At 43.6% G+C, this 71,018-nt stretch overlaps 1 protein-coding gene across 4 annotated transcripts; it reads right to left on the reverse strand.

The window, feature by feature from the left end:
* Positions 1 to 12,256: 12,256 nt before the first annotated feature.
* On the reverse strand, positions 12,257 to 51,838 carry casp2 (caspase 2, apoptosis-related cysteine peptidase). Of its 4 annotated transcripts, none has more exons than XM_060922002.1 (12): positions 51,211 to 51,838; positions 42,950 to 43,106; positions 29,834 to 29,983; positions 29,658 to 29,735; positions 25,044 to 25,116; positions 24,721 to 24,812; positions 22,547 to 22,726; positions 22,228 to 22,356; positions 21,935 to 22,025; positions 21,626 to 21,814; positions 19,699 to 19,808; positions 12,257 to 14,706 (listed from the first exon to the last, which is right to left on the reverse strand). In XM_060922002.1, the coding sequence occupies exons 2-12, from the start codon at positions 43,100 to 43,102 to the stop codon at positions 14,572 to 14,574; spliced, it is 1,380 nt and encodes a 459-aa protein (XP_060777985.1). In that variant the 5' UTR covers positions 43,103 to 43,106; positions 51,211 to 51,838; the 3' UTR covers positions 12,257 to 14,571. The 4 variants fall into 4 exon arrangements, with proteins under 4 accessions (XP_060777985.1, XP_060777984.1, XP_060777987.1 ...); XM_060922001.1 differs by having other exon boundaries at positions 21,620 to 21,814; XM_060922004.1 differs by lacking the exon at positions 29,658 to 29,735.
* Between the last annotated feature and the right edge of the window lie 19,180 nt (positions 51,839 to 71,018).

Consider the following 71,018-nt stretch of genomic DNA (forward strand, 5'->3'; position numbering starts at 1 on the left):
GATGCTGTGTAAACTGTAAATAAAAACAGAATGCGATAATTTGCAAATCATGGAAACTCTATATTTCATTGAAAATAGTGCAAAGACAACAGATCAGATGCTGAAAGTGAGAAATGTTATTGTTTTTTGAAAAATATATTCTCATTTTGAATTTGATATCAGCAACACGTTTCAGAAAAGTTGGGACGGGGCATGTTTACGACTGTGTTGCATCACCACTACTTTTAACAACACTCTGTAAATGTTTGGGAACTGAGGAGACCAATTATACTGTAATTTTGAAAGAGAAATGTTGTCCCATTCTTGCCTGATAAACAATTTCAGATGCTCAATAGTTCGGGGTCTCCTTTGTCATATTTTGCGCTTCATAATGCAGCAAATGTTTTAAATGGGAGACAGGTCTAGACTGCAGGCAGGCCAGTTTAGCACCCGGACTCTTTTACTATATAGCCATGCAGTTTTAATATGTGCAGAAAGCAGTTTGGCATTGTCTTGCTGAAAGAAGGAAGGCCTTCCCTGAAAAAGATTTTGTCTGGATGGCAGCATATTGCTCTGAAACGTATATATGTCATTCAGCATTAATGATGCCTTCCTAGATATACAAGTTACCCATGTCATGTGCACTAATGCCCCCTCATACTGTCACAGATGCTGGCTTTTGAACTTTTGAACTGTGCACTGATAAGTTCCAAATTGGTCCCTCTCCTCTTCAGTCTAGAGGACGTGGTGTCCATGATTTCTAAAAAGAATTTCTACTTTTGATTCATCAGGCCTTGGGACAGTTTTCCACTTCGCCTCAGTCCATCGTAAAAGAGCTCGGGCCCAGAGAAGGTGGCGGCGTTTCTGGATATTGTTTATATCTGGTTTTAACTTGCATTTGTGGATGCAGTAATGAAGTGTTTTCACAGATGACGGTTTTCTGAAGTGTTCCTGAGCCCATACAGTGATTTCCACTACAGACATGTGTCTGCTTTTAATGCAGTGTCGCCTGAGGGCCTGAAGATCACAGGCATCCAATGTCAGTTTTCAGCCTTGTCTCTTGCATACAGAGATTTCTCCAGATTCTCTGAATCTTTTAATGATATTATGTACTAGAGATGATGTGATCCCCAAATTCTTTGCAGTTTTACATTGAGGAACATTATTCTTAAATTGTTGCAGTTTGCCCACGCAGTCTTTCACAGAGCGGTGAACCCCTCCCCATCTTTACTTCTGAGAGACTCCGCCTCTCTGGGATGCTCTTTTTATACCCAATCATGTTACTGACCTGTTGCCAATTAACCAAATTATTATTATTATTATTATTTTTTTTTTTACCATTACACAACTTGTTCAGTCTTTTGTTGCCCCTGTCCCAACTTTTCTGAAACTTGTTGCTGACATCAAATCCAAAATGAGCATATATTTGACAAAAAACAATAGCATTTCTCATTTTCAACATTTGATGTTGTCTTCGTACTATTTTTAATGAAATATAGGGTTTCCATGATTTGCAAATCTTCACATTCTGTTTTTATTTATGTTTTGCACAGTGTCCCAACTTTTTTGAAATTGGGGTTGTACATACATTCACTTAAATCTGTTAATAAGTGGTGCTGAAGGTTCTAGAATGTCTTATAACTTGACAAGGCCAAGGCCTATTAATTTCTTGTTACTGATCGTGATTGACTACAACTGGTAGTGTCTCTTTGCCAGCATAAAAAGGATTTGTTTGACAGCACTCATTGGACTGACCAATACTCAGAACCATGGAAAAGTCCAAGTAACTCAGTGAAGATCTAAGAAGGAGAATTGCAGATTTACACAAGTTGGGAAGGTCTCTTGGAGCCATTTCTAAACAACTAAGATTCCAAGATCATCAGTTCAATTAACTGTACGTAAGTACAAGTTATTCGGATGTGTCACCACTTTGGCAAGGTCTGAAAGAAGATCCAAACTGTCACCCTCAGATGAGAGGAAATTGGTTAGGATGTTCAGGAACAACCCAGGAACCACCAAGTCTCAAGCCTGCCATGAACTGGAAGCTGCTGGAACACCAGCATCACTGTTCACAGTGAAGCGAGTTTTACATTGCCATGGACTGAAAGGGTGCCGACCAAGAAAGAAGCCCCTGCTCCAAAATCGACATCTTCAAGCTCGACTGAAATTTGCAGCTGACCACATGGGCAAAGAAAAAGCTTTCTGTAGGAAAGATTTACTGTAAATCTTTCCTACAGAAAGCTTTTTCTTTGTCCATGTGGTCAGCTGCAAACTTAATCGAGCTTGAAAGTGCTGATTTTGGAGCAGGGGCTTCTTTCTTGGACAGCAACCTCTCAATCCATGGTGATGTAAAACTCGCTTGACTGTCGACAGCATTCCAGCATGTTCCAATTCATGGCAGGTCTGTCTTCATGGTTCCTGGATTGTTTCTGACTATCCCTATTTCCTCTTCACTGACTGAAGGTGACACTTAGGGCCTTCTTCCAGCAATGTGGCTTGGCAAAGTGGCTACAACTCCCAATAACTTGTTCTTACATAAAATTGTTTGAACTGATGATCTTGGATCCCTGCAGTTGTTTAGAAATGGCTCCAACAGACATTCCTGATTTGTGTAAATCTATGATCCTCTTTCTCAGATCTGCACTGAGCTCCTTGGACTTTCCCATTGTACTGTGTGGTTGTCAATCCAATAAGTGCTCTCAAACAAACCCTTTTTATGCTGGCACAGAGAAGCTACCAGCTACGATCAATCATGATCACTAACAGGAAGTTAAGAGGTCTTGGCAAGTTAAAAGAAATTTCAACAAAATCCATTATTTATACAGTTTATCTGTCAGGGTCACAGGGGAAGCTGGAGTTAATGTTGGGCAAGAGGCAGGGTACACCTTGGACAGATCACCAATCTACCATAGGGCTATCACAGAGACAAATAACCATTCACACTAATGGGCAATTTAGTGTAGCCAGCCACCTAATCTGTATATCACTGGACTGTGGGAGGAAACCAGACCACCCAGAGGAAACCCATGCAAGCACAGGGAGCACATTCAAACTCCACACAGAAAGTTCCTAGTTGACTGTCAGGTTTGAACCCAGAACTTTCTTGCTACGAGACAACAGAGATAACCAATGCACCACCGTACCCACTTTCAGCACCACTGAATCAATAATCTAAGTTGGCAAATATAAAATTTTGACAGAGTTAATTTCAGAAAAACAAAAATTAATTAAAACATCAAATTCTTTTTTTTCTATTAAAATATGTATGTTGTACAAATCATTCTGCCACAGAAAAAGAACAGTTCAAAAATCACTGAAAGCTCAATATTCCCATGATAGTCATGTCCGTGTATGTAAACTTCTGACCGCAACTGTAGCATGAAGGAGCAAAAATTTTACACGCCTACAACCATAATCTAGACAGTGAAGAAATAGTTTCATGTTTGTATTCTTAAACACTTGTGTACCCTGGAGTGCACTGTGCTTTTGAAAGTGGTTTGTTTTTATTGAGGGCTTTTTCTAATGCAGGAGAGAAGAGAAAAGTTGCAATTGATTGCCATGATATGGCTTCTTTATTATTTGCTGATGATTTTCCTTAGTTCAATTTACATTTCTACGTGTCTAAACATACAGCGGAACATACGAGGCACTAAAGGCCTTTCACAGGTACAACAGTGGACTTTGAACTCACTTTCGAGTCCCAAACGCAGAATCTTAACCACTGAACCAATGTGTGAAGATGAAGAATATATGAAAGTTTATTCAATAACACTGACCGCGAGTTGGACTAGTGGTTAGCATGTCCACCTCTCACAGGCTTGTAGTACTTGAGTCCAGGACTCGGACTCAAGTCCGACTTGTGCCCTAACTTTAAGGACTCCTGACTCCACTTGGACTCGTGCATTAACTGCATTAGGATTCGCCAATTGGAGACGAGGACTTGGATTTTTTTCTTTATTTTTTGTAACATGCCATAATAATTTGGCATAAGATGTTTATATCTACATTAATTTTTGTACTAATTTCATGCAAGAGTGTCACACCTGCGTGCCTTGGCGCGTGCATCAGATAGACTCTCGGGCGTTCTCCGGGCAGTGCGCGTGCCAAGTGGACTCTCGCGTGCGCCGTAAACGACTCGCACCTGCACAGGATTAAGGTGCAGTCAGCGTGCCTATAAAAAGACTGTGAAAACGCACTTACTTTGCGAAGTATTGAGCTGCGTTGCTGACACATTACCAAGCTTTATTTCCTTGTTTGTTTTCCTGACCCCTGATTTCCTGTTTCTTGTCTTTGATTCTGCCGAGTCTACGATAGCCTGTTTGTGCCTTGCTCAACCTACTGCCTGTTTCATTGTTTTACGATTTTGCCTGCCGTTCTGGATTGTTTATATCTTCACTTGTATTAATAAACACACCTTCTGCACTTACATCCGTCTCCCAACCATCTCTGACAGAATACTTCGCACTCCCTGACAAACAGAATGCACATTCACCTGTTCATACTCCATGTTCAGGAACAAACTAACGTTCATGGCGCTAAAACAGCCACCGTCAAATGGTGTGGTTGGAGTCTTGTTCTCGGACTCGACTCGGCTTAATAGTGGACTCGACTCGAATTTTTTTTAATGACTTGGACTTGGCTCGGACTTGAACGCTGGGGACTCGAGACTGGACTCAGACTGGAGGTTTAGTGACTCGACTACAACACTGGCCTCTCAAACGGAAGATCGTGAGTTCTACTCACGGTCGGGTCATACCAAAGACCATCATAAAAATGGTACCTACTACCATCTGGCAAGGCACGCTGCAATACAGATGCAAGTGGGGAGTCAAACCCTCGCGGTTACCAGAGGACTAGCCCCCCACTGTAACCCTGGCTGTATAGACGAGAGGCCGAGGGCTATCGAAACGGAGATAGGCGTTGCACCCATACACCTTAAAGAGTTGGTTAGTACTGGGACAAGAGACTGCCTGGGAGGACCAGATTCCGGCGTGAGAAGGACTTTAAGGTTTTTTTTGATACAATGAAACTAAATATTCTGAAATACATTTCATATATTCTGTGAAAGTCCTAAACAATACAGACTAGCACACAAGCCCAGTCTGAGTATACTGTAGTATCTGTGCAGTAAATAATTTAGCCAGTCCCAAATTATCTTAATTTAGGAATAAAGTCCCCTGAAAGGTTAAAGGAACAGTCCACCGTACTTCCATAATGAAATATGCTCTTATCTGAATTGAGACGAGCTGCTCCGTACCTCTCCGAGCTTTGCGCGACCTCCCAGTCAGTCAGACGCAGTCAGACGCGCTGTCACTCCTGTTAGCAATGTAGCTAGGCTCAGTATGGCCAATGGTATTTTTTGGGGCTGTAGTTAGATGCGACCAAACTCTTCCGCGTTTTTCCTGTTTACATAGGTTTATATGACCAGTGACATGAAACAAAGTTCAGTTACACAAATTGAAACGTAGCGATTTTCTACGCTATGGAAAGTCCGCACTATAATGACAGGCGTACTAACACCTTCTGCGCGCTTCGGCAGCGCACTGATATCTGAGCTCCGTATCAATGCGCTGTCGAAGCGCGCAGAAGGTGTTAGTATGCCTGTCATTATAGTGCGGACTTTCCATAGCATAGAAAATCGCTACGTTTCAATTTGTGTAACTGAACTTGTTTCATATCACTGGTCATATAAACCTATGTAAACAGGAAAAACGCGGAAGAGTTTGGTCGCATCTAACTACAGCCCCAAAAAATACCGTTGGCCATACTGAGCCTAGCTACATTGCTAACAGGAGTGACAGCGCGTCTGACTGCGTCTGACTGACTGGGAGGTCGCACAAAGCTCGGACAGGTACGGAGCAGCTCGTCTCAATTCAGATAAGAGCATATTTCATTATGGAAGTACGGTGGACTGTTCCTTTAAGTTTTCAGGGGACAAGCTTCACTTCTTTGGTCACAAACCCTGGAGGTATATGCTTTAACTATGTCCAGCAAACTACACATGAACATAATGTGCCAAATTCATTGCTCAGACACACACACACACACACACGTCCCAAATAAGCAAAATATGCATCAGTCTGGCATAATAAAGAGATCACCACAACCATGAAACCTATTTATAGAACTGCTGACAGAGCTTTATGCCGATGGGAGCCATTCCCTTTGCAGGTATATGATATGTGTGCGCATGAGGGTAAAGAAAAGTCTAATAAAGGACAGACCACTATCAGATCCTCCTTTTGCGCAGTACAGTGAGAGGGAGGACACAGGGATGAAGGAAACCTATGAGCAAAATCTACATGTGGTCAGAAAACCACAGTCTAGGAACAGAGGAGGTGAGGGCAAAGCTAGACATGACACCACGTTGACACGTGCAAAGACATGTGTCTCTCCAACACTCGATTCCTTTCCAACACAGAATTCTTTTCCATCCTTCCCCTCTCCCCTCCTTCGCTGGTACCCCAGGGGCAAAGCTAAGCCACGTGCTGTAATTAATAACCCAGGCCCATGCTTTCTACAGCTCTATGCTGAAGAGAATTGGTGGATGTATATTTAACCTGCATGCTCGAGTTTCCGCTCACACACAGCCACACAGATGTGGAGCGTATGTTATAGTCAGCATATATACTCACACACAGATAAGTTGTGAGAATGGAGCAGCTACACGGCCACTGATCACCACATAATACACTTTCTACAGTCCTGGATAGGGTTCGTTCAACTCGGGTATAAAACAATTCTCATCTGAAAATAATAACCAGGATAATGAATCTCCATAGGAGTGCTTAATAGTGTAAAAATTCCTTCTAAAAACAGCTCGAGATGCTCTGATTGTTAAAGTAAATGAAACAGATGTTATTATTAAAAGGTGGAGAACACAATATTAAAAAAAAAGATTAAGAAGTTACAATATTTACTTACTTTTGGTCAGTGTGATAACATGCTGCGGCAGGCACCATAAGAAACACATTCAAATCACAGCCATGACCAAGTTACTGGTTCAGGTTCTTTCTAGCCACTGCCCAGCTACTTTCAGCGAGCTCGGACATGTCACCACTCAGAATAGAATGGAAAACCAATTAAAGTGTGAGCTATTGGAGGCCAGCATGGTAAAGTCCGTTATTTAAAGTGAGTTCAATTTGGTAGATAAAACCGTTCATGTTATTACAGTTCATCTCAACAAAGGGTCCAAACACAGCATGTCAGCAACGTACCTGAGCACAAAGTAACACAAAGGGCAGACAGAGAGACAGAGACAGTCAGTCAGTCAGTCAGACTGAGAGAGAGAGAGAGAGAGAGAGAGAGAGAGAGAGAGAGAGAGACTGACCAGGGTCTGCTGATATCTCAGAGCTTTTCTTTGTGATGCATCGGCAGCCATCGACAAGCTTATACTGAGCCAAAAATAAACATACACACCGTCCCGTTCCTGTATTACAGTGCCTGGAACACCCGCATACGCACACAAGCAGAAATATATACACAGTCTTGAGCCGGCGATATGCCACCTGTAACACAACAACACACAAAAATAACTGTGCAAGTCACACTTACATTATGGCACCTGTATGGTGCTTAACTTAACTTACAGTGGTGCTTGAAAGTTTGTGAACCCTTTAGAATTTTCTATATTTCTGCATAAATATGACCTAAAACATCATCAGATTTTCACACAAGTCCTAAAAGCAGATAAAGAGAACCCAGTTAAACAAATGAGACAAAAATATTATACTTGATCATTTATTTATTGAGGAAAATGATCTAATATTACATATCTGTGAGTGGCAAAAGTATGTGAACCTTTGCTTTCAGTATCTGGTGTGACCCCCTTGTGCAGCAATAACTGCGACTAAACGTTTGCGGTAACTGTTGATCAGTCCTGCACACCGGCTTGAAGGAATTTTAGCCCGTTGTTCCTCCGTACAGAACAGCTTCAACTCTGGGATGGTGGTGGGTTTCCTCACATGAACTGCTCGCTTCAGGTCCTTCCACAACATTTCGATTGGATTAAGGTCAGGACTTTGACTTGGCCATTCCAAAACATTAACTTTATTCTTCTTTAACCATTCTTTGGTAGAATGACTTGTGTGCTTAGGGTCGTTGTCTTGCTGCACGACCCACCTTCTCTTGAGATTCAGTTCATGGACAGATGTCCTGACATTTTCCTTTAGAATTCGCTGGTATAATTCAGAATTCATTGTTCCATCAATGATGGCAAGCCGTCCTGGCCCAGATGCAGCAAAACGGACCCAAACCATGATACTACCACCACCATGTTTCACAGATCCTAGAGGTTCACATACTTTTGCCACTCACAGATATGTAATATTGGATCATTTTCCTCAATAAATAAATGACCAAGTATAATATTTTTGTCTCATTTGTTTAACTGGGTTCTCTTTATCTACTTTTAGGACTTGTGTGAAAATCTGATGATGTTTTAGGTCATATTTATGCAGAAATATAGACAATTCTAAAGGGTTCACAAATTTTCAAGCACCACTATGTGCAGGTTTTACAAAATAATACATTTCAAGGAATACAAACATTCAAGTCACATATCTGAAAAACCCTGGACATGCCAAGAAAAAGATTAACAATCGAACAACAGAAGTGTGAAAGGTCTTATCAGTGAAATCCATAGCACATCAAGCAGATGTGAGGTGACCGATGGAGATTAGGATGGAAAGAAAGAGAGGTGATGGTCAGACAAAAAGTGAGGGAAAGTGAAAACAGACACTACACATAGTTTGTGAATTCAGGTATGTTTCTACAAAAAAAAAAAGAACAAAGCTGTAAAAGAGAGAAGGAATAATACATACAAATATTAAATCACACATTAATAATGTGATGATGTCATTAAAGCGATAAAGATTGTGGAAATAAATCTGAAAAGTAAGAACATTCATTATCAGCTACTTTTTTATTATTCAAGTCTTGCTCCTTACGTCCCATCTCGCACCCTCAAGTCCTCTGACAGCAGGCTGCTTGCTGTACTTGAGGAAAGGCCTACTCAAATCTTTTTTTTTTTTCCTTATAATTTCTAACCTCAGCTGGAAACTTTCACGTCACACAATATTATTCTGGGGGTTTTTTTGTTACTACTTTTGGTTAAACAGCTTATACAGTGACTCTGCATGCTAGAAACATGTTATATAAATAAATCACCTGCAATATTACAGTTTTGGATTGGCTGTGTTTACATTTATAATAAAAAAAAAAAGAAGAAGTGTGTGCGTGTGTCCATGTTAAAGCAATGGATAGATAATCGTTTAGCCATGTCTGTCTTTATGGTCGCCTTGCAGCATGTCCCTTGACACCATGCCAACATATTGGCACGCCCCTCCCGCCTGGATTTCCGTTTTGCTTCCTCTCTGTTCCCTTCAGACCAACATGGGAGTGTTTTGGAGAGGACGCTGCTTCCCTTTAGGGTGCCCCTGTAACCTGATGAGGGTCTGTGTGTGTGTGTGTGTGTGTGTTTTGGCAGGGGGGGAGTCTCAGCAACTTTCACCTCGTCAGAGAGGAGGAAGCTGAGACACACTGTTCACGGGGGCAGAGCCAAAATCCCCCTCCAAACACCAACACACACAGACACACGCACAGGCTTTAAATATGACTTGACTTGCATATCAAACCACAGCTGTGATTAGTGACTGATGGACTACCTCTTTAGTTATTCAGGAATTTCAGGCTGTGATAGGCTCACACACAATATGTCTTTGAATAAGTATAATAAATTAAATAAAATGTGGGTTTTGAACAGATTTTATGCATTATCATTTAATGTAAATGGAAGAATAAAAAACCAGAATTAAAAAAACTGTAAATAAACATTTACATGTGTTTTTCTGTGTTGGAATCATGGCTTTTGGACACACTGAAAAAGATGTACTCGCAAACCCTGGTGAAAACACGGTGACAAAATAGCCTGAGGACAGACAGGACACTGTACACCTTGCGATCTACTTACTAACACACCGTTATAGACATGAAAACATGAGGGCAAGCAAGCGTAATGTGATCGGGGTGAATCACATCGGTTGTGGTCATTCCATCGGTCACAGTCGAACAGCAAGGTGCAGAAAATGCACCCTCATGGAAAGCAGACAGGGAACGATGCAGAAAATCTAGAGAGATAAAGAGTAAGTACAGAGTAAACTACAGTCTTAACCTCCTAGGGCCTAGCAGTCACATACAGTGGTGCTTGAAAGTTTGTGAACCCTTTAGAATTTTCTATATTTCTGCATAAATATGACCTAAAACATCATCAGATTTTCACACAAGTCCTAAAAGTAGATAAAGAGAACCCAGTTAAACAAATGAGACAAAAATATTATACTTGGTCATTTATTTATTGAGAAAAATGATCCAATATTACATATCTGTGAGTGGCAAAAGTATGTGAACCTCTAGGATTAGCAGTTAATTTGAAGGTGAAATTAGAGTCAGGTGTTTTCAATCAATGGGATGACAATCAGGTGTGAGTGGGCATCCTTGTTTTATTTAAAGAACAGGGATCTATCAAAGTCTGATCTTCACAACACATGTTTGGGGAAGTGTATCATGGCACGAACAAAAGAGATTTCTGAGGACCTCAGAAAAAGTGTTGTTGATGCTCATCAGGCTGGAAATGGTTACAAAACCATCTCTAAAGAGTTTGGACTCCACCAATCCACAGTCAGACAGATTGTGTACAAATGGAGGAAATTCAAGACCATTGTTACCCTCCCCAGGAGTGGTTGACCATCAAAGATCACTCCAAGAGCAAGGCGTGTAATAGTTGGCAAGGTCACAAAGGACCACACGGTAACTTCTAAGCAACTGAAGGCCTCTCTCACATTGGCTAATGTTAATGTTCATGAGTCCACCATCAGGAGAACACTGAACAACAATGGTGTGCATGGCAGGGTTGCAAGGAGAAATCCAGTGCTCTCCAAAAAGAACATTGCTGCTCATCTGGTTTGCTAAAGATCACATGGACAAGCCAGAAGGCTGTTGGAAAAATGTTTTGTGGATGGATGAGACCAAACTATAACTTTTTGGTTTAAATGAGGAGTGTTATGTTTGGAGAAAGGAAAATACTGCATTCCAGCATAAGAACCTTATCCCATCTGTGAAACATGGTGGTGGGAGTATCATGGTTTGGGCCTGTTTTGCTGCATCTGGGCCAGGGCGGCTTGCCATCATTGATGGAACAATGAATTCTGAATTATACCAGCGAATTCTAAAGGAAAATGCCAGGACATCTGTCCATGAACTGAATCTCAAGAAAAGGTGGGTCATGCAGCAAGACAATGACCCTAAGCACACAAGTCATTCTACCAAAAATGGTTAAAGAAGAATAAAGGTAATGTTTTGGAATGGCCAAGTCAAAGTCCTGACCTTAATCCAATGGAAATGTTGTGGAAGGACCTGAAGCAAGCAGTTCATGTGAGGAAACCCACCAACATCCCAGAGTTGAAGCTGTTCTGTACGGAGGAATGGGCTAAAATTCCTCCAAGCCGGTGTGCAGGACTGATCAACGGTTACCGGAAATGTGTAGTTGCAATTATTGCTGTACAAGGGGGTCACACCAGATATTGAAAGCAAAGGTTCACATACTTTTGCCACTCACAGATATGTAATATTGGATCATTTTCCTCAATAAATAAATGACCAAGTATAATATTTTTGTCTCATTTGTTTAACTGGGTTCTCTGTATCTACTTTTAGGACTTGTGTGAAAATCTGATGATGTTTTAGGTCATATTTATGCAGAAATATAGAAAATTCTAAAAGGTTCACAAACTTTCAAGCACCACTGTACGTGGACAGCACTTTTTAGAAATTCAGAATAAGAATCCACATATGTGGACATACTTTTTTTCAAAAAGTACATCTTATCAAAGATGATGCTTAGTTTTTATTCTAATCAGGTTCTAATAAGCCCAAATAGCAAAACGAAATAAAAAATGCATGTAAAAAAACAGCTTGGGTCTTAGGAGGTTAAACATTAGAAATCCTGCACTTTAAAAGGCAGAATTGATAAGGACCAGAATATGAGCACTGCACTCACATACGGGTAACACTGACCAAGTGAGCAAACCAACAAACCATACAACCTACTACAACACAAGCAAAAGGACATATGAGCTGAACATCCCTCGCAACCCATACACATAGGCACACACGCAATTAAGGACCAGGAAAACACAATGGGAGCAAAAAAACAAAAGCACACCTGGAGAGGCAGGCACACACACACACACACTCAAACAGACAAGCATAAACACAGACATTCTATCTTTACAAATGTGTTTTTCAACAATGCAGTTTTTATTCAAATAGACAGTTTTTTTTATACAAAAATATCACAAATTATTGACAGCACTGTCCACAGCACCATCCAGGACTTACAACATTAACGGCAGTGAATAACAATCAAATATTCACTTACAAATTGAACCGTTAGCTTAAAATGTACAAAGCTCAGCTAGTAATGAGATCTTTTCAGTAATGAGACTGAATAGAAAATGCACCATATAATAAATTATTTTTTTTTTTGCACTTCCAGGGTCTCAATTATTTTTAATAGCTCATAAGACCGCAGAGTGGAGCTGGTCATAATTGGACTGTCGCTCAATTGTAATTTATTCCATGTCGACTTTCGAATCATCTCCCTAAAAATATTAACAAAAAAGTATGTGGCACAGAACAAGACACTATTATATGTCGTGTTTAAAATGTATAAAATGGGGGAAGTGCTGTCTGGATGCTCTTATATTAATACTCTCAGAATGGGGTTCATTTTTTAAATGAAGTCGTTTACTGATTCACTAGTCATCCTCACACATATATAAAACTATCTGCACGTTACTATTTGGTCTAAGTTGGAGTTGAACCATGACAGCACTACGTCCACAGAAGCAGGAAATCAATAGTGCTCTGAGTCTATCAACTGGGATGCTGAAATTTATCTCTCTGTGTTTTAACACTTGAGGGTAACATTAAAGCACTTCCTGCACAAAAGGAAGGCATTATCAATAAGCATTGCATCTCTTGGAATCTACAACACAATGATTCCAAAGTAAAAGTTAATTTCTCCCTATAAACATTTCAATCCAGTGTAAAAAATTCTACTTAAGCACCAGAAAGATGCACACTTGGCAGAATATGGAAAATATTTATATCTTTGATAACGTTCGTTCGATCAGTAAAATATTATTATACCATGTACAAGATATTCTGCCACGTCAAAGTAGCTTGCAGGTGGATGATATAAAAGAGTCAGATGTGTGAAAGAGGACAAATTAGAAATGAAATGATAAACTATGTTACAGATTTGTGACTCCTGACAGGCAAACATATGTGATTTGGTTCACTAGGAGTGTCAAAGTGTGCAAAATAAAGCGTGCGTTAAAGCGCCATTACTGTATGTGAAGCTTTGCAAAGCTTCTCTCCTTCACTATCCATTGCACTAAAGTGAGCGAGGGAAATCTGCAGACCGGGGCAATTACTGTACTGACTATAAAACACTGAATCTTTGAAACACCTTTGAGAGTGAGAATGGTCCTTTAATGTCTTCAATCTTCAGCCTTGAGTCAGGAGTTGAAGTGGTAAAAGTGTCAATCTAAGCACTACTTCTAGACCTCTACTGCCCTCTGGTGACAGAGAAAAATGGAAACAACTACATTTTCAGGTGGAAAATGAGCTGGTTAATAAAACAGTAATAAGGTAACAGAATGCTACAAAGACTATGGTGATACCAACACACACTTTGCTGCCTCCAAAGCTTTTCAATGTCGACCAAGTCTAGGTTTTTATAATAAAATATTGGTCTGAGTCATACGAATTTAAAAAAAGACTATATTTGTACAAACAGAAGTAGATACAATGCAACACGCTGCACCACAAAAATAGTGGTGTGGAATACTGCAGGTGAGCAGAGCAGAACTGAAACTCAGCGTGCATTTACTGATTCAGTGTAAATGGGGGGGAAAAAAAAGAGTTCGGTGGATTGACGGTAACGAGGAAGTGCTTATCGGTGTGTGGCATTGGCTCTGCCAAAAACTGACACAAAAGCATTTGATCAAGAATAACTAATAAAAAGAAAGAAACTAGAAAAAAAAGTAAAATGAGCTAAAAAGATAAAAACTGTACAAAGTCCATATATTTCCTACAAAACTAACAAAAATAGATCTTAATGTGTTAAAAAGGGGTACACCATAGTTAATAAACTTGTGATTAATGCATATCAAAGAAAATCCCCCAAAAGAAACAGAATAAAAAAAGGTAATTTCATTGGCCAAAATATTGGCTTCAGCTTTCTAATACATGGAAATGTATATAGAAAATAATTACTGATATTTACAAATAACTGATTATGTGCTCATGTTCTTGAATTCATACAAAACCATTCCTCTTTTATATATATATATGTATACACGTAAAATATGTGTAAAAACACTCTGTTTTTAGTTTAAACTGGTTATAAAGTGAAAAACAAAATGGAATGGGTTACTGTGATGGTCCAGAAGAAACAAATACTATTTACAGAGCAGAGTCCTGTGTGTCTGTTTTATGGAATGAGCCTGCTACCGTTTATTATTGTGTCTAGTGACTTGGACAGTACTTGGGAAAGAGGTAGAGGTCTTTGCAGAGTGAACTAGTGAATTCAGACATCTCTTTGCAGCGATGGTGTGCTGAACCTGGAGCATGGCCTTCTCTCTCCTTAATCCGGTTATTCACCTACCCGGATAAAACAAAGAACAAAGACAAAATAAAAACGTTACCCAGCATAATTACATGTTACAGATTAGCCTTGGCGGCACAGTAGTGTAGTGATTAGCGCTGTCGCCTCACAGCAAGAAGGTCCGGGTTCGAGCCCCGTGGCCGGCGAGGGCCTTTCTGTGTGGAGTTTGCATGTTCTCCCCGTGTCCGCGTGGGTTTCCTCCGGGTGCTCCGGTTTCCCCCACAGTCCAAAGACATGCAGGTTAGGTTAACTGGTGACTCTAAATTGACCGTAGGTGTGAATGTGAGTGTGAATGGTTGTCTGTGTCTATGTGTCAGCCCTGTGATGACCTGGTGACTTGTCCAGGGTGTACCCCGCCTTTCGCCCGTAGTCAGCTGGGATAGGCTCCAGCTTGCCTGCGACCCTGTAGAAGGATAAAGCGGCTACAGATAATGAGATGAGATGAGATTAGCCTTTTGCAATATAACGTTTATTAGAAGATAAACTCTGCCACAGGATCAAGTATTGCTGACTCAAACTGTCTCCAAATATTAATAACTCTTTATTTATTACCAACTAAACGTGTCATGGTAGTGGTTTTTTTTTTCTTACGTGAAAATTTTCTGTTTAGTTTCCCTTTTAGCTTTATATTAATCAGTATATATTTAAAAGTACTGTATGTACGGTACTGGAACAGCAATATCTGTCAAGCAGTGGCACGACTGAACGTCTGTATTTTCTTAAACCCAAAATGCTTGTTTTTCTGTCAAAGAACCCTTTAAGTTTAGTCAATTTTAGTACATCAGGGGATCAAAAATAACTTATGGATCCAATAACGCCAAACAGCATTTTCTTTCAATTAGAATGGCACTGAAACAATATTATTTAAGTTCATACTGACACAACTATGAAGGTGCAATTGTGGATTTTCTTATTTCTTACTTGTATAAATAACCTGGAAAATATGCAGAATATGATAAAAAATTATTTTTAAGTCATGGGCTGAGCACAAGTGCATTACGTGGCTATGAAAATTCATTTGGAAAACTGCATTACTATCTCGAGTGCTTGTTCGTGTTTACATTAGTCATTTTGTATACACTCCCCACTGCCCTTTCACTCCAGCCCAATCTCAAGTCTGTATTCAGTAAGCACTCAAAACACCCAAATAATTATCAAAAAAAAAAAAAGCATCTAAAAATCACACCAGAGCAGCGGCTACAATTATCGACACCTTAAAGATCTTTTGGCCATTGCAAAAGTAGAAAAGACTTTCAATACGTAAATTGTGCATGAATAATTACTGACAAATCCACTGGAAAAAAAACCCGAGTTGATTCCTGCTTACTTAGCATATCAGATCACATGACACCGTTCCACAATTATCGACACCTTTGTCCACAGTTATCGACACTGTTCCACAATTATCGACACCCACATGATTATTTATTATTATAAATAAATAAATAAATATTCAGTATATGGTATTAAGATAACAAAACAGTTTTTATTTAAAATTTGTTTTACATACTTATATTTAGTACAAAATATCTTTTATATAAATATATGGATGTCAGTGCTTAGGTAAATGAGGAAGTAATTCTAATGTTTGTAAACAAATTAATTGATAATGTTTAACCTGTCAGAAAATCTTTTTGTTCCACTTTCTAAGTATTTTCGTAGATCACATTTTGTTAATCATTCCTTGTTGTTTGTATTAATTTCTAGTTTTGTAGTTTACCAATAAATGTCAACAGGCAATTAACGCTGTAACCACGTGAAAATCCAGGTCAAAGGTCGCATGTCATTTCTCAAACCAAAACTTTATATTTTTACATCTAAAAATATAAAATGTCTACTGGTATTGTAATATGTGGTAGATATTTACAACAAACTGCAAAAAAATAATAAATTCTGAATGGAATAGAAAAATCTGAATATTTCAAGCATGTAATTTTTTTTATATGCTAGGAATTTAATTCTGGTCTAATTCTATTTACTGCAATAGGATTCCAAATACTCTATAAACATTCCATTCTGTTATGAATCAGAAAAAAAATATTATAAATCACAACACTTTTATTTTCTTAAAGTACTTCATTTACTTCAACAATGTTACACAAAGCTCGATCCATAACGGTTGTAATTCCACAGGGTGTCGATAATGGTGGACACCGGTGAAAGTGATTACCATTATCGACACCTCACGTGATTCTCAAACGCGAGTTTAGATACAAAATGGCGACTGTCAAATGAAAGAGGAAGAAACAAGGTAGGTTTCGACAGGGAGATCATGAAATATCAGTGAATTTGATCAGTAAAAACATGTCCATGATCTTTCCACCATGTTTACCTGCGATGATAACGTCCGGGTTTTCCTCAAATTGTTGATCGTGCTAAAAAAATTCCATCTCAGGTAACGAGCTGTGTCATCAGACGATAAGATAAAAGGGCGAGGCGAGTCTTCCAGTTGATTAATTAACCAATAATAACTGTTGTAACCAAGGGCGGGTGGTGCATAAGGGCGATTGGGCGACGCACTGCCAAAACGAAAAAAAAAAGAAGTTTTTTTTCTTTTTTTAAAACAAACTTTCACCAGCGCTGCTCGAGGCCGTTTTAATCTGTCTCTGGGTATCATTGTCCAATCAGGGTGGTCTTGCTTCTAGAGTACCGCCCCTTTTGGGGCGATTTCAGTCACGCTGAAAATCGCCCAAGAGTTCACTGATAGAGTCCCATGTTAATATATTTTTTTTCTCCTGACTGACACTTCAATGCAATCTCTATGGGTTCCGGGAGGGCTTGCCCGAACGTGCTTACGTCACTGCGAAGCGCAGCAAAGTTGCGTTCGATCCGCTCAGTTTCTGAGGTGAGATGGATGAAGAAAGCAATTCAGTGCGGTCCTTAAAAGAAGTTCCATTTAGTCAGCGATCAAATCGAGCTAAATTGGCAACAAAACAAGCTGGACCCCCCTCGACCAAATCTAAACATAAAACAAATTTCGACAAGGGGGGGAATCATATACTCGAGGTTTTACTTCAGCATGGTACTAGTGCAAATCCTGGCGAGCTGGGGGCGTCGTGGCTCAGGTGGATAAGGCACCATACCATAAATCTGGGGACCCGGGTTCGATTCCGACCCGAGGTCATTTCCTGATCCCTCCCTGTCTCTCTCTCCTGCTCATTTCCTGTCTCTACACTGTCCTATCCAATAAAGGTGAAAAAAGCCCAGAAAAAAAAAAAACAATCCTGGCAAGCTGGCTGCGAGGACGCCTCAGCGGTTTTCTGCTCACCCTGCTTACTTTTCCACCCTGGAGGCTCCACGGACAACACTGCTTGGATGGTCACTGGAGTTTCGGACATGCATCATTTGTCGGAGAAAATAAAAAAACATGAGTCATCAAAGATTCACATGGGCAGCTGCCTGAAATTTTCGGCTTTTGGGAGAGTGAACATCGCTACACAACTGGATGAGGGCTACAGGCTAGCAGTTCGCCGCCACAACGATAAGGTGAGCAAGAACAGGCACATATTAAACCGGCTCACCCAATGCGTGAAATTTTGTGGAGTGTTCGAGTTAGCTCTACGAGGCAAAGAGGAAACTGAGGGCTCCAGTCACCGTGGTGTTTTTCTGGGTTTGGTTGACTTCGTGACTCACACACACACACACAGAATCCGTTCACTTTTGATGTTTTCAATGTGCATTTTTATATTTGCCACACTTTGCTCTGAGAGTTAGCACTTTGGTAATATCCTTGGTAAATACCAGTAATTGCAAGATCTAAAGATCCACTCATCTATTTATTCAACTGCTATTGTTATGTTAGCCAACTATTTACAATGTTTTGTTACAGTAAGTGCACTTTCCTGTTGTCCTTAAGTTGCACAGTCTGTAAAATTCTTGCTGGTCATGGAGTTTGAAGTACAAAATCTATTTACAGAACATTCTGTAGAACAGTTGACTTGCTACCTACGTAGGTCAATTTACTTCAGTCCTGTGGACATTTATGGTCCGTGTAGACATAACGGGGGAAAATTGCCCCCCTGAAAAAAAATTCAGGAGCCGCCACTGGTTGTAACTGAAGCTCACCTTTGTAAAATTGTTTTTTATTGGTAAATCTGAAAAGGTGTTGATAATTATGGACTGTCGATAATTGTAGCCGCTGCTTTATTTCAGGAAAAAAAAAACTTAACAAGAAATGCAGTAAAACCAGAATACACACTCAATGCAAACATTTTTGTAAATGTTACAGTCATTCCCTTTACTGCCAGCACCTCAACAACTGAGCCACCACAACTAGTTTAACTAGCTTTCACTGATTCAGTGTAATAATTTAGTACAAATAATAGTCATTTAGTACAAATAATAGTCATTTACGTAGTACAAATGGTAATCATTTAGTATACCTGCACCAGGCGGTGAAGGTGGCTGGATCACTGAAAGCTAGCTGAACTAGTTGTGGCAGGTCAGTGATCAAGGCGCTGCCAGTAAATTACTGCAAAATTTACACTTTTTTTTTTTGTACAGTGAGTGTGAATTCTGGTTTTACTACATTTTGTGTGTGTACGGTATTTTAGTAAAGGGTAATGATTTGATGATCTTTTTGAACACACAACAGAATGTAATTTTCATTCACTGCCAGATGCCACATTGCTCTAGTTGAAATCAAATGATGCTTTTTTGACAGATATCAATATGTACTTGAGATAAAGCCCAAATCTGTGTACGATTTGCACTCATTTGGATAGAAATCAGTGTGTGGCTCCTGAATGGTGCAACAGAAGAGCGTTTGCCCTGTCGTCCAGAGTTTGCAAGGCTGAAGCCTGACAATACCAAAGCCGTCAGTGGCTGGGAGTGCAAGAGAGCAAAACCCGCCGTGACCTGTGGATGGCATACTCACTCTCCCCATCAATCATAGTGACACTAGACAATCACGGGCATCTGTGAGCTCATGTATGCCAAAGTGGGTGGTTACAAGAATAATAATAAAAAAAAAGTGTGTGTTTTATTACCTGCACCAGTATATCTGATAAATGTGTGTCACTGGCTCTCTGTCTCATAGCTGTGTTGAGTTCCTGAACGAACCATGAGCCTTTCTTTGTGTTCCTCATTGCAGCAGTGCCTAAGTTCAGACAAAGAAGCAGACACATAGTAATACATTTAAAAGGTGTGGGCACACTCAGAGTCAGTACTCCCCCTCCATAATTCACAACACAACACAACACGTGTCAGGTATTATCATAGCTGCTAGGTTGCATATAGGGGAAATAAACCTGTTGAACGATTATGTAGTTACAGTGGGGCAAAAACGTATTTAGTCAGTCACCAATTGTGCAAGTTCTCCCGCTTAAAAAGATGAGAGAGGCCTGTAATTTTCATCATAGGTACACTTCAACTATGAGAGACAGAATGGGGGGAAAGAATCCAGGAAATCACATTGTAGGATTTTTAATGAATTAATTGGTAAATTCCTCGGTAAAATAAGTATTTGGTCACCTACAAACAAGCAAGATTTCTGGCTCTCACAGACCTGTAACTTCTTCTTTAAGAGGCTCCTCTGTCCTCCACTCGTTACCTGTATTAATGGCACCTGTTTGAACTCGTTATCAGTATAAAAGACACCTGTCCACAACCTCAAACAGTCACACTCCAAACTCCACTATGGCCAAGACCAAAGAGCTGTCAAAGGACACCAGAAACAAAATTGTAGACCTGCACCAGCCTGGGAAGACTGAATCTGCAATAGGTAAGCAGCTTGGTGTGAAGAAATCAACTGTGGGAGCAATTATTAGAAAATGGAAGACATACAAGACCACTGATAATCTCCCTCGATCTGGGGCTCCACGCAAGATCTCACCCCGTGGGGTCAAAATGATCACAAGAACGGTGAGCAAAAATCCCAGAACCACACGGGGGGACCTAGTGAATGACCTGCAGAGAGCTGGGACTAAATAACAAAGGCTACCGTCAGTAACACACTACGCCGCCAGGGACTCAAATCCTGCAGTGCCAGACGTGTCCCCCTGCTTAAGCCAGTACATGTCCAGGCCCGTCTGAAGTTTGCTAGAGAGCACTTGGATGATCCAGAAGAGGATTGGGAGAATGTCATATGGTCAGATGAAACCAAAATAGAACTTTTTGGTAAAAACTCAACTTGTCGTGTTTGGAGGAGAAAGAATGCTGAGTTGCATCCAAAGAACACCATACCTACTGTGAAGCATGGGGGTGGAAACATCATGCTTTGGGGCTGTTTTTCTGCAAAGGGACCAGGACGACTGATCCGTGTAAAGGAAAGAATGAATGGGGCCATGTATCGTGAGATTTTGAGTGAAAACCTCCTTCCATCAGCAAGGGCATTGAAGATGAAACATGGCTGGGTCTTTCAGCATGACAATGATCCCAAACACACCGCCCGGGCAATGAAGGAGTGGCTTCGTAAGAAGCATTTCAAGGTCCTGGAGTGGCCTAGCCAGTCTCCAGATCTCAACCCCATAGAAAATCTTTGGAGGGAGTTGAAAGTCCATGTTGCCCAGCGACAGCCCCAAAACATCACTGCTCTAGAGGAGATCTGCATGGAGGAATGGGCCAAAATACCAGCAACAGTGTGTGAAAACCTTGTGAAGACTTACAGAAAACGTTTGACCTCTGTCATTGCCAACAAAGGGTATATAACAAAGTATTGAGATGAACTTTTGTTATTGACCAAATACTTATTTTCCACCATAATTTGCAAATAAATTCTTTAAAAATCAGACAATGTGATTTTCTGGATTTTTTTTCTCATTTTGTCTCTCATAGTTGAGGTATACCTATGATGAAAATTACAGGCCTCTCTCATCTTTTTAAGTGGGAGAACTTGCACAATTGGTGACTGACTAAATACTTTTTTGCCCCACTGTATATATGCACACAAAGACATAAATGGATACACACTGAAACCTTTGAGAGTGGCAAAACCGCAGATCATGTCGGATCTCTGGGGCAGTTTCACTCGCAGTCTCTTGCCCTCTTCATTTGTTCTGTTCTGTCTGTCAAGGTTGTCCTCTCTCCCTGCATCGCTCTGCTCACAGTCTGTAGGCTGCATCGCATCATCACCATCTAACTGGTCCACACCACAGTCCATCTCCTCTGAAAGAAAAACGCTATAAGAATCAGAAAACAGCTTGCTGGGAGCTCCATGTTCGCAGCAGATTTTGTCTGGATATAACTAATCGTTTTAAATGAGCGTGACTAAGTAATTGCACCAACCTCCTCTACAGGCCTGAATGAAGAACATTTTTGGCTTGTTTTGAAGCAAGGGGCAACGTGCGTTATCAAACCTCTCAAACACCCAGTCCAACTGTAATACAGAAAGAGGCTCTCAGTGCTGTGCAAATTAAATAAGCAATTATTAATCACTCCTCACTGTGAAAATCAGCTCTTCCAGGCAGCAACTAATTGATTTCTACCTGTAGAGAAATTAAGGACACTGCAATGGCACCGTTCTGTGTTTGAATACGGATGCCACTGTTGCTATTTATTAGTTCCGAAAAAAGGCTTACCTCCAGCAGCTTCCCATCAACGCCGTAAACGGAGCCCTCCACTCCATGAGACAGCAAACACACAACACAGCAGTCAGACACAGCGTGCTCCGGCTGCCGAGCAAACTGCTCTATACAGGTCTGCATGGCCTGAAAGACAAACAGCAATGTGGATTTTAAACGCACTTTTACAAACCATTATAAACCAACAACTGCAAACTCACCGTCTACACCGACCACAATGCACTGGCACAACGCACACAAGACATATGACAGACCTTATGCACAGGCCTACTTAATTCTCGGTTTGTTTGCTAAGACGAAGCGGAGTGAGATGTACCTGGACAGTGAGATTTTTTTGCAGGCTCACTGTGAAGTCCAGCTCAGTAAAGAGTCTCCTTAGCACCTCCTCATCTACCTCTCCTCCTCTCCGTGTGTCCAGCTCTGATAACTCACACTTGAAGTGCACGTTACTCAACACCAGTGCACGACCACGTGGACTAGACCTCATTGGGTAAGCCTGAAGAAACAGAGAGAAGAGGAAATGTGTGTGCGCAGTGTGACTGGTAGCACTCAGGTCGGTGAGTATGTGCCTATACACAGTGGAACAACCAGACCTCAGGGGCGTGTGTACTGTACGTGTGCGTGTTCCTGCGCACAGTGAAACAGGCAGGATTCTGGTAGGAGTGTGTGTGTGTGTGTGTGTATATGTTTGGGCACAGCGTGATAAGTAGAACTCAGCTGTGTGTGTGTGCGCATGTATGGAATGCCATTTGAGACTCATTTATGCGCGAACAGAAAACCAACATTGAGCGCATGGCACCTGTTTTGAGCGAACAGAAGACCGATATTGAGCGCAGAAACGTGTTTTGAGCGAGCACATAAATTATACTTTGAAGGGGGGAATGAATCTCTGTGCGCAACAACATCCCTCTGCGCGCTCTCTTTCAATCTCCTCCGCTCGCTCCGTATGATCTCTGTCGCGCTCGCTCAATTTCACCAGCGCTCGCTCAAATCCTGTACAGTGCGTTCCATTTGTGCCACGACTGTCGGCCAATCACAACTATCCCAACTTCTCCCAGCTACTCTGATTGGTCAGGTTGCCCGCCAATCCAACCCTGGCGGATAGTTGTGATTGGCCGACAGTCGTGGCACAAATGGAACGCACTAGGGCTGTAACGATACACCCAACTCACGATTCGATTCGTATCGCGATTTTTGACCCACGATTCGATATGCCCACGATTTTTTAAAAATGTTTTTTTAAAGTAGTAAATTTGACTTATTAACATTTACTTACTTACATTAACTATTTAATAACAAATAATTCAGACCACTGCAGAGAATGAGTAATATGTATGCAAAAATGAACAAATCCAAAGATTGTTTTATTTCTCAAAATAATACTGTTGAGCCGGAAGCTCTGTTTTTTTCGGTTCTGAAAAAGTCATTTTTCCAAATCGTGTAAATCTGTTAAGATTTTTTTTGGGGGGGGGGGGGTGGCTCTCTCACTGTCTCACTCTCATAGGGCCAATGATTTTCTGTGATCGCGGAAAACAGATGGAAATTACGGAATTTTTATGGTGAAACATTGCTCGCGTGTCAAAATGTAACTGCCGCAGAAGGCTTCCGCCCAAGCAGACATGCCTTCAGTGTTGCCAGATATTGCTAACGTTTTCCACCCCAAAATATGTTCAAAACCAGCCAAAAAGCACCTGAACCTGCCCAATCTGGCAACACTGCATGCCTTTCCGGTCAAGTGATTGTGATTGGCTTGTGGCACACCTAGCCAGCCAATGAGCTGCTTGTTTACAGATTCGCTCCTGATTGTGATTGGCTTGTGGCACACCTAGCCAGCCAATGAGCTGCTTGTTTACAGATTCGCTCCCCGCGTCGCAACCAGAATGGCGACCACTTAAAAGAAATGAATGCTCTGCCAGTGGCGAGTGTGGACGTTGCGTGACTCGCAGAAGATTGTCGCAGGTCGGCGAAAAAACGACTTACTAATAGATATAAAAAAAAAAGTAATTTAAGTAAGTTTAAAATGTAATTTAAATAAAAAGTAAAGTATTCATAAATTGAAGTTTGGAAGCGCCTCTGTTTTTGGGCTGAGGAGAAGTTTGAAAGGGTGTACCGCGATTCTGCCTTCTTGTATCGCGATATGGATCGTGGCTCTGTGTATCGCGATTTCGATTTCGATACGCATATCGTTACAGCCCTAGAACGCACTGTACAGGATTTGAGCGAGTGCTGGTGAAATTGAGTGAGCGCGACAGAGATCATACGGAGCGAGCGGAGGAGATTGAAAGAGAGCGCGCAGAGGGCTGTTGTTGCGCACAGAGATTCATTCCCCCCTTCAAAGTATAATTTATGTGCTCGCTCAAAACACGTTTCTGCGCTCAATATCGGTCTTCTGTTCGCTCAAAACAGGTGCCATGCGCTCAATGTTGGTTTTCTGTTCGCACTTAAATGAGTCTCAAATGGCATTCCATACACGTGTGTGTGTGTGTATACCTGTGCACAGTGAGACAGATAGAACTCCTGCGTACAGGGGAGCACAGCACTGGTCACAGGACTGTCAGCATCTAAGCACATCTCCATAGACTCTAAAGGGTCAAAAGAACCATATTAACCTTCACATACTGCAGTAGTGCAGGTGAGACAGCAATCACTTTAATGTCTAAACTGCACATTTGTGTGTCTGAATAATCAACTGTTATCATAGTTTTATATACGGTATGACATCATCAATACTTTGAATATCTTAAATGGCTACTTAATTATTTTCCTGTATATCTCTATAATTTGCATGCACACGTGTGCACACACACACTCACCCTGGGTGCGAGCTCTTTTAGCAAGTACTGCACTCTCTTCAGTTGGAAGCATAAGATTCGGCTCTGCAAACTTCTACAAACGACACAACACACAATCAAGTCTGAGTTTAAACTGGTTAAGCTAGCTGTAGTTGTAAAGTAAGTCAGCTATTCCTTTACCTCTCATACAAAGCAATTTGTGATGGGTGAATACCAGGGATTATGGGTTTGAAAGCTGATGACTGATTAAAATCTTTTCTGTTGCTTCTCTGACTCATTCAAGATCGCCAGGGTCTTAGGGTGTGGCACCATGAGCAAGCTGAGCAAGTGTTTCCTATCTCGCTATTTCAAGAAACAACTCAAACTGCCTTATTACTTAGACATATTTATGCAATTAACACGGATCTCAGATCATGCTAAACTACGATCAGCTCGCACTTGTTATTTATTTCTCTTCACTGGAATATTAAAGGCAAAGAATGAACCCAGATCAGTATACTCACTCTGTGAGAACAGGAGTAAAGTGCTGGTTACTGATTAACCAAAGAATTAGTCATCATCTCATCTCATTATCTCTAGCTGCTTTATCCTTCTACAGGGTCGCAGGCGAGCTGGAGCCTATCCCAGCTGACTACGGGCGAAAGGCGGGGTACACCCTGGACAAGTCGCCAGGTCATCACAGGGCTGACACATAGACACAGACAACCATTCACACTCACATTCACACCTACGGTCAATTTAGAGTCACCAGTTAACCTAACCTGCATGTCTTTGGACTGTGGGGGAAACCGGAGCACCTGGAGGAAACCCACGCGGACACGGGGAGAACATGCAAACTCCACACAGAAAGGCCCTCGCCGGCCCCGGGGCTCGAACCCGGACCTTCTTGCTGTGAGGCGACAGCGCTAACCACTACATCACCGTGCCGCCCCATGTATAACATTAGATTTGAAATATTACATTACAGGCATTTAGCAGACGCTCTTATCCAGAGCGATGTACAACATACCCAAAATGGCCTGGGGAGCGGTTAGGTGCCTTGCTCGAGGCACTTCAGCCATTCCTGCTGGTCCAGGGAATCAAACCGGTGACCACTTGGTCCCAAAGCTGCTTCTCTAACCATTAGGCCATGGCTTCCCCATCATAAAGGCAGCCTGTACTATAAGATACTGACAAACTAAATTTAGGCATATGTCAATGTAAATTTCACTTAAGTTATAGTAAGTTGTCTTAACACAGTATTGATACAGTTGATATTGCTTAAGCTGATGCTTTTTACATTGATCTAAGAATGAAGAAACAAAACAATACCTAGCTATTAAGAAGACAAAAACTATCCCTGTGTCCGAAATCGCTCCCGACTCACTATATAGGGCACTATATAGTGAGGACGCCATTTTGTAGTGCTGTCCGAAACGATAGTGAGAATTATTACACCCTATATAGTGCACTCAAAGTATCCCACAATGCATCACGAAAAGTAGTGTACAACCGATGGTCACTAACCAAGCAATATATCCCATCATGCATGTTGGATTGATGAGACAAGATAGAAAGAAAATCTGAACGTACCGGTAGTGTAACTCTTTCCCTTTGGACGCATAATAGAACCTCCCATTGCTAGGGCTACACATGGAGTCATGCATATTTGCATAAAAGAAAACAAACTTCCACATATAAGTTATAATTTTATTGAACTGTGAAACTGTGGCCCATAACCTCTTAACGGGTACACAGATTTGCACTAAACCTTGTGTGTCAACACTTCACATTAGGTACAAGATCTGATTACATTTTGTCGGCCAACACTTTCAAGATGGCCAACCTTTTGTTTGTGGAATAATCTTTTGAACAGGTGAACAGATTTGCACAAAAAATCTTATGTGCTTAGGTACATCAACTCATTACATTTAAATCAGGTCAAATGGCAAACACGAACCCACACACACACACAAAGCGCACGCACACATGGGTGCACACACACATGACAAAGACAAGACACACACCCTAAAGATACAAAACACACATAACCCAAGCCCTATTTTGGCAGTCTCTCAACACATTGCCAAGTTTGCTTAAGATAGTCATTTGCACCAGTCCTGTAGTCGTGAAGGCCCGTGGGCAGAGTCAACACCTTCCTCCCAGAGATCAGTGTTTTAGAGGGTTAATCTTAATCATTTGAACAGTTCAACAGATTTGCTCATCACATTTTGGATGCCTCAAATGGCGCGCGCACAACGCACCAGGCGCGCACACACAACGCACCAGGCACACACACACACAACGCATTACATGTGCCTCAGTTGTTTGACCTTTTCTTCGATCAACTTTTCAATGAACGCCTCTCGCCGATTGCCATCTACCGCCTTTAGCCAGTCTTTAAAATCAGGTTCCTCCAGCCAGAGGTCTGAAAATTTGCATTTCCCCATTGTTTAATTCTCGTGCAGATGTCGCCAGTCAGGTTAACAGATAGATTCGACTAGAGCCGTATAAACAAAGTCAGTCTCGTACAACCCCGATTCCAAAAAAGTTGGGACAAAGTACAAACTGTAAATAAAAACGGAATGCAATGATGTGGAAGTTTCAACATTCCATATTTTGTTCAGAATAGAACATAGATGACATATCAAATGTTTAAAGTGAGAAAATGTATCATTTAAAGAGAAAAATTAGGTGATTTTAAATTTCATGACAACAACACATCTCAAAAAAGTTGGGACAAGGCCATGTTTCCCACTGTGAGACATCCCCTTTTCTCTTTACAACAGTCTGTAAACGTCTGGGGACTGAGGAGACAAGTTGCTCAAGTTTAGGGATAGGAATGTTAACCCATTCTTGTCTAATGTAGGATTCTAGTTGCTCAACTGTCTTAGGTCTTTTTTGTCGTATCTTCCGTTTTATGATGTGCCAAATGTTTTCTATGGGTGAAAGATCTGGACTGCAGGCTGGCCAGTTCAGTACCCGGACCCTTCTTCTACGCAGCCATGATGCTGTAATTGATGCAGTATGTGGTTTGGCATTGTCATGTTGGAAAATGCAAGGTCTTCCCTGAAAGAGACGTCGTCTGGATGGGAGCATATGTTGCTCTAGAACCTGGATATCCCTTTCAGCATTGATGGTGTCTTTCCAGATGTGTAAGCTGCCCATGCCACACGCACTAATGCAACCCCATACCATCAGAGATGCAGGCTTCTGAACTGAGCGCCGATAACAACTCGGGTCGTCCTTCTCCTCTTTAGTCCGAATGACACGGCGTCCCTGATTTCCATAAAGAACTTCAAATTTTGATTCGTCTGACCACAGAGCAGTTTTCCACTTTGCCACAGTCCATTTTAAATGAGCCTTGGCCCAGAGAAGACGTCTGCGCTTCTGGATCATGTTTAGATACGGCTTCTTCTTTGAACTATAGAGTTTTAGCTGGCAACGGCGGATGGCACGGTGAATTGTGTTCACAGATAATGTTCTCTGGAAATATTCCTGAGCCCATTTTGTGATTTCCAATACAGAAGCATGCCTGTATGTGATGCAGTGCCATCTAAGGGCCCGAAGATCATGGGCACCCAGTATGGTTTTCCGGCCTCGACCCTTACACACAGAGATTCTTCCAGATTCTCTGAATCTTTTGATGATATTATGCACTGTAGATGATGATATGTTCAAACTCTTTGCAATTTTACACTGTCGAACTCCTTTCTGATATTGCTCCACTATTTGTCGGCGCAGAATTAGGGGGATTGGTGATCCTCTTCCCATCTTTACTTCTGAGAGCCGCTGCCACTCCAAGATGCTCTTTTTATACCCAGTCATGTTAATGACCTATTGCCAATTGACCTGATGAGTTGCAATTTGGTCCTCCAGCTGTTCCTTTTTTGTACCTTTAACTTTTCCAGCCTCTTATTGCCCCTGTCCCAACTTTTTTGAGATGTGTTGCTGTCATGAAATTTCAAATGAGCCAATACTTGGCATGAAATTTCAAAATGTCTCACTTTCGACATTTGATATGTTGTCTATGTTCTATTGTGAATACAATATCAGTTTTTGAGATTTGTAAATTATTGCATTCCGTTTTTATTTACAATTTGTACTTTGTCCCAACTTTTTTGGAATCGGGGTTGTACTAAACAATCTCTGGTATAAATTTATACTGGATTCGACCGTTATTGGAATTCAATGCGCATGCGCCACCAACTCCTCACTGCGGTCCTCCTCGATACATAAAAATAAATTCGCCCAAATGTAGTAATTTATGGATATTATGGCATGCAGGTTAATTAAACGAATTAGAAAACACATAGGCCCAGTTGGATGGGGGTCAAAAAAATTTTCTACCACGTCAGATTACGTTTACTACCTTTTACTACTTTTTACTGGCCATAATTTAGCCTATTTTAATTAACTACCTTTTACTACCTTTTAAAACCCCGCGGGAACCCTGCTATCAGTTTATGCTTCAGAACGCATATGTAATGAAATTAACACAGACCACCACGGGCAGAGAATATTACTTGGTAGAAAAAAAAAACTCACTCTGATGATAAAGTTTTCAATAATAATTGCATATGAAACTGAAATTAGTGAAAAGATTTAAAAGCTCCTTTTACTTTTGGATTGGATTATGGCATTTCTATGCCTCACCTCCTGGTCTCTCCTTTTCTTAGCAGGTGAGCTGTCCTGTGTGAAAGAGATTTCACTCTCACTCTGTGTAGGTGAGCTCTGAAACCATATTTGTTCAAGACTTTGGTTATAAACACACACTTGTCTCTGGAATTTGTACCTCTCTGAACAGGTGTGAAACATGCTTGTTCCCTCACCTCTCGGTTTCTGAACCGAATCAGCAAGTTGGACAGGTGCTCCTGCTCGGTCTCTTTAAGAGCTGCGCAGAAGGTGCTGAAAGCTCGAGGGCCACGTTTTGGGAGTAGCGCTAGCAAACGCCAGCTCCTCTTTTGGGATGTTGTCTCCGCCTGCAAGATTCAAATCATGACATGGTCAAACACTGTTACTACAGAGACTCAGATTTGCTTTTCAGTCATGAACAGCCAAAAATGCACGGTCTTTAAAAATCAGTCACTGTCCACCACAGACAACTACTGAGTGTATATTCAGGTATAATGGCTGATTTTGGCAGAAGATAGTTGAAGTAATCGGTTCATTCAGACCCTCCCTTTAACCCCTTCAATGCCCTTGGACGAGTCATGTACGTCATGAAATCTTTTACCGCTGTGCCTTATGACGTACGCTACTTGTCATAAACACCTCCTTTTATGTACCTTACATGGCACATTACTTTTACTTCACAGTGGCACATATGAATTACAGTCATGCCTAAAACATTCTTCCGTCATAAGGCACAGCGGTAAAAGATTTCATGACGTACGTGACTCGTCCAAGGGCATTGAAGGGGTTAAAGCTAGGGCCGGTATTTATTTTTGAAGCATTTTCTGTTATATTTCTTAAACTACCCAAGGGAAGTTTTCTGGGCATGCCCCACCGGGAGGAGACCCCGGGGCAGACCCAGGACACGCTGGAGAGATTACACCTCTCGGCTGGCCTGGGAACGCCTCGGTATTCCCCCGGAAGAGCTGGTGGAGGTGGCCGGGGAGAGGGAAGTCTGGGCTGCTCTGCTTAGGCTGCTACCCCTGCGACCCGGATCCAGATAAGCGGGAGAAGATGGATGGATGGATTTCTTGAACTTCTCTTTACATCCCAACAGCAATGAATAAATCAAATGCTCTGACAATAAAAAAGGGAAAAATCTGTCATTTGTGCCAGTCGCAGGGCTGTAAAAAGCCCGTCAAAGCACTTTATTCATTCAGTCCAATGCCTCTCTACCTACCGACCTGCGTACACTCTGCCTGTCCACTCAGTGCACATGACCAGAGTCTTCTACAAGGCGATTAGGCAAACATACTGTCAATACTGAAACACTGAGGTTGGGATTTTTCGGTTTGCTACTTTCAAAATCTAGCTCACTTTTGCTGGTTTCTCCAAAATTACCTACCCTACCTTTAAACACATGAACTCCTGAGGCCACAGTTTCCCAACATTGGTTCTGGAGTGTCCCTGTCCTACATATTTTAGTGCAGCCCAACACACCTCATTCAATTAACAGCTCTTTCTGAGTAGACACGTGTGTGTTGGAAGCAGGGAAAACACTAAAATGTGCAGGACAGGGTTAGAAATGCCTGAGTGCTACTGAAATCAGGAATCCTTCGAAATCAACAGGCAGTTATACCCTTTTTCACTGCCTGGTGCAGCTCGACTCGACTCACATTTCTGGGTTTTCCATCAGGCCAAAGTTAAGGATAGCAGCTGGTAACTGCTACTTTTTTTGGTATCACCTCCGTCGAGGTTCCTGAGGCAATACTAAAAGGTGACGTGAAAACATTGCGGACTGTTGACTGCTCAGAGAGAATCGTATCACTGTATCATTGTTGTGCGAGACACGATGTCTTGAACAAACCCTCCATTTTTAAATAGTGTTATCTCATCTCATCATCTCTAGCCGCTTTATCCTGTTCTACAGGGTCGCAGGCAAGCTGGAGCCTATCCCAGCTGACTACGGGTGAAAGGCGGGGTACACCCTGGACAAGTCGCCAGGTCATCACAGGGCTGACACATAGACACAGACAACCATTCACAATCACATTCACACCTACAGTCAATTTAGAGTCACCAGTTAACCTAACCTGCATGTCTTTGGACTGTGGGGGAAACCGGAGCACCCGGAGGAAACCCACGCGGACACGGGGAGAACATGCAAACTCCGCACAGAAAGGCACTCGCCGGCCACGGGGCTCGAACCCGGACCTTCTTGCTGTGAGGTCACAGCGCTAACCAGTACACCACCGTGCCGCCTAAATAGTGTTACAGTATATTTATCTGTTATGCTTCACTGAATTTATGTGCTTTCACCGCACACGTGCATGTTTGTGTGTGTGCACGCGAAATGGTGTTATGTCAAGCTGAAGTTGCAACAGTGTCACATTTCTAATGTGTTTTGTTAAACAAACAAATAAAAACCAGCATAAAAAAAGCTGCATCCAGACTGTCATGACGTAATGGTAACAGCATAAAGTGCCATCAGTTTACAAACAGCAAAAAAGCTGCGCTCTCTATGGTGTAATGATTAAAGCACAAAGCTTTCACTCAGAGAACCCGGCTTCCTGTCCCTACTCAGGATGTTTTATTTGGGGAAGTTTTGCTGCAGGTAACTCATTTAAAATTGGCCAGCCTGTACTGATATTTTGCCTAAACTTTCCCCAAATAAAACATGCTGAGCGGGGACACGAACCTGCATGAAAATCCTGCGCTTTAACCATTACACTACAGCTTGGGCTCAGTTTTTTACGCCTTTTTTTTTCTGTTTAACAAAAGGAGTTAGAAACATGACAAATTGTGCTAACTTCAGCTTGACATAACACCGTTTTGTGTGCACACACACAAATATGTACAACCCCGATTCCAAAAAAGTTGGGACAAAGTACAAATTGTAAATAAAAACGGAATGCAATGATGTGGAAGTTTCAGAATTCCATATTTTATTCAGAATAGAATATAGATGACATATCAAATGTTTAAACTGAGAAAATGTATCATTTAAAGAGAAAAATTAGGTGATTTTAAATTTCATGACAACAACACATCTCAAAAAAGTTGGGACAAGGCCATGTTTACCACTGTGAGACATCCCCTTTTCTCTTTACAACAGTCTGTAAACGTCTGGGGACTGAGGAGACAAGTTGCTCAAGTTTAGGGATAGGAATGTTAACCCATTCTTGTCCAATGTAGGATTCTAGTTGCTCAACTGTCTTAGGTCTTTTTTGTCGTATCTTCCGTTTTATGATGCGCCAAATGTTTTCTATGGGTGAAAGATCTGGACTGCAGGCTGGCCAGTTCAGTACCCGGACCCTTCTTCTACGCAGCCATGATGCTGTAATTGATGCAGTATGTGGTTTGGCATTGTCATGTTGGAAAATGCAAGGTCTTCCCTGAAAGAGACGTCGTCTGGATGGGAGCATATGTTGCTCTAGAACCTGGATATACCTTTCAGCATTGATGGTGTCTTTCCAGATGTGTAAGCTGCCCATGCCACACACACTAATGCAACCCCATACCATCAGAGATGCAGGCTTCTGAACTGAGCGCTGATAACAACTTGGGTCGTCCTTCTCCTCTTTAGTCCGAATGACACGGCGCCCCTGATTTCCATAAAGAACTTCAATTTTTGATTCGTCTGACCACAGAACAGTTTTCCACTTTGCCACAGTCCATTTTAAATGAGCCTTGGCCCAGAGAAGACGTCTGCGCTTCTGGATCATGTTTAGATACGGCTTCTTCTTTGAACTATAGAGTTTTAGCTGGCAACGGCGGATGGCACGGTGAATTGTGTTCACAGATAATGTTCTCTGGAAATATTCCTGAGACAATTTTGTGATTTCCAATACAGAAGCATGCCTGTATGTGATGCAGTGCCGTCTAAGGGCCCGAAGATCACGGGCACCCAGTATGGTTTTCCGGCCTTGACCCTTACCCACAGAGATTCTTCCAGATTCTCTGAATCTTTTGATGATATTATGCACTGTAGATGATGATATGTTCAAACTCTTTGCAATTTTACACTGTCGAACTCCTTTCTGATATTGCTCCACTATTTGTCGGCGCAGAATTAGGGGGATTGGTGATCCTCTTCCCATCTTTACTTCTGAGAGCCGCTGCCACTCCAAGATGCTCTTTTTATACCCAGTCATGTTAATGACCTATTGCCAATTGACCTAATGAGTTGCAATTTGGTCCTCCAGCTGTTCCTTTTTCTACCTTTAACTTTTCCAGCCTCTTATTGCCCCTGTCCCAACTTTTTTGAGATGTGCTGCTGTCATGAAATTTCAAATGAGCCAATACTTGGCATGAAATTTCAAAATGTCTCACTTTCGACATTTGATATGTTGTCTATTGTGAATACAATATCAGTTTTTAAGATTTTTAAATTATTGCATTCCGTTTTTATTTACAATTTGTACTTTGTCCCAACGTTTTTGGAATCGGGGTTGTACAACTCATCAAAAGAAAAGGGAGTCAACTGAAAAGAAGTCCACTGATTTTGTTTCACTGAATATTAGACAGAGTAAGGCCCTGTCCACACGGCAACGGATTCAGGTGAATCCGATACAATTGCTTATCGTTTAGGCCTGGCGTCCACACGGCACCGGCGTTTTGGGTGCCCAAAACACAATCTTTTTGAGAATGGGTTCCAGAGTGGAAAGATCTGGCAACGTTGCCGGTGTGAAGTCGTCTGGATGAGTAGAACGGATTTGTTTACGATGACGTCACAACCACATGACTGTCAATGCTTCACGCCGGGTAGAAGTGTAACGAATATCACCAGGAAAAAGCCTTACAGAGCACTAGTGAGAGTGAAACATGAGCTTGGATATTATTATTATTATTATCATTATTATTATTATGTTCAGTGTTAGTTCACAGTAGTAATGCAAGAAGCAGAATAGTGACAGTAATAGTGAAGCAAAAACATGCAATTGTACAAACACTGCAGCTCTACAGCAAAATATTCATTTATGAAATGGTCTGATTCTTAACACCAGTAGTGCCAATGATCTTCTCATTGCGATGCGAGTTGTCAACAAATCCTATAACTTGGTTCATGAAACGCGCTTACAAAATATTTTCACTGTGAATATTTATTGTGTAATGGTGCAAAGTGAGAGAGAGAGAGAGAGAGATTAGCCCGTAGGGCAGAGTCAATCCCGCCAGCAAAAATAGCGAAAAAAAGGAGCGATCTCACCTCTTCAGATGATGGTTTAAGTCCGACAATACATTCCTCAAAAAGGGCGTAGAGGAGCAAATTAATCCATCAACGTAGCATTCAATTTATTCCGGACCATTAAAGACGCCGCCTTCCGCGTAGAATCATACGTCATCCTCGCCGCCATATTGGATAGGTCAAAGCGGAGAATAAAGATTAGCTGCGTTTAACTGTACCAACAGGTTTACCGTCCAAACGAGATCACATGGGATTACCTTTCACAGGTGAGAAACAACAAATTATTCCATCAACGTGTAGTATTCAATTTATTCCGGACCATTAAAGACGCCGCCTTCCGCGTAGAATCATACGTCATCCTCGCCGCCATATTGGATAGGTCAAAGCAGAGAATAAAGATTAGCTGCGTTTAACTGTACCAACAGGTTTGCCGTCCAAACGAGATCACATGGGATTACCTTTCACAGGTGAGACTGGAAAAATACTTTCATTGTATTTGGTCATTATAATGTAATTTTACGAACAGATTTTCCTGACTTTGTGGCTAATATGAAGTCTCGCGCATAATAGTTTATGCGCATGCGTCCTTACTTCTTCTATTGTTCTCGTGTCTCCGAAGGGACTGTCTTACAGCGCCCCTAAAGGTGTGGCATGTGTATTGCATTGTTTTCAGCAAGCGTTGCGTTGCCATATGGACCTGATATTTTACTGATTGTTGCCCATTTGGACGCGATATATTTTTAAATAACATCTCGTTGCCGTTGTCGTGTGGATGTAGCCTAAAACGGGGTGGGTTTCCCAAAAGCCTCCTAACGCTAAGACCATCTTAACTAGGAGACAGAGTGTTCATTGTGATGCTCGAGCTACCACTCAGTGATGATCTTTGTGCTATGATGCTTTTGGGAAACCTACCCCTGTTTACTGTAAACACTGTTTAACACACTTTTCAAGAAAGAACTATAAATAAAGTCAAATAATAATTAACAATTATTAATTAATTAATAAAAAAAGGCCGCCCCCCCCAAAAAAGGGCGGCACGGTGGTGTAGTGGTTAGCACTGTCGCCTCACAGCAAGAAGGTCCTGGGTTTGAGCCTAGTGGTCGACGAGGGCCTTTCTGTGCGGAGTTTGCATGTTCTCCCCGTGGGTTTCCTCCGGGTGCTCCGGTTTCCCCCACAGTCCAAAGACATGCAGTTAGGTTAACGTGGGTCGGCCTTGGGCTGAAGTGCCCTTGAGCAGGGTACCTAACCCCTGACTGATCCTCACAAAGTGCATGCTTCTCATCTCGCCTCGAGGTTTTGATGCTGGATGATCCGACAACCAAGTCACCTTGAACTTGTCATAGCGAATCTTTTTTTCTTTGGAGAATTCATTATTCATGATCACCAGAGCATGTTTTTTTGTTTTGTTTTGTGTTTAAAAACAAATACTAGCATGATTTGTTGTAACATGTGACCTCATTGCTGATTGACTAGAACCATAACGAGAGCCAATGGAATGGCGCGATAGAGCGATACAGTTTAGATTCAACATCATTAAGGTGTCGTTCCACTGGCTCTCGGCATCACTTAATATGACTATTTGACTCTATAGGCTTGTATCCCCTGTGCTGAAAACAGCTAAAGCGAGATCATAAAAGCAAATACAACAGTGTTCACTGATTATTTTGTAATGCGGTATTTTTTCAAACTAAAAGCGGTAGGCAGTATTCACCTGTTAAAATCGGTAGACTACCACGTGAATCGGTTGGTAAGGATGTAAACAATGGAAACACAGATAGCCCTTTTCCACCAAATCAGTTCCAGGGCTGGTTTGGGGCCAGTGCTGGTGCTAGTTCACAACTCGTTCAACTTGCGAGCCAGCTGAGAACCAGCTTGCTTTTCCATAGCTCGGGGTGCTAAGGGGAGCCACGTCATTACGTCGCTGTATACGTCAGTTACGTCGCTGTATACGTCAGTTATGTCGCTGCGTTTGCATAAACCTTGGTGCGAACATCGAAGCAACAACAACATGGAGAAGAAGAAGCAGCAACAACAACAACAACAATAATGGATGACTTCGCGTTTGTACAGCTGCTACTTCTCGTCGCTTAAAAATGGTGACCTTTCGCGGTCTTGCTATTGTTGTTGGTCTTAACAACTCCGCCCCCCCGCTGACGTAAGCGGTTCTTTCCTCTGGCCCAGCAAAGAGTTGGTGCTAGCCTGGAACCATTTTTTCAGGCCCCAGAGCCAGTTCTTTGTCAGTGGAAACAGAAAACCCGGTTCCAAACTAAGCACTGGCCCTGAACCAGCCCTGGAACTGCTTTGGTGGAAAAGGGGCAAGAGAAAACCAGTTGCATCCTACTTCACACACTGGTTAAAGGAGAACCTAAGTCATTTTAAACTTGCTTTATTTCTTAATTAACGTGTTATTCAATTACGTTTTCGGTTTTAGTAACCTTATATCGTGACTCATATTGGCAACGAAATACAATTAAATATTATACTTATCAGCCTATTCGGTTTTTAGCCATGTTGAATTTAGTTCGTTTGGTCCACGGCAGGCGTCACTTATCTACGTGATCTTCACGAGACTTGTGCGAGACTTCGAAACGTGACGTGTCAGCCAGGTGTCAGTGCAGCCATTTTGAAAACTGTTTTCCAAACGAAATATTGCACAAGAACGAGTTTAAATGACGATTACTGCCTACTTTTTTCAAACTTTCCTGACTGCTATCAAAAACAAACAAAACTTCTGGCTTGATTACATCAGCATTCGAAGGAGGCGCGTGCGTCTTTTGACAACATTGGCAGATGTCGGTCACTTTGATTTCCGCTGTACGTTTTACTTCCATCCTACGATGTCTCGCACAGGTCTCAACGAATCTCGTTCACGGCCATTGTTTTGACATATGGACTGATATATTCCGTAGCATATTTCAAACACTCATAACTTGCTATAGCAGCGACAAAATAGCTATCAAAAATGCATTCCTATATTTAATAAAATGAGATAAACAGAATTTTGATGATAAAAAATTTGCCTTCAGTTCCCCTTTAAGTGACAGAAATCCATATGCACATGTTCAAATAATGAAGATAAAACATGGTAGTAAGACAGGTATCAGGCTAAGAAGTCTTGTGCGAGTGCGCCACACACAAATAAGTAAAGGCTACTATGTTCTCACATACATCTGTTCTAAAGCATATATCTACATACACAAATGTAGAAACACACACACACACACACACACAAGACAAATGCATTGTCATGCAGATACACAAATACACAGAGACACACACAACATACAATGTTTGCCATCGTTCATGCCCGGGGCAGCCCCACAACACCAGCAAAACTTGGCAGCTCGGAGAAAACTTGCAATTACTCATTCTTACATTTGTAGTGTTGCAATGTGAGCGTGCGTCGATTTTCTTTTTTTTTCTTTTTTTTTTTTTTAGTTAGGTGGAGCAGAAGCTGAAGGAGAACAGCATGAGGGAGGTCTGGGAAGGTGTGAAAACCATCACAGGCCACAATACAAAGACCAGAGTCGTTGAGGGGACAGTGGAGAGGGCGAACGAGTTGAATGACTTCTTCAATCGGTTCAACCAGCCCACGTCCCCCCCACCCTCTCCCTCACTGCAGCCATCTCTCCTTCTTCCTTCACCTCCCCCCAGTCATCACAGCAGCCCCCTCCTCCCCCACCTCAACACAGACTCCTCTATGCATTACTGCAGACCAGGTCAGAGGTCAACTGAGGAAGCTTCACCCCAGGAAAGCAGCAGGCCCGGACAAGGTGTGTCCACGACTACTGAAGACCTGCGCTGCTGAACTGGGTGAACGCATCTTCAACCTCAGCCTGCAGCTGGGGAGAGTGCCCACCCTCTGGAAGACATCATGTATCGTTCCAGTTCCCAAAAAGAATCGGCCCAGCGAGCTGAACGACTTCCAACCGGTGGGACTCACTTCACATCTGATGAAGACATTGGAGCGGCTCTTCCTCAGCCTCCTCAGACCCCAGGTACAACATGCCCAGGACTGTCTGCAGTTTGCGTACCGGGCAGGTGTTGGTGTGGAAGACGCCATCCTCTACCTGCTACACCAAGCCCACTCGCATCTGGATAAGGGAAATGGCACAGTGTGGATCCTCTTCTTGGACTTCTCGAGTGCCTTCAACACCATCCAGCCCCTACTGCTTCAGGACAAACTGAACAGGATGCGAGTGGACCCCTGCCTGGTCACCTGGATCTCCAGCTACCTCACTGACAGGCCGCAGTATGTCAGGCTGAAGGACATCACATCTGACACTGTAATTAGCAGCACCGGCGCACCCCAGGGCACGGTGCTGGCCCCTCTTCTCTTCACCCTGTACACCGCGGACTTCTGCTACAACTCGGAGCTGTGTCACATTCAGAAGTTTGCCGATGACACACCCATCATGGGGTGTATCAGTGACGACAGAGAGGAGGAGTATAGCCTGGTGAGGGACTTTGCTGTGTAGTGCAACAGGAACCATCTGCAGCTCAACACCTCGAAGACCAAGGAGCTGGTCATTGACTTTGGGAGGTCCAGACCAAGGTCACGACCAATTCTGATCGAAGGAGTCGAGGTGGAGGCTGTGGATGCCTACAAGTACCTCAGGCTGTGGCTGGACAGCAAGCTGGACTGGACTTGCAACACCAATCACTTATACAGGAAGGGACAGAGCAGGCTATACTTCCTTAGGAGGCTGCGGTCCTTTAACATCTGCAGGAAACTCCTGTGGATGTTCTATCAGTCTGTGGTCGCCAGTGTCCTGTTTTACACCGTGGTGTGCTGGGGGGGCAGCACATCCAAGAAGGACACATCCAGGCTGGACAAACTGATCAGGCGGGCCGGCTCTGTGGTCGGCATGAAGCTGGACTCTCTGGTGACGGTGGCAGAGAAGAGGTCTATGGACAAACTACTGAACATCGGGGGCGCCATGGCTCAGTCGACTAAGGCGCCATACCATAAATCCAGGGACCCGGGTTTGATTCCGACCCTAGGTCATTTCCCGATCCCTCCCCGTCTCTCTCTCCAGCTCATTTCCTGTCTCTACACTGTCCTATCCAATAAAGGTGAAAAAAGCCCAAAAAAAATCTTTAAAAAAAAAACTACTGAACATCATGGACGATGCCAGTCACCCTCTGCACACCGTCATCAGCAACCAGAGGAGTCTGTTCAGTGACAGAATGCTCATTCCCAAGTGCAGGATGAACAAACTCAAAAACTCCTTTGTCCCTCACGCCATCAGACTGTACAACTCCTCTCTGGGGGGGAGGAGGGGTAACAGGAGGACAGAGGACGGGAAGGAGCAGTAGCCTAGCCTGACAATAAGCAATACCGGACAATGTGTATTACCGGACAAAGTGCAATATCTTTCCTGCTCCCCCACACACACACACATTAACCCTAACCCCACTTCTCCCCCCTTCCCCATATCTTATTCTTTTATATTTGTATATGTAAATACTTAATTTATTTTAATTTATCTAGAAGTTTTCTCTATTTCTTTTCTCTGTTTATCTGTAATGATGGTGCTGGGATCTTAATTTCCCTGAGGGAACCCTCCCAAAGGGATCAATAAAGTTTTATCTAATTTAATCTAATCTAATCTAATCTAATCTAATCTAAAAGTGCAAAGTTGGCCTCTCACAGGAACTAGCAAACAACAAGATGTGTGTAAATACAAAACAAACTCTGAAATATTCCTGGTGAAAATCTTTCAAGGATCTTCAGATAGGTCACTTATGGCAGATGCCACAGAAATCACCTCAGACATAACGCATCTTGCCTCGCTTCAATTCAACGACATCAGATTCACACTGGTTTAAACATTTTGGCTTAATTTTATATTTTAGAAAAGAAAGTAGGGGCAATAGTATGGAAACAGAAATATTTTTCCATACTCTATTTTCCTTTTTCCATACTTATCCAGACCTGGAAATTACTAAAATCAAATTCCATACTGCATAGCAACTCTGCAAGTTGAGTTGAGCTGGTATCATACAGGGGAAAAGGGCCATTAGAGACGCATTTTTGGATGTTGATGGTCCACCTTTTTTGCCCCCTCCCACTTACAGATCCTGCAAGTACAGCAGAAACCAAAGTTTTCCCTCGACTATCCATCCATCCATCCATCCATCCATCCATTCATCCATTATCCATAACCGCTTATCTTGTGCAAGGTCACAGGCAAGCTGGAGCCTATCCCAGCTGACTATGGGCGAGAGGTGGAGTACACCCTGGACAAGTCACCAGGTCATCACAGGGCTGACACATAGAGACAAACAACCATCCGGTTTCCCAGGGCACCCAGAGGAAACCCACGCAGACACGGGGAGAACATGCAAACTCCACACAGAAAGGCCTCCATCGGCCACTGGGCTCAAACCCAGAACCTTCTTGCTGTGAGGCGACAGTGCTAACCACAACACCACCATGCCGCCTATATTACATAGTTAGGGTTACAGTGGGGGGCTAGTCCTCTGGTAACCACAAGAGTTTGACTCCCCACTCGCATCTGTATTGCAGCGTGCCTTGCCAGACAGCAGCAGACACCATTTTTATGATGGTCTTTGGTATGACCCGACCGCGAGTAGAACTCGCGATCTCCCGATCGAGAGGCGGACACGCTAACTATGAGGCCACTCGCCAGTATTTATGTCATCACTGTCGCACAATTAAAGCATTCCAGATCTGTCGGCTGGTGGGTTTTCAAAACAATAAATGCATGCATGTATTTTTGTGATAAATACATATTATACTGAGCGTATTTCCCACATTAATCAATATAAAGTACCTGCATCTTTCAGGGTTTTTTTAATCAAGGCTGAATACACTTTCTTCTTTGCCGCTGCCTTTTACGAAATCAAATTTGAGACTTTTAATTTGATTTCTTTCAGCGCGACCACAATGCATGATGGGATATATTGCTTTGGTTAGTGACCATCAGTTGTACACTACTTTTCATGATGCATTGTGGGATACTTTGAGTGCACTATATAGGGTGTAAATAATCCTCATTAAGGTTTCAGAGAGCAGGACAAAATGGTGTCCCTACTATATAGTGAGTAGGGAGTGATTTTGGACACAGGGACAGAAAGGCCCCTGTTGGCCACTGGGCTCAAACCCAGAACCTTCTTGCTGTGAGGCAACAAGGCTAACCACGACACCACCAACGGGCCCCCCGACTAGATATTTTGTATTATCATATTTTGTATTGGGCGGCACGGTGGTGTAGTGGTTAGAACTGTCGCCTCACAGCAAGAAGGTTCTGGGATTGAGGCCGGCGAGGGCCTTTCTGTGTGGAGTTTGCATGTTCTACCTGTGTCTGCGTGGGTTTCCTCTGGTTTCCCCCACAGCCCAAAGACATGCAGGTTAGGTTAACTGGTGACTCTAAATTGACCGTAGGTGTGAATGTGAGTGTGAATGGTTGTTTATCTCTACGTGTCAGCCCTGCGATGACCTGGCGACTTGTCCAGGGTGTACCCCGCCTCTTGTCCATAGTCAGCTGGGATAGGCTCCAGCTTGCCTGCGACCCTGTAGAACAGGATAAGCAGCTACAGATAATGGATGGATGGATGGATGGATGGATATTTTGTATTGGGCAGCACGGTGGTGTAGTGGTTAGCACTGTCGCCTCACAGCAAGAAGGTTCTGGGTTCGCGGCCGGTGAGGGCCTTTCTGTATGGAGTTTGCATGTTCTCCCCGTGTCTGTGTGGGTTTCCTCCCCCACAGTCCAAAGACATGCAGGTTAGGCTAATTGGTGGCTCTAACTTGACCGTAGATGTGAGTGTGAACCGTCGTTTGTCTCTCAGTGTCAGCTCTGTGATAACCTGTCGACTTGTCCAGGTTGTACCCTGCCTCTCACCCATAGTCAGCTGAGATAGGCTCCAGCTTTCCTGCGACCCTGTAGAACAGTTTAAGCGGCTACAGGTAATGGATGGATATGGATGTTTTGTATTGTTTCGGGTATCTGCTGGATTGTAAGAACTTCACAATATATTATTAATCCTGAATTAATAAATAATCTCTCCCTCCACCTTTAACTCCAGTCTTTCCCGAAGTCCTTTGCAAATGAATTGCACAAACCTGTAAAAGGTTTCCAATGCAATGCCTGAAAAGCTACAATAGTTATTTGTGCCTTACCATGATGTTTTCTGCCATGGCTTCAGTGAGAATGTCTTCAGCCTGCAAATACTGAATGAGCAGCTCGTCCACCACCAGCTCTCTACAAAGTGCCACCGAGTTCTTCCTCAGGGCCGCCTTCTCCTGCACTTTCATACCACAGCCCCCGAGCATGGTCCTGTGGAGTGGAGATCGTTGGAGATGGTTGGAGTGGAGATGGTTGGAGGTCACAGACAGAGAGACAGAAAAGTGGAACTATACCATTAACAACAAGGCTTCTAACACAGTAACACCAGCAGTAGTACAGTGGTGCTTGAAAGTTTGTGAACCCTTTAGAATTTTCTATATTTCTGCATAAATATGACCTAAAACATCATCAGATTTTCACACAAGTCCTAAAAGTAGATAAAGAGAACCCAGTTAAACAAATGAGACAAAAATATTATACTTGGTCATTTATTTATTGAGGAAAATGATCCAATATTATATATCTGTGAGTGGCAAAAGTATGTGAACCTTTGCTTTCAGTATCTGGTGTGACCCCCTTGTGCAGCAATAACTGCAACTAAACATTTGCGGTAACTGTTGATCAGTCCTGCACACCGGCTTGGAGGAATTTTAGCCCGTTCCTCCATACAGAACAGCTTCAACTCTGGGATGTTGGTGGGTTTCCTCACATGAACTTCTCGTTTCAGGTCCTTCCACAACATTTCCATTGGATTAAGGTCAGGACTTTGACTTGGCCATTCCAAAACATTAACTTTATTCCTCTTTAACCATTCTTTGGTAGAATGACTTGTGTGCTTAGGGTCGCTGTTGTAGGTGCAATTGGTAATTGAGTGATCAATCTCATTGAATCAGTCTCATTAAGTATTAAATCAGTCTCATTAAGTCATCTCATTAAATAATACCATTAATTTTGGTGCTTAATAATAAATTACCAAACAGCTAAATTATGGTATATTCCAAATTATTATGATCACTTACCGTATTACATAACTCATATGCACCTTGGAATTCTTTGAGGTTGGGTACTTCAAAAATATCGGAACAACAAATAAACACACAATTTCAATAATTATTTGAATTTATTATAACAAAGATAAAAATGGATAATAGCAGTTGGAATCATTATATATAAATATGATATGGTGTGTGTGTTTGTGTGTGTGTGTGTGAGAGGCCTTATGACCACGTGTTTCTAAGTACAGCAAGAGAGTTAGCTTTGGTTGCTAATTGAGATGTGTTGGCCACGTGTGGAGACACAGATTAGCCTTGTGTCGCTAGCTAAGACAAAGGAATGCTAGCTAAGGTGTGTTTGTGTGTGGCCACGTGTTCTAAACAAAGGTTAGCCTAGCTTGCTAACGAGACTAAGGAATTAGCCATGTGTTTAGCCAAGGTGTGTTTGTGAGGCCTGTGGCCACGTGTTTCTAAGTAACAAAAGGGTTAGCTTTGGTTGCTAATTGAGATGTGTGGCTAGCTAAGGCCCAAGAATCCTACCTCATGGAGTTAAGACAAAAAGGTGTGTATGTGAGTGTGGAGGAGGGCCGCCACGTGTTCCCTTGAGACAATACAATTAGCTTTGGATGCTAATGAGACAAAAGAATTAGCCGTAGGCTAATTTCACTAGCTTATAACATTACTAAATCCACTGAAATCTTGATGAGGTCAAAATATGTGTAGGGCAATTCCATGTAAATGTCAACCTCACCATGCAAAAACAAAGCAACATGTAATACATCAAAACCACTCCCAGAGATATCACCTAGGCCTGTATTTTACAGATGTGAATAAGTTGAACCAATTTGTCACAAGAATTGTTCCCTTCGCCTTAATATGTCAGTCTTTCTTTCTTATAATGTAAAACCCAAGCTAAAATCAACTTTGATCATGTACAATTCTATATTATTGCCACAAGCCACAGAAATGTATGCTAAAATCCACAAAACAGCAAAACAATAGCCATCCTAAATATTATTTAAGAACTTTGATAGTTTTAGCTGATATTTAGAGAGTTTTTCAAAGGGTTATGGTGGTTAAATTGCTGATTTTCTAAACATATGCCATGTCCATTTCAGACGCGTCACATCCATAACGGAATTTCGTCACATCCATAACGCTGACTTTTCCTTCCGAAACTCTGCATGAAATACAAAATATTTTAAACAAAGATTTTTTTAATATTCACCTTGGACCCCTCTATCAAATGGATATCTCCATTTCGACATTAGGTTTACAATTTCACAGAGTTTGATAAAAATGTACAGTCACCCAAGAAAAGTGATACTTTTTCTGTCACATCCATAACGCATCTTTTATTGGCATTTTCTGGCATGCTCTAGATGTACTATGGGAATTGTTCTTGTTCTATCACTTCTCCAGTATGGTACAGCCTTAAAATATGCAACACCTGTTTAAATACTGGGAGACAATAAAACATGCACTGGGTCATTTGTTGCCATTTTGAGTTCAAGTGTCACGTCCATAACGCTGGAATTGCTCTGTAATAATGAAATTAAAGTGTTAGAAAGGGAAAGAGAGAGAGAGCATGCAACCTATCTATTAAACAAAACTGAGAGGTCAAAACAAAATAGAACAATCATCAATTCAACACGCTGCGTGTTTACAGTGTACACATTTAAACCGTTCCTGAGTTTAAATTCACACGTCTTCATAAAAGCTAATTCCTAAGACTAGGTTTTGCCCAAAATGCCAAGTCTTACTTCAGTATCTTGCTTATAGCAAGATTATGGAGATATGTTCCGAGACTTTTGCAGTTTCCGTTGTGAAGGCCTCCGTGAGGCACAGAGAATTTCTTGGTCCGACGCTTGTAGTTCGTGGGAAGAAAATCTCGGATTAAAATAATGTGCACAGCGCTTTATTAGAAGGAGCCGGTCGCTTCTAACATTAATTAACTGTTTGGGCTGCAGTCCGTATGTACGTATAATGAATAACTGAAAACCGGTTGTAACTCAAGCTGAGTTTAAAAATTGCGCGATTCTAGGATCTTACCGTGGCCAAAGGTAAGTAAAAGAAAAGCGCGAAACTCTGATTCTTGCAAGAAAGAAGAAAAGACGTCTCTATCTGGTTTGCTCGGGTGAGCAGCCTCTTTATCTCCGCAGAACGCCGCTTGCGACGATATTCACATCACCAAAGAGGAAGAAGGAAGCGTTGCTCAGTTACTTATGAGCTCAGGGAGGAAGTGACGTAGGTGATCCCGCCCAGGCGTGATGTAGGTCAACGCGGAAGTTGGCTGATGGGAAATGTAGTTTCTTAAAGGGACTGTGTTGTACCTACACTGTCTTGCTGCATGACCCACCTTCTCTTGAGATTCAGTTCATGGACAGATGTCCTGACATTTTCCTTTAGAATTCGCTGGTATAATCCAGAATTCATTGTTCCATCAATGATGGCAAGCCGTCGTGGCCCAGATACAGCAAAACAGGCCCAAACCATGATACTACCACCACCATGTTTCACAGAAGGGATAAGGTTCTTATGCTGGAATGCAGTGTTTTCCTTTCTCCAAACATAACGCTTCTCATTTCAACCAAAAAGTTCTATTCTGGCCTCATTCGTCCACAAAACATTTTTCCAATAGTCTTCTGGCTTGTCCACGTGATCTTTAGCAAACTGCATATAAGCAGCAATGTTCTTTTTGGAGAGCAGTGGCTTTCTCCTTGCAACCCTGCCATGCACACCACTGTTGTTCAGTGTTCTCCTGATGAACAGTAACATTATGAACAGTAATTCATGAACAGTAACATTAGCCAATGTGAGAGAGGCCTTCAGTTGCTTAGAAGTTACCCTGGGGTCCTTTCTGACCTCACCGACTATTACACGCCTTGCTCTTGGAGTGATCTTTATTGGTCGACCACTCCTGGGGAGGGTAACAATGGTCTTGAATTTCCTCCATTTGAACACAATCTGTCTGACTGTGGATTGGTGGAGTCCAAACTCTTTAGAGATGGTTTTGTAACCTTTTCCAGCCTGATGAGCATCAACAACGCTTTTTCTGAGGTCCTCAGAAATCTCCTTTGTTCGTGCCATGATACACTTCCACAAACATGTGTTGTGAAGATCAGACTTTGATAGATCCCTGTTCTTTAAATAAAACAGGGTGCCCACTCACACCTGATTGTCATCCCATTGATTGAAAACACCTGACTCTAATTTCACCTTCAAATTAACTGCTAATCCTAGAGGTTCACATACTTTTGCCACTCACAGATATGTAATATTGGATCATTTTCCTCAATAAATAAATGACCAAGTATAATATTTTTGTCTCATTTGTTTAACTGGGTTCTCTTTATCTACTTTTAGGACTTGTGCGAAAATCTGATGATGTTTTAGGTCATATTTATGCAGAAATATAGACAATTCTAAAGGGTTCACAAACTTTCAAGCACCACTGTAGCTAAGTGTCAGGTATTTTCACATGGACAGCTAAACTAGCAAGCTAGACACAAAAGGTCAGTTCACCTACACTACCGTTCAAAAGTTTGGGGTCACCCAGACAATTTTGTGTTTTCCATGAAAAGTCACACTTTTATTTACCATCATAAGTTGTAAAATGAATAGAAAATATAGTCAAGACATTTTTCTGGCCATTTTGAGCATTTAATCAACCCCACAAATGTGATGCTCCAGAAACTCAGCCCATGTTTACATTAGACCGTATCAGCGGATCATCAGATTAACGTTTTTAAAACGATTAGCGTGCACACAGCAACATCAATACACGATTCGCGTGCACACAACAATACCAATACGCGGATACGCTCGGCTCCGCAGGCATCCTGTGCTCCAAATCACTCCGCCCTGAACAGCGAGTGCCCTCTGGAGGGTGCGCACTCCGGCCCTGCGCAGCTCACAGAGCGCGCAAGTGAAGCACACTAGCAGTGTTTTCGGGACTGAGCCGCTGTGTGTGTGATCCCAGCGCATATCACTTACCACTTGCAAGTGGAAGGATGGCAAGCCTAAAGACAATCATAACTACACAATGGGCAGTATTTGCATCAGTATTTGCAGTATTTTCATACTTTTATACTCTTTAATGAAAGGTGATACAAGGCGGAAGTCCGCGACGTTTTTCAGCAGTTGCGTCACATGACCAACGCCAGCGAATCAGGAAGGTGGATGTCACAGTGACGTTGTCCAATGAGGACGTCAGCTAGAGCTCAGCACAGCGTATTCGCGTATCTCAATGTTTACACAGCACCGGACCAGATACGATCTAGATTGAATACGTGGACGCTGGTGGATTCCCGTTTCCCGGCGTTTCCAGGTGGTTTAATGTAAACGGACAGTGCATCCGCGAAGAAAACGAGACAGATACGGTCTAATGTAAACGTAGCCTCAATCTGCTCAAAAGAAGGTCAGTTTTATAGCTTCTCTAAAGAGCTCAACTGTTTTCAGCTGTGCTAACATGATTGTACAAGGGTTTTCTAATCATCCATTAGCCTTCTGAGGCAATGAGCAAACACATTGTACCATTAGAACACTGGAGTGAGAGTTGCTGGAAATGGGCCTCTATACACCTACACTGTAAAAAATGTCCGTAGAATTAACAGTGAATTTATGTAAAATCATGACATAAAAAACTGTAAATACAAAAACAATGAAGCAGTGTGCAATTTACATCAATATACCAGGGTTTTTTCTAGAAAAATTTAGTATGAGGGCGCTCACCATGGCGAGGGAGCGAAGCGGGGGGGGGGGGGGTTGCCGGTTGTCCCCCCCCGCCGTGCAAAGCCTTTGAAAAATGCTCCAATGGGACATTCTGAGGCTATCTGAGAGGGAAATTGTAACAAATTGTCTGTCAACATTGAAAAAGAAAGAAGTAATCTTCTTCTGCCCCGGACAGTCTTTGGCTTTCTTCCGCTTCGTGCCGCGGGATGACATCTTTAAATGCCCAACTGTCAACAAACACAACTCGCGAACTACTTCTGTCACTCCCGTGCCGGTGGGTGAAAGGTCATTCAGTCTCGAGAAATCTCGCTCTACAAGTCAGCTGACCTTGTATGTAACCCATGTCAAATCTCGCGAGAGCAGCCGCGACAACTAAACAACTAAACATGGCGCCTCAGTCTGGAAAACGCCAATTCGGATTGTTTTTGCACCGTCTGGCGGTGTATCTACTATGATTGGAATATTTTTGGAGCAATTATAACGTATTTGATGATCAGACACATTGTCACGTAGTGTTGCTGGGATGTTTTCACGGAGTCGGTAAGGGGGCGCACGCCGAGAGTAAGAGGGCGCAGCGCCCCTGTTCCCCCGTTTAGACGAAAGCCTGATATACTGTAAAACTCCTAACCAAATACCACTGTTAATTTAACAGTAAGAATATGTTGAATTGATCATATTTTTTTGTAGAGTTTACAAATTGTTGTAGTTTAAACACAGACAAATGCCGCTTTTCCACTACAAACGCGGCTGAGTCGGGCTGAGCCGTGCCGTGCTGAGTCGGGCTGAGTCGAGCTGAGCGGGGCTGTTGGAGTTGCATTTCGACTACAACCGCGCTGAACCGTGCTGGCTGGAAGTGGGTGGACACATTGGGTGGAGTTAGCGAAAGTGGGTGGACGTCACGTGATGTCGTTAAGCAGCGCAAACAGTGACATCAGTGAGCTTTTAAGCGGTAGTCTCACAACCCGGATAGTAAACAATAAACATGAAGTCGTTAGTGTTGCTGGTCTTGGTGCTGTGGCTTGTTGTCACCGACAACGCCAACAGATACTGGCAAGAGCGTATAGATGAGGCGAGGCGCATAAGGCTTCAGAAATTCTCGCAATTCGTAATTATTCTTCTTCCGGGTTTACGGTGTTTACAGATCCCAGCGTGCTCGCGGGGCGTGTGTGGGCGTGTGAGGACACTCCTCCTCACCAATCAGTGCACAGGGGAGTGTCTGCTCACGCCCACAGCCTCACTCGGCTCGCTTTGGCTCGCTTCAGCCCCACTCCAAAACCGTGCGAGTTTTAGGGGCTGAGCAGGGCTGAAGCGAGCCGAGTCGTGCTGTTCTTTGGTAGTCGAAACGCGAGCCGTGTCGGGCTGAAGCGAGCTGAAAAAGGGTAGTGGAAAAGGGCCAAAACTGTAATACTAAAACAGAATGTCTCATCTCATTATCTCTAGCCGCTTTATCCTTCTACAGGGTCGCAGGCAAGCTGGAGCCTATCCCAGCTGACTACGGGCGAAAGGCGGGGTACACCCTGGACAAGTCGCCAGGTCATCACAGGGCTGACACATAGACACAGACAACCATTCACACTCACATTCACACCTACGGTCAATTTAGAGTCACCAGTTAACCTAACCTGCATGTCTTTGGACTGTGGGGGAAACCGGAGCACCCGGAGGAAACCCACGCGGACACGGGGAGAACATGCAAACTCCGCACAGAAAGGCCCTCGCCGGCCCCGGGGCTCGAACCCGGACCTTGTTGCTGTGAGGCGACAGCGCTAACCACTACACCACCGTGCCACCTTAAAACAGAATGTGATAGTTAAAATTACATCATTACCCTGTTAAAAAAAATTTTAAAACGGCCACCGTCATGGCTCAGTCGACTAAGGCGCCATACCATAAATCCGGGAACCCGGGTTTGATTCTGACCCAAGGTCATTTCCCGATCCCTCCCCGTCTCTCTCTCCAGCTCATTTCCTGTCTCTACACTGTCCTATCCAATAAAGGTGAAAAAATTTCTAAAAAAAAAAATATCTGTCTAGTAGATCATTGCTTGTAGCCATTTTGAATCATTGTTTATTGTACAATGAATATCCGTAAAATTAAGAGTTATGTATTGATTATTGTACATTGAATACCTGTAAAATTTACATTTAGTTATCATTAATTGTACATGGAATCCCAGTGAAATGTACAAGTTATTCTGTAATGTTGTTTACATTTCACTGTATTTTTAACAGGATTATTCTGGCAACCACAGCTGCCAGTGTTTTTCTGCAAAAACAAAGGATTTTTTTTTTTACAGTGTGGAGATATCGCACCAAAAACCAGACATTTGCAGCTAGAATAGTCATTTACCACATTAGCAATGTACAGAGTGGATTTCTGATTAGTTTAAAGTGATCTTCATTGAAAAGAACAGTGCTTTTCTTTCAAAAATAAGGACATTTCAAAGTGACCCCAAACTTTTGAACGGTACTCAGAAAGAAATGTCAACACACATCCATGAGCCATATCTGATGCCCTGGTTAAACATCTCGCTAATCTGCTGTATATACAGCACGGGACTGCAAGTCAGCGACAGAAAAATGTCTTACCGTGTTTTTATTCAACTCCACTTCTAATATCCGTCGGTGAGGTGAATCTTACACTGAAACAGATGTGCTGAACAACTCACAACCAGCAATGTCAACTTTTTTTTTTCTTCTTTTTTTCCCTGCAGCAACCTAAACACCTCAAGTTAGCTAGCAAGCTATTTCTGTAGCTGTTTACTGCACAAACACAAAGAAACAAACGCTGTGTTTAAAAGGACACCGAATTCGGTAAACACTTTGGGAAACGCCTAATATTTGTTTTTTTCTGTAGCGCTCAAGCTAATTAGCAATTGCTACATGCAGCTAGCTAAAACTAAAGGCTAGTCAAAGTTAAAGCTAGCTTAAAAAAAAAAGAAAGAAAGAAAGAAAACAATCCAGAGCTGAGCTAACGACCCGCCAGCGGTCTCTAATAACACAATGCGTTACATTACACTGAGTCACAGAGGCTAATGCTGCACACAGCACCGTCAGTAAACAGCAAGTGCCTCTGAAAAGTTACCCAGAGCTACGGGGCAAATAGTTTTAAAAAATAAGGACTTTCCTGGAGCAACTTCCGCGCCAATAGAGAGCGAATGAGAATGTTCTCCTCCTTCTTCTTTCATGAAAGGCTGCACTGGACCACGCGTTATTACTGCCACATACTGGTGTTATAAAGAAGGAAGAGAAACATCACAGGAAGCGCTGTTCCGGGAAAATAATCAACGATGGGTTGGTGTGATGTGCGTCGAGACCAAGCAGATGATCGTTTACACCGGCCAGAACACATGTACACTACCGTTCAAAAGTTTGGGGTGACTTTGAAATGTGCTTATTTGTGAAAGAAAAGCACTGTTCTTTTCAATGAAGATCACTTTAAACTAATCAGAAATCCACTCTATACATTGCTAATGTGGTAAATGACTATTCTAGCTGCAAATGTCTGGTTTTTGGTGCGATATCTCCATAGGTGTTAGGGTTGCCACATCTGAGTTGTAAAAAACCGGGACACATCGGTCGGCGGCCGCGCCTGCGCGCACGTACGAGCGCGGGGGTTGAGGGCTGCGGACACGCACATCTACGATGCCTTATGTAAATGTTCACGTTTAAAAATAAAACAGTTCAACTGGTGCAGTTAGGCGTTTAGTTAAAATTCATTTTGTCTTCTTAACCCTTAAATGGGCACTACCACAAATATTATTACAAAAAATAATTTCATATAGGAATGATCTTATTTGGACGCCAATATTTTTTTTAACAAATATTTAATAGTAGGCTAACAGCCCCCTGAAGAGCATGCATCTTACTTTGAAGCTTTAGGCCAAGTTTTAATTACATACAAAAATAAAAGAAAATACATTTGACTCCATAAACAAGTTTTGACATTTGTCTCTTCATAACAATAGTAGGGGTTAACAGAGTAAACAGTTATTTTTATAGGGATAATCTTTCTTGCCCCCCTCCCTTCTTTATCAGTGCAGGTTTTGAACATCACATCACATCACACACATCACATTATCTCTAGCCGCTTTATCCTTCTACAGGGTCGCAGGCAAGCTGGAGCCTATCCCAGCTGACTACGGGCGAAAGGCGGGGTACACCCTGGACAAGTCGCCAGGTCATCACAGGGCTGACACATAGACACAGACAACCATTCACACCTACGGTCAATTTAGAGTCACCAGTTAACCTAACCTGCATGTCTTTGGACTGTGGGGGAAACCGGAGCACCCGGAGGAAACCCACGCGGACACGGGGAGAACATGTAAACTCCGCACAGAAAGGCCCTCGCCGGCCCCGGGGCTCGAACCCAGGACCTTCTTGCTGTGAGGCGACAGCGCTAACCACTACACCACCGTGCCGCCCGGGTTTTGAACAATGGTTTTTTTTGTTTGTTTGTTTGTTTTTTTTTTGAACAATGCTTTTTTTTAGGGCATTCGCTGAATGTGTCAAAATTTGCCCATCCCTCGTTGAATGTCACATGTCTTTTTTTCTTTTTGACAGGTACCGGATCTTCTACTTCATTCTGTCCGACTCCCTCATCGTCTGTCTCTCCTCCCATTCCGTTTCCAAATCAAAATAATACAAATATAATCAATATAATTTCTCTCAGTCTGCTTCGTTGTTGTTTTAGCCTTTTCTCTGGAGAACTGAACTTTAAAAGTTAGACTACCGTATCATACCAAATAGCCCTAATCCTTTGTTTTAATCACAAGAGAGAGGTGCTATGTTATTGGGACAACTGATTTATTCATTTCTCACGCCAGTGTTCAGGCATTCTTTTTTTGATATATTTAATGATTTATTTAATGATTCATTTATTGATGAAATTGGCCCAGGCTTTAGAACCAGCCTTTATCAGAATCAGAACACAGGAAGTAGACAGTCAGCCTACTCGCGCACCGACCAAGGGAACTCTCACCTATTGTTTGGTATTACGGTATTCCAGTATCTTTGATTTCGCGCGGCCGCCGTTGTATTGACCACGATCACCTAGCAACGGCGACTGGCTGCGTGCGCAAACATTCGGTGAGGCCGCACGCAGCTGCCCACAATATGCCCGCTTACGTGAAAACTATTAATATGTTAAGTGGCTGCGAGAAACATTAATGATTTGTGTTTATTTCAATGGGGGATAATGTGAGGAAGTAAAAAACCGGGACAAAACGTGTCCCGGGAAGGTTATTCCATTTTCCTGGACATTTTCCATTTTCCACAAAAAAACCGGGACAATCCCGGAAAAACCTGGACGTGTGGCAACACTAATGCTGCATTCATGTGCTATGGGAATTATGGTAAATACCAAACGCCGACATGGGAAGCACACATGAACGCCCCCTCTTGTGGTATTTTCCACTGGGCAACTCGTAGAAAATTTTGATACACGAGTTGCCGAGATGAGATGAACTTTAACCTTTTCAACATGGCGGCGAGCGGTAAAGACACTTGAATGTTAAGCATTGTACGCTACTAAAGTTTTTTTTACTAGTACTAGTGGGTAGTTTTTGGTGTCTATGCAATGTTGCGTCATTAACAAGTGTAATATAATACGTTAGAAATCCGTTTCCTTTAAAAATGTGTTATGGTTTGTTTTTACCTATCCAGAGCAGACGCTATTGCTAACGATAGCTAACTAACTATTGCTAACTTGAATCTGGTCCACTATCTTTAATTTGTCAACAACAACAAAAGCATGTGAACACAACACACTGGTAAATACCACTTCCCAACTGGAAAATATCATCTTCCCATAGCGCGTGAATGCAGCATAATAGGTGTATAGAGGCCCATTTCCAGCAACTCTCACTCCAGTGTTCTAATGGTACAATGTGTTTGCTCATTGCCTCAGAAGGCTAATGGATGATTAGAAAACCCTTGTACAATCATGTTAGCACAGCTGAAAACAGTTGAGCTCTTTAGAGAAGCTATAAAACTGACCTTCCTTTGAGCAGATTGAGTTTCTGGAGCATCACATTTGTGGGGTCGATTAAATGCTCAAAATGGCCAGAAAAATCTTATCTCATCTCATTATCTGTAGCCGCTTTATCATATCTGTGAAGATACTCAGTCGTCCAGGTACATAGTAATCTGTGGTTGGTAGAAGAGAGCAACTGGACTTGCTTGAAAAGTCTTGAAGACGTTTCGCCTCTCGTCCGAAAGGCATCATCATGATGCCTTTCGGACGAGAGGCGAAACGTCTTCAAGACTTTTCAAGCAAGTCCAGTTGCTCTCTTCTACCAACCACAGATTAGCCGCTTTATCCTGTTCTACAGGGTCGCAGGCAAGCTGGAGCCTATCCCAGCTGACTATGGGCGAAAGACAGGGTACACCCTGGACAAGTCGTCAGGTCATCACAGGGCTGACACATAGACAACCATTCACACTCACTTTAGAGTCCCCAGTTAACCTAACCTGCATGTCTTTGGACTGTGGGGGAAACCGGAGCACCCGGAGGAAACCCACGCGGACACGGGGAGAACATGCAAACTCCACACAGAAAGGCCCTCACCGGCCACAGGGCTCAAACCCAGAACCTTCTTGCTGTGAGGCGACGGCGCTAACCACTACACCACCATGCCGCCCGGCCAGAAAAATGTCTTGACTATATTTTCTATTCATTTTACAACTTATGGTGGTAAATAAAAGTGTGACTTTTCATGGAAAACACAAAATTGTCTGGGTGACCCCAAACTTTTGAACGATAGTGTAAGGGCTGAAGAATTTCATCCATCCATCCATCCATCCATCCATTATGGGTGGAAGAAGAAACCTTTATTTGTCACATGCACACTTCAAGCACAGTCAAGTCAAGTTTATTTCTATAGCACTTTTAACAATAAGGCCAAACAAAATAATATATGTGTTTCCTGTTTCCTGGGTTTTCAAAATAGGGTCGGTGGGTAGGGAAAAAAAATTTGTTTATCCCAAACGTTTACGACAAATTTTCTAGGGTAGGTAGGAAAAAGTGAGAAGTTTCTCACTTTTGAAAACTTTTTTTGCAAAATACTCGTTAAACGTTTGCAACTGATCCCAGAACGTCAGAACTGTGTGATTTGTTGTAGGAAACAATGTTGTAGTTCTTCATTTGGAAATATTTTTAATTGTTGTGAATACCTTTTGCATTGCAATAGGCTGATTTGACAAGCAAACATTTCTGTCAAAAAAACTGTGTCGCTTTTTGTTCCGAGGCGAACCTCCATTTTATAGGCACCCGGAAGAATCGATGAAATATACTGCGCATGTGCAAGCAGTCATTTACATCCAATCCTTCGAGGCGTGAACACAAGGGTGGTCAGTTTTTCTACTTAAAAATCTAAGATAATCATCATTGTAACACTAGCAAGAATACGCAGCATTGTTCAGCTATGTATTCGATTGTATCTAACGGTGACCCCTGTCTAGAAATGCCTACGAAATTTGGCTTTGCTGCGACCTTCGGTGTCCGAGTTATAAACGTTTAAAGGTGGGCTGGAGCCATGGATCAAATCAAAACTTAAGTCGCTGAGCAGCGCTTGCACGGTGGCGAATGACTGGCCGAGGCACCGTCCTACCAGGCCGTGCCCGTGCTGGTTTGAAAGGGCTGGGGTAGAGGGAGGTGCGTGTTGGTTGTCAATTTACTCCTGACGGGCCTCGTGTCTTTCGGCAAATACCGAGTGGTTTATATGACACGCCCTAGCAGTTCTCGTTTGACTCGCCAGGTGGCTGCCAAGCAGGTAGGGTCGAGCGCGAGAAATAGTTTGTTTATCGTGGTCATAAACAGTTGAAGGGTCGCAGTGTTTTTACAGGGTCGTTCGGGTAACCGGAAACACATATATTATTTTGTTTGGCCTAAACATTGTCGCAAAGCAGGTTTACAGAATTTGAACGACTTTAAACATGAGCTGATTTTATCCCTAATCAATCCCCAATGAGCAAGCCTGTGGCGATGGTGGCAAGGAAAACTCCCTCAGACGACATGAGGAAGAAACCTCGAGAGGAACCAGACTCAAAAGGGAACCCATCCCCATGAGACAACATGACTATAACATTAACAGTCCGAACATAAAGTCAGCTTCGTTGATGCTATAAACCCCCCACCAACGGAAACCTGAGCGCAAAACCGTTCATGACAACCGTAGTCCTAAAGTCAGCAAGTCAACTGCAGTCCCCAGCCACAAAAGCACCACTGCAAGAGTCCAGAGTGTCCTCCAGGCGCGACCCCCAACTGTCCTCATGGGGCCGTCCTCCACAGGAGCGATGCGATGAGACTCCAACCAGACGCAGGGCACCAGGATGGATCAGGCAGGTCCGTGGAGCAGAAGAGGTCAGCATCTCGATCCCAGAACCGACATGTAACTCAGAGGGACAGATTTGGGGGGGGGGGGGGGGGGACACAGGTGGTTACACTGTAAAAAATGTCTGTAGAATTAACAGGGAATTTATGTAAAATCATGACATAAAAAAACTGTAAATACAAAAACAATGAAGCAGTGTGTAATTTACATCAATATACTGTAAAACTCCTCACCAAATACCACTGTTAATTTAACAGTAAGAATATGTTGAATTGATCATATTTTTTTGTAGAATTTACAAATTGTTGTAGTTTAAACACAGACAAACTGTAATACTAAAACAGAATGTGATAGTTAAAATTACATAATTGCCCTGTTAAAAAAAATACAAAAACGGCCACTGTCGTGGCTCAGTCGACTAAGGCGCCATACCGTGAATCTGGGGACCCGGGTTCGATTCTGACCCAAGGTCATTTCCCAGTCTCTCTCTAGCTCATTTCCTGTCTCTACACTGTCCTATTCAATAAAGGTGAAAAAAGCCCCCCCAAAAAATATCTGTCTAGTAGATCATTGAAACCAGCATACAAAAATCCCGTTGTTCTTACGGAAAAAAACTGGCAGCTGGAGTCACCAGAAAAAATCCGTAAAATATACAGCAAAACGGTAATTGCTTTTACGGTACAGCTTGTACATTTTACAGTTAAATCCAGCATATAAAACACTGGACTTCTGTTATATTTGCTACTTTAAACTGTAAAATGTACATGCTGTGCTGTAAAAGCAATTACCGTTTTGCTGTATATTTTACGGATTTTTTCTGGTGACTCCAGCTGCCAGTTTTTTTCCGTAAAAACAACGGGATTTTTTTTACAGTGTAGGTATGCCCAATGTCACCTGAATAAGTAGGAACAGTATACATATTGCACTGAGTACAAGCAGGGACTCCGGCAACTAACTATGACAGCATAACTAAAAGGGGAGAGCCAGAAGGTAACACAGGCATGAGGGAGCCCCGGGACATAAAGCAGCCAGCCACTACACCGTCAACAAACTTGAGTGAGCAAGCGAGTGGGGACTGACAGCATCCATACATCCTAGCTTACCAAAACACTCTATGTCTGAGGACCCTCCAGATCTACTCCTTTACCTCATAAACACCATTAACAAAAGGCTTGACTAAACAGATATGTTTTCAGCCTAGACTTAAACCCATCTGAAGCAGTGAACACACGCACACACACCCAGAGCAGTGGGCAGCCATACTACAGCGCCCGGAGAGCAGTCAGGGGTTAGGTACCTTGCTCAAGGGCACTTCAGCCCAAGGCAGCTCCACGTTAACCTAACTGCATGTCTTTGGACTGTGGGGGAAACCGGAGAATCCAGAGGAAACCCACGCAGACAAGGGGAGAACATGCAAACTCCACACAGAAAGGCCCTCGGTGGCCACTGGGCTCGAACCCAGAACCTTCTTGCTGTGAGGCGACAGTGCTAACCACTACACCACCGTGGAGCAGTTGGAGAAGGATCTCGAGAGTCATTTGTGATAGGAAAGTCCCAGCAAAAGTGAAAGGTAAGCTGTATAAGACAGTAGTGAGACCAGCTGTGATGTCTGGATTGGAGACCGTACCCTGAACGAAGAGAAAGTTAGAGAATGTTAAGGTTTGCGATGGGAGGTTGGACAGGATAAGGAATGAGCACATCAGAGGGACAGCACATGTGGAGAGCTTGGGAAGAGGGATGAGACTGAGATGGTATGGGCACATCCTGAGAAGAGATGCAGAGCATGTTGGAAGGAGAATGTTGAGGATGGAGCTGCCAGGCACACGAAAATGAGGAAGGCCAAAGAGGAGATACATGGATGTGGTGAGAGAGGACATGAAATTGGCAGGTGTGGTAGAGAAGGATGCGGAAGACAGGAAGCAATGGGGATGAAAGATCCTCTGTGGCGACCCCTAATCGGGAGCAGCCAAAAGAAGAAGAAGGAGAAGAAGATCCTGTTCTACAGGGTCATGGGCAAGCTGGAGCCTATCCCAGCTAACTATGGGTGAGAGGCGGGACACACCCTGGACAAGTCGCCAGGTCATCGCAGGGCTGACACAGAGACAAACAACCATTCATATTCACATTCACACCTACGGCCAATTTAGAGCCACCAGTTAACCTAACCTGCATGTCTTTGAACTGTGGGGGAAACCGGAGCACCCGGAGGAAACCCACGCGGACACGGGGAGAGCATGCAAACTCCGGCTGAAGAATTTAAGCAGGTAAATATGTTGCCAGTCGAAACACGAAATATCCAGCTGAAGCTGAACCTAACCTTCAAAATTCTCCACGGTAATGCACCAAATTTTCTTTCAGGTCAGTTCAGCTCTGTACAAAATTCCCATTCTTTTAATACAAGGTCAAGTGGCACTTCTCTGCAGATACCTCACATAGGTCTTTATGGTGCTTCCACTTTTATGTACACAGGTATCAAGGCCTGGAATGCTCTTCCAGGCCATATTAAATCCATAAATAGTTTAGTTAATTTTAAGTCTGCAGTTAAATTTTTATCTTTTTAATCAACTCATACACCAGGAAAATAACACTTTTCTATATATTTTATTTATTTATTTTAGTAATGTGTCCATGATAGTTATGTGATTCCTAGGACCACATTGGAAATAAGTGTTTTCACTTTCATGTGTTATCCTGGTTCTTAATGTCTTTCATATTTGTTATGGGGCGGCACGGTGGTGTAGTGGTTAGCGCTGTCGCCTCACAGCAAGAAGGTCTGGGTTCGAGCCCTGTGGCCGGCGAGGGCCTTTCTGTGCGGAGTTTGCATGTTCTCCCCGTGTCCGTGTGGGTTTCCTCCGGGTGCTCCGGTTTCCCCCACAGTCCAAAGACATGCAGGTTAGGTTAACTGGTGACTCTAAATTGACCGTAGGTGTGAGTGTGAATGGTTGTCTGTGTCTATGTGTCAGCCCTGTGATGACCTGGCGACTTGTCCAGGGTGTACCCCGCCTTTCGCCCGTAGTCAGCTGGGATAGGCTCCAGCTTGCTTGCGACCCTGTAGAAGGATAAAGCGGCTCGAGATAATGAGATGAGATGAAATATTTATGTTTTTCATTATTTACCGAATAAATCAAATCAAATCAAATAAAAAAAACACTCTGAAGTGAATTAGTTTCCACATCACACAGTGTTTTATTCCTCTTATATCATAGCATTTTGCCAACAATTACAATTTGTAATTTATTAATGGGGCAGCACGGTGGTGTAGTGGTTCGCACTGTCACCTCACAGCAAGAAGGTTCTGGGTTTAAGCCCAGTGGCCAACGAGGGACTTTCTGTATGGAGTTTGCATGTTCTCCCCGTGTCTGCGTGGGTTTCCTCCGGGTGCTCCGGTTTCCCCCAAAGACATGCAGGTTAGGCTAATTGGTGGCTCTAAATCAGTGGTTCTCAAACTGAGGGGGACGCCGTGTGGTCACAGACCGCTCAGTGCCAAATGCAAGGGGCTGGTTTACAGCTGCACCAACAAATAACGAACGTCTTCATCTTCAGTCCAGCCAGTGAAAACAGAGAGTTATTATTTGAAATCTCAGCAAGGAACTTTTATAGACACACCTCAAATACATAAGAGATCACAGACATCGGAAACATACCACTGTGCAATCAAGTCGAGCTCGTACCACTGCAGCTTTCATATGGCCTACTATTAGCTTTTCAATTACCTTTTACCAACAGCCTTTTTAAAGGCTTGCATATATACAGTAGCTCGACTTCCAGCACTGCTATTGCAATAATAATTTAACCAGTCTTTTTAAAGACTATTTCAGCCCTCTTTTCTCGCTTTAAAACTCCATTTCAATCCGATCTTACATCTCTCTTTCCTACTTGTCAACTTACTTTCTCCTTTGTCTCCTTTGCATACTTGTCAACATGGGCGCCGCCAGGGGGGGAAAGGTTAGAACAATTCTAGGGGCCAAGCACTGCCATGGGGCCCTTTAAGGGGCTGATAATATGCTTTTAATGATTTTAATAAGACTTTTGAAAGAACAACAATGCAATATTCCATCTGGTAAAATGAGCTAATTGAACAAGGTTGTCTATTTCTTGAGTTCTTCAACATATTGTCATTTAACCCTCCCCCTTTTGCGAAATGGTATGGTCCAGTTCTGGTAGAAGCGCGATGCGTTAAATCTGTGTGCTGATCAGTGCAACGCTACTTGCTGCTGTGTTGCGGTGCAGCAGCCAGCTAGCAGTGGAGTGCGTACAGTCTATGATCGCTAAATATGAAGAGTGGCTATCAAAAACGTAAAGAAAGGCAGCTGAAAGCTGAGAGGGACCGGAGAGGCAGGCAACTGGTCACTCAGTTTTTCCCAAAGAAAGGTAGCTATCGCTCACATGTGTGTTCAAAATATTAGCGAATGGTAAATGAACAGTATGAACGTGGTTGGATTAGCCTATCAAGAGAACACTTTTACAGTTTGTACAGTGACATTTTTTCCATTTTAATAACTGAACTGACTTGTGTGATAGGGGCGGCACGGTGGTGTAGTGGTTAGCGCTGTCGCCTCACAGCAAGAAGGTCCTGGGTTCGAGCCCCAGGGCCGGCGAGGGCCTTTCTGTGCGGAGTTTGCATGTTCTCCCCGTGTCCGCGTGGGTTTCCTCCGGGTGCTCCGGTTTCCCCCACAGTCCAAAGACATGCAGGTTAGGTTAACTGGTGACTCTAAATTGACCGTAGGTGTGAATGTGAGTGTGAATGGTTGTCTGTGTCTATGTGTCAGCCCTGTGGTGACCTGGCGACTTGTCCAGGGTGTACCCCGCCTTTCGCCCGTAGTCAGCTGGGATAGGCTCCAGCTTGCCTGCGACCCTGTAGAAGGATAAAGCGGCTAGAGATAATGAGATGAGATGAGATGAGACTTGTGTGATAAACAAGATGAAATATTACGTTATGCTGGTGCTAATAACTAGTGCTAATAACCAGTTTCATAACTAATGGGGTGCCCTAAATATGCACAGATTCAGCCTCAGGGGGACCTCTGCCCTACCAAACCACTGAACCCCCCTTTGGAGAAGGAGGTAAGCAGCAATACAACCCATAAATGCTTTAGGATTGAAGTTTTTAATGAGCGAGCGCCATATACAATTTGCTAGATTAAAGTGTTGCTAATAACGGACACCAGTCAAGTGTTTGACATGGTTACGTGTGTGGAATGTTCACACGTTCTAAACCATTGGTTTCAAATTGAGGAGCTGGAGAAAGCGCAGCACACATAAAAGAGGGATAGAGGTTACAACATATGAAGAAATACATACGTAATTGATCAAATTGAAATGTCACTCCGTGTCACTTTGAAATAAATTTATAATAAGATGTTTCCTGTCTTTTATGGGTAACATTTGTAAGGCTACTGAGTATGGAGTTCATTTAAATGCATCAAACTTGTCCCTGGTAGGTTAATACATAAAATGTAATAAAGTCACAAACTCAAGGTCCATGGGCTATCAAAAGTCAAATAATGACAATAGTGCAATTGTGACGAGGGTGGGCAAAGTTGGGGGGACCAAAATTCTAATCTTTCATGGGGCCCAAAATTTCTGGCGGCGCCCCTGCTTGTCAACCTACTCTTTCTCCTTTCTTTAATCTTTCTCCTACATTTTTCTCTCTTTCCTCCAACATTTTTTCTTCAATTAAAAATTGTAAGGTCCAACACCGTATCACAGTTAATTATATCTTAATTACATTAAGTATGGTTTGTAGCTTGCTCATTTTAGCAGAGCTAAGTCTGGTGCGTGGTGGTAAGGTGCTAGCATTCTTAGCTGAGCAAGTCCCTTTGCTATGTTCACACTTATAACATAACGATCTTTTATTGGGTTAATAAACAATATGGACAAATTTCTAATTCGTGAAAAAAGAGCTGGTCCCACTGATGCGCCAGTTCCCAAAAAAACAAAACTCCAGAAATATGATGAAAGTTATTTACAATACGGTTTTTCTGTTACTGGCGCACTGGAACCACGTCCACAATGTGCTGTTTGTGCGGAGGTGCTTACTAATGACAGCATGAAACACCTGTCTGGGCTTAAGCAACAGTTAGTTTCTTATTTCAAGGAGGACTACTGGTCATTTTCATGGGTTCAGGACCCATTTGTTTGCACTGCAAACGATTTGTCACTGCAAATGCAAGAGCAGCTTATTGAGCTGAAGAGTGACAGCAGGCTGAAGCACCTTTTCAGCACCTGTTCTCTTACATCCTTCTGGGTAACACTGATGCAGGAGGACCCCCAGCTCTGTGACGTTGCCTTAAAAATTCTCCTATCTTTCGCATCAACATACTTGTGTGAGGCAGGCTTTTCAAAACTGACCGTGCTCAAACCTAAGTACCGCAATCGCGCACAGATTGAGGATGACCTGAGGCTGTGTTTAACTAAAATTGAGCCGAGAATTCGAGAACTCTGCCAAACAAAGCAGGCTCATGTGTCACACTGAGACAGTCGTTAACACTACCTCCGGTACTCCGGGAGACTTTGTTTGTTCATTCATGTGTTTGTTTGTTAGCAACTTGGCAGAAAAAAAATGTACAGACGGATTTTCATGAAAATTTTACGAGATACGTGTCTTGGCCCAATGAAGAACTTAAATTTTGGAGGTTATTTGGAACCGCGTCTGGATCCAGAAATTTTTTAAAGGATATCAGGCAAAATTGAACATTTTCAGTCTCGGACTGTGTTGTCTAACATTGTAATAATACAATAATACACAACAATAAACAACAGCCCAATAATAATAATAATAATAATAATAATAGCTTATCTATCTTTTTTTTGAGGGGGGGGGCCCTCAAAATACACTTGTTATAGTCGGGGGGGCCCATATCGCAAATGTTTGAGAACCCCTGCTCTAAGGCCCTGTCCACACGGCAACGGATTCAGGTGAATCTGATAAAATTGTTTATCGTTTCAGCCTGGCGTCCACATGGCACCGGCGTTTTGGGTGCCCCACAACGATATTTTTTGAGAACGGGTTCCAGAGTGGAAAAATCTGCAACGGCGCCGTTGCGAAGTCGTCTGGATGAGTAGAACGGATTTGTTTACGATGACGTCACAACCACATGACTAGAACAAGCAGCACTCTCGCTGTTTTGTATGAACCACTGCATTGCATTCACTTTTGTATACAGCTTTTCTTTTAAATAAACAAGTAACTGAACCATTTCTTGAATTTCTTTTTTTTATTGGATAAGACTGCTTTTCAAAATGTTCACACACAATATAAAAAGTTATATAAATTATATAAAAATGCTTTTCAAAATGTTCACACACAATAAGAAAATTAAGTTATATAAAACTATGCACACTAATAAAACTAATTTGTACACACAGAAGGCACGATTTCCTCGCGTAGTCGCAGCCATCTTCTTGTTGTTGTTGTTGTGTGTTTGTTCCTGACAGTGCTTCACACCGGGTAGAAGAAGGGGTTTATGCGCATGCGTCCTACTTCTTCTATTGTTCTGGTGTCTCCAATGGGACCATCTTACAGCGCCCCTAAAGGTGTGGCATGTGTATTGCATCGTTTTCAGCAAGCGTTGCGTTGCCATATGTACCTGATATTTTACTGATCCGTTGCCCATGTGGACGCGATATTTTTTTTAATAAAATCTCATTGCCGTTGTCATGTGGATGTAGCCTAAATTGACCGTAGGTGTGAATGTGAGTGTGAATGGTTGCTTGTCTCTATTGGCCCTTTTCCACTACCCTTTTTCAGCTCACTTCAGCTCGCTTCAGCTCACTTCAGCCCGACACGGCTCACGTTTCGACTACCAAAAACAGCACGACTCAGCTCGCTTCAGCCCTGCTTAGCCCCTAAAACTCGCACCGTTTTGGAGTAGGGCTGAAGCGAGCCAAACCGTGCCGAGTGAGGTTGGGGGCGTGAGCAGACACTCCCCTGTGCACTGATTGGTGAGGAGGAGTGTCCTCACATGCCCACACATGCCCCGCGAGCACGCTGGGATCTGTAAACACCGCAAACCCGGAAGAAGAATAATTACGAATTACGAGAATTTCTGAAGCCTTATGCGCCTCGCCTCATCTATACGCTCTTGCCAGTATCTGTTGGCGTTGTCGGTGACAACAAGCCACAGCACCAAGACCAGCAACACTAACGACTCCATGTCCTCCATGTTTATTGTTTACTATTCGGGTCGTGAGACTACCGCTTAAAAGATCACTGATGTCACTGTTTGCGCTGCTTAACGACATCACGTGACGTCCACCCACTTTCGCTAACTCCACCCAATGCGTCCACCCACTTCCAGCCAGCACGGTTCAGCGCGGTTGTAGTCGAAATGCAACTCCAACAGCCCCGCTCAGCTCGACTCAGCACGGCACGGCTCAGCCGCGTTTGTAGTGGAAAAGCGGCATATGTGTTAGCTCTATGATGATCTGGCGACTTGTCCAGGGTGTACCCCATCTCTCACCTATAGTCAGCTGGGATAGGCTCCAGCTTGCCTGTGGCCCTTTAATAAATTCCATCCATCCATCCATTATCTGTAGCCCAGGATAAATGGCTACAGATAATGGATGGATGGATAGATGGGTGAAATTTATTAATGAGAGCACCTCTTGGTGATACTTACATTTACTGTATTTATAGTAGAAAAAGGGTGGTGTAGTGGTTAGCACTGTCACCTCACAGCAAGAAGGTTCTGGGTTCGAGCACAGCAGCTGATAAGGGAACCTTTCTGTGTGGATTTTGCATGTTCTCCCCATGTTTGCGTGGGTGCTCAGGTTTCCCCCACAGTCCAAAGACATGCAGTTAGGTTAACTGGCTACTCTAAATTGCCCATAAGTGTGTGTGAGTGTGGTTGAGAGGAGAAAACCTCTACAGTAATCCAGTAAAAGGCAATGGGAACACATTACTGCAAATTTTCTGAGAAACTTTATTGGAAGTCAGTGGCCAAGTCTGTGTGAGAGATAGTTGAAAAACCATTCTTGTTAGGGTTTTGCTGGGATTCGAACCTGGTTCGTTGGTGTGATGATCCAGCAAACCCCCACTAGGCCACCAGGGGAATGACTCAAATGCAGAGGCGTGAGGCGGAAGTAGAAAAAGTAACAAAAGGTTTATTTATACTATGTACACTATATACAATCCAGGGCAAAACAAAAAAAACAAAAACAAAAACAAAGAGTATAATTCAAAAAGAAAAAGGCAAAAATGCAAAAGCTCAGAAGATCCACAAAACACAGTACAAAGGAAACTGGAGATAAACATAACAGCACAGAGACTCCGTGACAAGAGGACTGAACTCAGGGGTATAAATACACAAACTAATTAAGGACACAGGTGAAGATAATTAGGACTAACAGGCAATTAACAAAAAAAAACACAAAACACAGGAACAGTGGCGGCATCTAGAGGCCAAAATAAATATGACACGAAAAGGAAATAACAGCGGCCTCTAGAGGCCAAAACAGTCCAAGTCCTAACAGGACCCCCCCCTCTAGGAGCGTCTCCTGACGTTCCCAGGGCGATCCGGATGGGCCGAATGGAAGTCCCGACACAGTTCTTTATCCAGGACATCCCGAGCAGGAACCCAGCAGCGCTCCTCAGGACCATAGCCCTCCCAGTCCACCAGATATTGCAACCCGCCGCGGACCCGGCGGGAGTCAAGCAGGCGATGCACAGTGAACACAGTCTGCCCCTGGAAGATGCGGGGGGGTGGGGGGTTCCTAGGGGCAGGGGCATACGTAGACGTCAGTACAGGCCGCAACAGGGAAACATGGAAAGTGGGGTTGATCCTCAGAGTCCGGGGCAACTGGAGCCGGTAGGAGACAGGGTTCACCCTGCGCACCACCTTGAAGGGGCCAATGTAGCGAGGAGCAAGCTTGCGGTTCTCCACCCGCAGCGGAAGGTCCTTAGTGGACAGCCAAACCCGCTGCCCAGGGCGGAAAGTGTGTGCAGGTCTTCTGTGGCGGTTGGCCTGAGTCTGGTTGGTTCTGGAGGTCTGTATGAGGGTCTTCCTGACCTTGCTCCAGGTCTTGCGACACCGTCTCACATATTGGTTGACCGAGGGCACCCCCGCGTCCTCCTCCTGGTCCGGGAACAGAGGTGGCTGGAACCCGAATTGGCACTGGAATGGCGACAGCTTGGTGGCCGATGACTGCAGGGTGTTGTGGGCGTACTCTGCCCATGGCAGCCAGGTGCTCCATGATGTCGGGTTATCCATAGCCAGGCCTCGCAGGGTGGTTTCCAGGTCCTGGTTGAGCCTCTCCGTCTGACCATTGGACTGTGGGTGAAACCCAGAGGAGAGGCTGGCAGTGGCTCCGATGACCTTGCAGAACCCGTGCCACACTCGGGAGGAGAACTGGGGCCCTCGGTCTGAGACGATGTCCTGTGGAAGACCAAAGACTCGGAAGACATGATTAAATATAAGTTTCGCTGTTTCAAGAGCAGAGGGGAGTTTGCACAGAGGTATGAAGCGGCAGGCCTTGGAGAATCTGTCAACAATGACCAAAATGACCATGTTACCTTGTGACTCAGGGAGACCCGTGATGAAGTCGACTGCCACATGGGACCAGGGACGCCGGGGAATGGTCAGAGGATGCAGGAGACCCTGGGGACGCTGTCGTGGGTTCTTGGTTCTGGTGCAAACCTCACAGGACAGGACAAATGACCTTACTTCCTGCTCCATATTAGGCCACCAGAAGCGTCTTTTCAGGAAGTCCAGGGTCCTCCGAGCTCCCGGGTGGGCGGTGAGAGGGGAAGAGTGACCCCACTGGAGAACCTTGGCCCGGGCTTGATGTGGGACGTACAAGAGGCCCGGTGGCCCCGTCCCAGGACCGGGGTCCTGGCGTTGGGCTCGTCGAACAGCCTCCTCAATACCCCAGCGGACAGGGGCCACAATCCGGGACACCGGGATAATAGGCCCGACTTCATTCTCCCTGTTAGTGGCAGAGAACAGCCTGGACAGTGCATCAGGTTTGGTGTTCTTGGAGCCGGGACGGTACGAGAGGGTGAAGTCAAACCGACTGAAAAACAGGGCCCACCTAGCCTGTCGAGGGTTCAGTCTCTTGGCTTGCTGGAGGTACTCCAGGTTCTTGTGGTCAGTCCAAACCAGGAATGGATGTTGCGCTCCCTCCAGCCAGTGCCTCCACTCCTCAAGGGCCAGTTTGACCGCTAACAGTTCTCGATCCCCCACATCGTACCGGGACTCCGCAGGACTCAGGCGGTGGGAGAAGTAAGCGCAGGGGTGCAGCTTTCCTTCCGAACGTTGAGAGAGTACCGCGCCGACACCACTGTCCGAGGCGTCCACCTCCACGATGAATGGTTGGGAGGTGTCCGGGAGGACCAGAATGGGTGCCGTGCAGAAGCGGGCCTTGAGGTCTTTGAACGCCTTTTCTGCCTGAGGAGACCAGCCATAAGATCCACCTGTCCCTTTGGTGAGGTCTGACATGGGTGCTGCCACAGAACTGAAGTTCCTGATGAACTTGCGGTAGAAGTTAGCGAATCCTAAGAACCGCTGAACCTCCTTAACGGACTTGGGAGTAGGCCAGTCCCGGACGGCCAGGGTCTTGGCAGGGTCCATTTGGAGTTGGCCTGTCCGTACAATAAATCCCAGAAAGGAGACCTCGGGAACATGAAATTCGCATTTCTGGGCCTTGGCGAACAGATTGTTCTGTAGCAGCCTCTGGAGAACCTGGCGGACATGGTGGTGGTGCTCCTGCATGGTCTTGGAAAAGATAAGGATGTCATCGAGGTAGACAAAGACGTACAGGTTAATCATGTCCCTTAAGACGTCGTTGATTAGGGCCTGAAAAACAGCTGGTGCGTTGGTGAGTCCGAAGGGCATCACCTGGTATTCGTAGTGCCCAGACGGGGTGTTAAAGGCAGTCTTCCACTCGTCTCCCTGTCGGATACGGATGAGGTGGTATGCGTTCCGTAGGTCCAACTTGGTGAAGACGGTGGCGCCTTGGAGCAGGTCGAAAGCAGTGGACATCAGCGGAAGGGGATATCGGTTGCGCACAGTGATCTTGTTCAGGCCCCTGTAGTCAATACATGGTCGAAGCCCCCCATCCTTCTTGCCGACAAAGAAGAAGCCGGCACCAGCAGGTGAGGTGGAGGGTCGAATGAACCCAGAGACCAGGGCGTCTTTGAGGTATTCCTCCATAGCCTTGCGTTCTGGCTGAGAGAGGGAAAACAGTCTGCCACGAGGAGGGGTAGTCCCAGGGAGCAAGTCGATGGCACAGTCGTAGGCCCGGTGCGGAGGAAGAACTGCTCTTGCTGAATACTTCCTTGAGATCCCAGTACTCTGTGGGAACTTGAGATAACTCGGTGAGATCAGGGGGCTCGGCAGGAGACACAGGAGAGCTAGAGAGCAGACAAGAGGCATGGCATGCAGGGCCCCATTCCACAACCTGGCTTGTTACCCAGTCTATGCGAGGGTTGTGGCGAATAAGCCAAGGAAGGCCTAGAATAACTGGGAACTCAGGTGAAGGAATCAGGTGCAGGGATATTTCTTCCTTGTGACCTTGAGACTGGAGGAAGACTGGAGAAGTAACTTGGGTGACTCTTCCATCACCTAACGCTTGGCCATCGAGGGCAGACACAGACAGAGGGACTTCAAGAGGTGCAGTAGGTATATTGATGCTTTGGGCGAAGTGAATATCCATAAAGTTCCCAGCCGCCCCTGAGTCTATCAAAGCTTGACAAGAGTGGACAGACTCACCCCAGGAGATGGAGACCGGGATGTAGATTCCTTGACCAGGGAGTCCGGGAGAGAGGGTAGGCCCCGTCACAACCCTCCCTCGGCTGGACGGGGCGGTCCTTTTCCCAAGAGTTCGGGACATGATGCTCGGAAGTGACCAGGCTTGCCACAGTAGATGCAGCACTTGTCCCTCCTTCTGCGCTCCCTCTCAGATGCGGAGAGGCGAGTACGACCCACTTGCATGGGTTCTGGACAGTCACTGAAGGAGGTAGATGGTCTCCAGGTAGAGGTAGGGAGGCTGGGGGGGCTCAAGGCTTGGTGGCGTTCTCTCATCCTGTTGTCCAGACGAATAGCATGTGAGATGAGGGTTTCGAGGTCACTTGGGCATCCAATAGAGGCCAGACCGTCCTTGATGGGGTCAGACAGACCATGGTGGAAGGCTGACACCAGGGCAGTCTCGTTCCATCCACTTACTGCTGCGAGTGTTCGGAACGAGATGGCGTAATCTGCGACGCTTCCTCCTTGCCGGATGGACATGAGCTTTCGGGCTGCGTCGGTACTGATGTCTGCCTGATCGAAGACCCGAAGCATCTCTTCAGAAAACAGCTGGAAATCAAAGCACTCAGGTCCCTGTCTTTGCCAGATAGCAGTAGCCCAGGCTCGCGCCTTACCAGCTAATAAGGTGATCACAAAGGCAATCTTGCGGCGATCCATAGTGTAGGTGGTAGGCTGAAGCTCAAAGGTGAGTTGACACTGGGTAAGGAACTCTCGGCACTCACTGTGCTTGCCGTCATACCTCTGTGGTGCAGGAAGGCTGGGTTCGTGAGGTGAAGAAGGCAGCATGGCAGGAGGCACTGGAGCAGGAGCTGGATCAGGAGCAGGAACTGGATCAGGAGCAGGAGATGCAGGCAGAGATGTCAGCTTTGCCAGGGTTTTCCCAATTTGCTGAAGCAGTTCCTCGTGGCGAGCAAGGGCCTCACGTTGGCTGGTGAGCGTACGTCCATGAGCGTCCATGGTCGCTCCGAAGCGTGTCAAAGCTGCCATAATTCCCTGAAGGTTGGCCGGGTAGACAGTTGAAGCAGCCTCTGCTGAGTCGGTCATGACGGAGTCTTTCTGTTAGGGTTTTGCTGGGATTCGAACCTGGTTCGTTGGTGTGATGATCCAGCAAACCCCCACTAGGCCACCAGGGGAATGACTCAAATGCAGAGGCGTGAGGCGGAAGTAGAAAAAGTAACAAAAGGTTTATTTATACTATGTACACTATATACAATCCAGGGCAAAACAAAAAAAACAAAAACAAAGAGTATAATTCAAAAAGAAAAAGGCAAAAATGCAAAAGCTCAGAAGATCCACAAAACACAGTACAAAGGAA

The sequence above is a fragment of the Neoarius graeffei genome, chromosome 5 (genome assembly GCF_027579695.1).
Source record: "Neoarius graeffei isolate fNeoGra1 chromosome 5, fNeoGra1.pri, whole genome shotgun sequence".
NCBI classification, from domain to species: Eukaryota; Metazoa; Chordata; class Actinopteri; order Siluriformes; family Ariidae; genus Neoarius; species Neoarius graeffei.

What these genes read in the sequence shown, in the direction of transcription:
- casp2 (XM_060922001.1), bottom strand. Translation starts at nt 43,102, where the DNA reads ATGCTCGGGGGCTGTGGTATGAAAGTGCAGGAGAAGGCGGCCCTGAGG. An exon ending in ATCTGTCTCACTGTGCACAG is followed by an intron (nt 22,727 to 24,720) that starts GTATACACACAC and finishes CTGTTTCTTCAG; the next exon opens with GCTTACCCAATGAGGTCTAG. An exon ending in TATCAGATATACTGGTGCAG is followed by an intron (nt 14,707 to 19,698) that starts GTAATAAAACAC and finishes TTATCCGGGTAG; the next exon opens with GTGAATAACCGGATTAAGGA.